At 53.0% G+C, this 67659-nt stretch overlaps 19 protein-coding genes across 19 annotated transcripts in view; 9 read left to right on the top strand and 10 right to left on the bottom strand.

Annotated features, from left to right (window-relative positions):
• Window positions 1-580: 580 nt before the first annotated feature.
• AYO21_10568 (hypothetical protein) lies at window positions 581-2325 on the top strand (the record flags this gene model as incomplete). The annotated part of the gene is made up of 2 exons (XM_022660481.1): window positions 581-821; window positions 875-2325. The coding sequence occupies 2 exons, from the start codon at window positions 581-583 to the stop codon at window positions 2323-2325; spliced, it is 1692 nt and encodes a 563-aa protein (XP_022507184.1).
• Window positions 2326-6448: 4123 nt separating this feature from the next.
• AYO21_10569 (hypothetical protein) lies at window positions 6449-6829 on the top strand (the record flags this gene model as incomplete). The annotated part of the gene is made up of 1 exon (XM_022660482.1): window positions 6449-6829. The coding sequence occupies one exon, from the start codon at window positions 6449-6451 to the stop codon at window positions 6827-6829; it is 381 nt and encodes a 126-aa protein (XP_022507185.1).
• Window positions 6830-8062: 1233 nt separating this feature from the next.
• Window positions 8063-8803, top strand: AYO21_10570 (hypothetical protein; the record flags this gene model as incomplete). The annotated part of the gene is made up of 1 exon (XM_022660483.1): window positions 8063-8803. The coding sequence occupies one exon, from the start codon at window positions 8063-8065 to the stop codon at window positions 8801-8803; it is 741 nt and encodes a 246-aa protein (XP_022507186.1).
• Window positions 8804-8895: 92 nt separating this feature from the next.
• On the bottom strand, window positions 8896-11019 carry AYO21_10571 (hypothetical protein; the record flags this gene model as incomplete). Its single annotated transcript, XM_022660484.1, has 1 exon — window positions 8896-11019. The coding sequence occupies one exon, from the start codon at window positions 11017-11019 to the stop codon at window positions 8896-8898; it is 2124 nt and encodes a 707-aa protein (XP_022507187.1).
• A 416-nt stretch (window positions 11020-11435) lies between these two features.
• On the top strand, window positions 11436-13205 carry AYO21_10572 (hypothetical protein; the record flags this gene model as incomplete). Its single annotated transcript, XM_022660485.1, has 1 exon — window positions 11436-13205. One exon carries the CDS (start codon window positions 11436-11438, stop codon window positions 13203-13205), a length of 1770 nt encoding a protein of 589 aa, XP_022507188.1.
• A 307-nt stretch (window positions 13206-13512) lies between these two features.
• AYO21_10573 (hypothetical protein) lies at window positions 13513-15258 on the bottom strand (the record flags this gene model as incomplete). Its single annotated transcript, XM_022660486.1, has 1 exon — window positions 13513-15258. The coding sequence occupies one exon, from the start codon at window positions 15256-15258 to the stop codon at window positions 13513-13515; it is 1746 nt and encodes a 581-aa protein (XP_022507189.1).
• A 1223-nt stretch (window positions 15259-16481) lies between these two features.
• AYO21_10574 (hypothetical protein) lies at window positions 16482-17006 on the top strand (the record flags this gene model as incomplete). The annotated part of the gene is made up of 1 exon (XM_022660487.1): window positions 16482-17006. The coding sequence occupies one exon, from the start codon at window positions 16482-16484 to the stop codon at window positions 17004-17006; it is 525 nt and encodes a 174-aa protein (XP_022507190.1).
• Window positions 17007-20109: 3103 nt separating this feature from the next.
• Window positions 20110-20733, top strand: AYO21_10575 (hypothetical protein; the record flags this gene model as incomplete). Its single annotated transcript, XM_022660488.1, has 2 exons — window positions 20110-20254; window positions 20309-20733. The coding sequence occupies 2 exons, from the start codon at window positions 20110-20112 to the stop codon at window positions 20731-20733; spliced, it is 570 nt and encodes a 189-aa protein (XP_022507191.1).
• Window positions 20734-20984: 251 nt separating this feature from the next.
• Window positions 20985-22378, bottom strand: AYO21_10576 (hypothetical protein; the record flags this gene model as incomplete). The annotated part of the gene is made up of 3 exons (XM_022660489.1): window positions 20985-21168; window positions 21316-21877; window positions 21976-22378. The coding sequence occupies 3 exons, from the start codon at window positions 22376-22378 to the stop codon at window positions 20985-20987; spliced, it is 1149 nt and encodes a 382-aa protein (XP_022507192.1).
• Window positions 22379-23263: 885 nt separating this feature from the next.
• On the bottom strand, window positions 23264-25711 carry AYO21_10577 (hypothetical protein; the record flags this gene model as incomplete). The annotated part of the gene is made up of 3 exons (XM_022660490.1): window positions 23264-25031; window positions 25101-25219; window positions 25289-25711. The coding sequence occupies 3 exons, from the start codon at window positions 25709-25711 to the stop codon at window positions 23264-23266; spliced, it is 2310 nt and encodes a 769-aa protein (XP_022507193.1).
• Window positions 25712-28750: 3039 nt separating this feature from the next.
• Window positions 28751-33717, bottom strand: AYO21_10578 (hypothetical protein; the record flags this gene model as incomplete). Its single annotated transcript, XM_022660491.1, has 6 exons — window positions 28751-29425; window positions 30095-30523; window positions 30585-30700; window positions 30751-30919; window positions 32796-33476; window positions 33595-33717. 6 exons carry the CDS (start codon window positions 33715-33717, stop codon window positions 28751-28753), a joined length of 2193 nt encoding a protein of 730 aa, XP_022507194.1.
• Window positions 33718-34216: 499 nt separating this feature from the next.
• Window positions 34217-36350, top strand: AYO21_10579 (tRNA pseudouridine(38-40) synthase, variant; the record flags this gene model as incomplete). Its single annotated transcript, XM_022660492.1, has 3 exons — window positions 34217-34461; window positions 34579-34779; window positions 34835-36350. The coding sequence occupies 3 exons, from the start codon at window positions 34217-34219 to the stop codon at window positions 36348-36350; spliced, it is 1962 nt and encodes a 653-aa protein (XP_022507195.1).
• A 1048-nt stretch (window positions 36351-37398) lies between these two features.
• On the bottom strand, window positions 37399-41037 carry AYO21_10580 (hypothetical protein; the record flags this gene model as incomplete). The annotated part of the gene is made up of 1 exon (XM_022660493.1): window positions 37399-41037. One exon carries the CDS (start codon window positions 41035-41037, stop codon window positions 37399-37401), a length of 3639 nt encoding a protein of 1212 aa, XP_022507196.1.
• A 554-nt stretch (window positions 41038-41591) lies between these two features.
• Window positions 41592-48639, bottom strand: AYO21_10581 (hypothetical protein; the record flags this gene model as incomplete). Its single annotated transcript, XM_022660494.1, has 4 exons — window positions 41592-42338; window positions 42392-48148; window positions 48215-48385; window positions 48457-48639. The coding sequence occupies 4 exons, from the start codon at window positions 48637-48639 to the stop codon at window positions 41592-41594; spliced, it is 6858 nt and encodes a 2285-aa protein (XP_022507197.1).
• Window positions 48640-52518: 3879 nt separating this feature from the next.
• AYO21_10582 (hypothetical protein) lies at window positions 52519-59814 on the bottom strand (the record flags this gene model as incomplete). The annotated part of the gene is made up of 3 exons (XM_022660495.1): window positions 52519-59241; window positions 59292-59463; window positions 59513-59814. The coding sequence occupies 3 exons, from the start codon at window positions 59812-59814 to the stop codon at window positions 52519-52521; spliced, it is 7197 nt and encodes a 2398-aa protein (XP_022507198.1).
• A 2172-nt stretch (window positions 59815-61986) lies between these two features.
• On the bottom strand, window positions 61987-63012 carry AYO21_10583 (hypothetical protein; the record flags this gene model as incomplete). Its single annotated transcript, XM_022660496.1, has 3 exons — window positions 61987-62672; window positions 62725-62793; window positions 62844-63012. The coding sequence occupies 3 exons, from the start codon at window positions 63010-63012 to the stop codon at window positions 61987-61989; spliced, it is 924 nt and encodes a 307-aa protein (XP_022507199.1).
• A 284-nt stretch (window positions 63013-63296) lies between these two features.
• AYO21_10584 (hypothetical protein) lies at window positions 63297-64235 on the top strand (the record flags this gene model as incomplete). The annotated part of the gene is made up of 2 exons (XM_022660497.1): window positions 63297-63345; window positions 63397-64235. 2 exons carry the CDS (start codon window positions 63297-63299, stop codon window positions 64233-64235), a joined length of 888 nt encoding a protein of 295 aa, XP_022507200.1.
• A 592-nt stretch (window positions 64236-64827) lies between these two features.
• Window positions 64828-66864, bottom strand: AYO21_10585 (hypothetical protein; the record flags this gene model as incomplete). The annotated part of the gene is made up of 1 exon (XM_022660498.1): window positions 64828-66864. The coding sequence occupies one exon, from the start codon at window positions 66862-66864 to the stop codon at window positions 64828-64830; it is 2037 nt and encodes a 678-aa protein (XP_022507201.1).
• Window positions 66865-67391: 527 nt separating this feature from the next.
• The window catches only part of AYO21_10586 (hypothetical protein), a gene marked incomplete at both ends in the record, with an annotated part of 2109 nt that continues 1841 nt past the window's right edge, over window positions 67392-67659 (top strand). The window contains one exon of the mRNA XM_022660499.1: window positions 67392-67659. This exon is cut by the window's right edge and continues 1841 nt beyond it. Coding sequence (XP_022507202.1) covers window positions 67392-67659 — 268 coding nt within the window.

A 67659-nucleotide genomic window follows, 5' to 3' on the forward strand; every position in this document is an offset into this window, starting at 1 on the left:
TTTCCTCGTTGCATCGTTTTTATGAAGACACGCGGACACCCCAGTCGTCCACCGGGTGGGTCGTCGGCAGCGTCAGCTGTGTAGACTAGCCAGCCCCACCGCCGCCTCCAAGCCAATCAACAAGCAAGAAAACCCCCCAGTAATATTTCTTTTGATCGACAGGAACCTCTTCCCAGGTTATTGATTGCATCAGTTGGATCTATCTACGACACTAAGAAATATTTATCTTGCCATTCTATCGAGGGATCGAGCGACGTAGGATTTGCAAGGGAGTCTGTGTGTGTTGCAGTGAGACGGGGTGCGCGCAGAATAAAGAGCACGGGAAGGAACAATTTTCTTGAGAGCACGCATTCTATTATCTACCTGTCTATCTACCAATTCGGATTTGACCCGGATCATTGAGCGGCCATCTAGCAGCCACACTAGACACCGAAACGGATCGCGGGCCAAAGACACAGATGCGCAGGAATCCCAACAAATCCTATCCTCGGAATCGCAATCCATCCGTATCATCATCTGACTGATTAATTAATATCTATCGCTCTGTGATTTGCCTCACAATCTCGATACCGCTACCAGAATGGCGCCCACGAGGGACGGAAGCAGTACAAGTACAGATCATGACACCCACGAACCCTCCGAGACGAGTCCTCTGCTCGGCGGCGAGCAGAATGGTATCGCCGTCGACCCGGAGAGCGCGCAGCCTGTGCCGGTACCAGTGACGGAAGCCGACGAGATCGCGGTGGCCGAGGAACCAAGCACCAAGAAGCTGGTCGCCATCATGGCGGCGACGTGGATTGGGGTCTTCTTTGCTGCTCTGGGTATGAGGCCGCTTTTATGTCCTCCATCATCAATAACTAACGAAGACCACCAGATACAACCATCGTCGCGACCCTGACAGCTCCCATCTCATCGAGCTTCAACTCGCTCTCCCTCCTCTCGTGGCTGGCGACAGGCTACCTGATCGCCAACTCGGCGTGCCAGCCACTGTCGGGCAAGCTGACAGACATCTTCTCGCGGCGGTGGGGATTGATCTTCTCCAACATCTTCTTCGGCGCGGGCACGCTGCTGTGCGGGCTGGCACCCAGCGCCGGGGCCATCATCGCGGGACGCATTGTCGCGGGCGTGGGCGGTGGTGGCCTCACCTGCATCGCGACCTACATCACCAGCGACTTGGTGCCCCTGCGACGTCGGGGCCTGTGGCAAGGGTACGGCAACCTGGTCTACGGACTGGGCATGGGACTCGGCGGCGTGTTCGGCGGCGTGCTCTCCGACAAGTTGTCGTGGCGCTGGGCGTTTCTGCTCCAGGTGCCCTTCATCGTCGTGTCGACCGTCATGGTGTTTTTCCTCGTCGACATCCCCGTGAACCCGAGCACGCAGCCGGCGCTGTCGCGCATCGACTTCCTCGGCTCGGGCTTTCTGGTCGCCAGCCTGGTCCTACTCCTGCTCGGTCTCAACACGGGCGGCAACCAGCTCCCCTGGGACCACCCGCTGATCGTGGCCAGCCTGGTGCTGTCGGTCGCCACGCTCGCCGGGTTCATGTACCTCGAGTCGCAGCCGCGGTGGGTGCCGGAGCCTGTGCTCCCCGTGGCCCTGATCGTGCGCACGCGCACGGTGCTCTCAGCGTGCCTGGCGAACTGGTTCGGCACCATGGCCGCCTTCCTGGCCATCTACTACGTGCCCCTGTACCTGCAGGTGCGCGGGTTATCGGCCACGGCGGCGGGGCTGCGCGTCGTGCCCTTGGCGGCGGCGACGTCGGTCGGCAGCCTGGCGTCCGGGTACCTGATGCGGGCGACGGGGCGGTACTACGCGCAGATGGTCGGGGTGATGGTGACGTTCATCGTGGGGACGGGGCTGCTGTGCACGTTCCGGCTGGACACGCCGGCGTGGATGACGTTTGTGTTCCCGACGCCGCTGGGCTTCGCGTACGGCGGCATGCTGACCATCACGCTGGTCGGGATGATCAGCTCGGTCGACCACGCCCACCAGGCCGTCATCACCGCGGCGTCGTACGCCTTCCGCTCCACGGGCTCCACCATCGGCATCACCGTCGCCAGCGCCGTCTTCCAGAACATCCTGACCGACCAGCTCCACGTCCACTACGGCTCCTTGCCAAACAGTGACACCGTCATCCGCCACATCCGCGACTCCCTCGACGCCATCAACCACCTGCCCCCCGGCTGGGACAGACCCACCGTCCTGGCCATCTACATGGACGCGTTGAGGGGTGCCTTCTTCGCCGGTCTCGGCCTGGCCGTCCTGGCCGCCATCGCTGGTCTGGGCATGAAAGAACACGTCCTGCACAAGAATCTTGCCCGGAAGTGATTTCCCCCGTCAAGAAGGTGTTGATGAACCCCGATTCCTACAGAACCCGCGCGAGACCCGAGTATCGCGTTGTCAGAAAGCCTGGGAGATCCGGTCCAGTTTCTTCGTCGGTGCATGTATATATATCTCTAGAGGGAAAGAAAAAAAAATATTCTATTGGCATTTTCAAGATGAGATAAGGCATGGGTACCAGCACGCGGGTAGGGATAGGGATAGGGATAGAGATAGAGGCTGTACAAGGACGTCTTCATCACCATTACTATCATCGTCATCATCATCATCATCCTTGTCCTCAGTATCAAAATAAGATCAAGATTTACATTCATGGATATCGTAGAAAGTCGCTACCTCCCTACTATGTATTGCCCTACTATGTTCCTACGGGAGTCCTGCCCGCGGCCTTCCAACGTCCCACTAGGGTCTTTCGAGTCTTCAAAATATCTGTTCTGGGTTGTAGAACCATCAACCGCCGACTTTTGACACCTCTGATTTCTGAAGACATGTGCGTGGGAGAGTGCGAAAAAGTCATGACGGAAATGGAAAGGGGAAGGGAAAGGGAAAGGGAAGGGAAGGGAGAGCTTTCGTTGGGGGTGTACGAGACATTGTCTTTGCTCGTGGTGGATAGGATAGGACAGGATAGGATGGACTCCTGGGTGGGAGAATAGAGGGAGGGAGGGAAGAAGATGATAACCTCTGCTCTGATGATCTAGATACCAGTGGTACTGTGTATAGAGGAATAGATAGATACATATACATACTCGGGAGAGAGCTATGAAGGTATTATAGACAATGAAGCTCTTTTGATCGTGCATGGCAATGTAGTCAAGCAAGCAGTCAGGAAGCCCTGCATGGTTTATCTCTCAAATCCATCCATCCATCCTCCATCCACCATTGACCTTCCTGCTTGTCTTTGGCTCTCTCGACATTCGACATTGCCACCAGTAACTTGCCCTTGTCTGTGGCTTGAGGCCAGTCGCACCTTGCACCCAGCATGGCAGGCTTGCGGGAGGGAGGGAGGTAGGTACCCAGCTAGGTACGAGCGCACAGATGAGGAGAGTTTGAGTTCGAGGGAAAGAATAACAAGACGGCGGTAGGCCGATGCTGGTCCCTCAAGTACCCAAAACACCCAAGGCATGGCCCGTGGCGTGGAGACACGGCGACGGGGTATATGTCTTGCAGCGAGACATGGGGGTTTCGAGTACCAGGCAACTCTGCATATCTGTCTGCCTCACGTCAGGATCCTTTCATGGATAGAAAATAGGGGTTCAAAATCAACCATATCTCAGTCAAATTTTGATAAAGCGACCCCTGTCCTCGTCCTTGTCGCCAGCTGATAAAGTCATCTCCTACCTACCAAAGCCATCGAAAAGTGAAACAACAGAAGAACAAATGTCTCCTGAGCATTGACATATCTTCACCTCAGAATGTGAGGCAGCACGGGCAGTGCAAGACTCTGCGAAAGGGTGTACCCGTGTCTCCTCTGTTCAAGGATCACCACTTCCCAATTCGGGTGAGTATCCATTTCACCGCAGAGCCGCAGCGTGGCAGAGCACTGTTGCAACAGAGGCGGCGATCGCTCGATCCTTTGGGGGAACTGTTCGGCTAGAAGGTTCAGTTCGTCGCCGCTGGAAGAGGGGATGGTGCGGGCCGTAGATGTCGCTCATCTGATGTGGCAGCCACCCGTAGGTCTGAAACAAGAAGGAGTCCTAGTTGGGAAGGGTTCGCCTCGTGCAGGAGGATGTCCTTGGAGCGCAACGAGGTGGACCTTTGGGCTGTGCGCTAGCTCTACATCCTGACGGCGGCCGCGGAGAGCTGCAACAACTCGAGGTGAAATGAGGCGGATCTCCAATGGCCAGTAACATGCTTCGGCGCTCGTCCTTGCTGCACATCAGGAAGCCCAGATTCCAGCCGATGCTATGGTAAGCGAGAACTTTGCAGGATCCTCAGCTCGGCACGCCATGCTGGCAGGAAATGCTTCGACAGAGACAGGGTTGATGAGCTCTCGGACCGCTAGGAAGAACGATTGAACTTGCTCACGTGGTCGTAAAGGCGGATAAGAAAAGAGCTGATTAAACAGGTGCTGCCTGGAGGATGACCAGTTTGGGGCGAGCGGGTATTCGCTGGCTGTCGAGCTGAGAGACAAAGGCAGACCTAGACCCATGCGTTCCTCACCACCATCAGGTGTTTGTGTACCAAGTGGGCAGACGAGTGACCTCCTCCACGTCAGGAGCGGTACTCGGAGATCGACTCGGGCCCCAACGTGCTAGGTTGGACAACGACCAGCACCAAACCCAAAGTGGTGAACGGAAAGGATCATTTCTGGCGACAGTCAGGCAAACAGCCAGGCAAAGCTCCATTCATGCACGGTCCCTTCCTGAATGATGCTCTGAGGTGTTCAGAACTAGAGCGCCGATGGCTTGTTGAGCGGATTGCATTGCCCCAGAGGCGTTTGCGGAAAGTATAAGTGACAGCTTTGACAGTTACCTCGACCAATATCCTTGAGCCAGCTCAACAACCTGCGGGACGTTCTCCGTGTTGGGCTGGTATTGAGGAAAGAATGCAGGGATAGATAAGGTCCATTGCACTACGCCGCTCCCTGACCAGGGAACTTGGAGGTCTTCGCTGGCAGGCCGATGTCCTGGGGAATCATGATGCTGAGGAGAAACAGTGATGTAGCATACCGATCGGCAAATCAGGGGCCTCGAGCGGCCAGACGTGGTGCATGCTCTGGGCAAGTAAATTGATGCTGGAGAAGGGATCCTCTTGCAACCCCTGGTCACCCTGCCATCAGAAGGCGGACAACCTTCCCTTTCTGTGGTGCTCGTGTCAAACGCCCATTAGCCATGCTGTCTCGAGCTATCGCTCTTACATCCCGCAAACGAGTGGAAACAGGGGTGGAGCTAGTTGTCTGGAAAATCAGGCGCAAAGAAATCCGCTCGCGAGCTGGGCCGACGACACTGCCACCCCATACACGGGCCAAACGGTGCCACGCTGGAGACAAACCGTTGCAAGGCGTGGTGGTCAGGGGAAGCAGAGCTCCTGGGGCTCGATCTTCGAAGAGAGACAATGTGGCAAGTCCTTCCGCTGTGTGCGATGTTATGGTTGGGCTATTATGGTGCCGCCGGGCCGGGAAAACAGTCCAAAACATCCGGTCTGCCCTTCAAAGCTGTTTGACGGGCATTATAAGACGTGAATTGAAGCCCCTTGGCTGCGATCTGTGAAGCCGTCCAGGCCCTGGCACTGCGGGCCGTGGAATGGCGACCCGCCGTCACCAGAGCTGCTGGTTGTAGTACGGCTCCTTACCGAACAACGACTGCGTTCTTGGTTTTTTCCAGATTCACCCACCTGTTGGCTGCTAGCATGAGCGGGTCCAGACTCCACGACTCAAAAGCTGCCACGCCGCATCGCTCTCAGAGAGCAGCAGTGGGAATGAAACAAACTTTGGCTTACCATGCAGAGGTAGACATTTTGATCAAGGCCAAAGGCACTGACGATCCGCCAGCGATGAGGGGGGCAGACCGGCTCACATCCACTGAGGGTCTCGTGCATGTCGGAAAATGCAATCGCTCGTCACAGTTGGTTCGCCACCACCGTGTTGACAGCGGGATAGTTGTACCAGCTGCATCTTCTGACCTTAAGTGACCAGATACTTGAAGTCAGTCCGAATCGAAATGGCCTTTGGTACAAGTCACCAGCCCGTCTCACATAGCAAGGATCGGCGGGGAAGGACTGGCTCCAAGGGCTATAAAGAGACGTCAAGAAGCCTGGTCTGTGGAAAACAAACTCAGCCAACGGTCTTCATCTTCCACAACCAAAGTGAGTCTTGTTTCAAACAAAATCATCCACGTCCACAGCGGGGCCAGGCTTCAACAACATCTGGTCACGGTCATAGGTCACGGTGACCTCCTCTCAGAACGCCTAGCTGACATCAGGAACTAGGAAAAGCCTCTGACGACAACGTCCATCTCAATCCCAAGTTCAGTAGGAGGAGCAGTTCACTAGTAAGCCTGATGCCAGCAAAGTACCAGAAGGAGCTGGGCTGACCTGTGTCTGACAAAGGCAGTTTCTCAAGAACTCCATTGGGTCTGATCTCTCATCTTTCAAAACATAGCACCCAAGCAAGATGTGTTACTATGCCAGGACCGATTTCGCATGCGGAGACTGGAGATGGGGAAACATGAAACAGCGATGCCCTCGACAGCCTCGCATTGGAGAGACTTGCGGCGCTAAACTTGTCGACACCGAAAATCTGTCCAAAAGTGACGAAGACTGTAAAAATTGCCAGGAGATGGCCGTCAAGAAGAGACGACTCCAGAAGGAGAAGGACAACCTGACACGATGGAGGACCGAGGGCGACAGATTCACAGCCAGCATCGCCAAAGCCGAAGATGAGGTTGCCCGCCTCCAGAAACAGATCGACGAGTTGAATGCGAGACGCCCCTCTATGATGTTCAGGGCCAGAGCCAACTGGGGGGTGGAGAACCTTGCACGCAGACCACAATAAGGTGTGTCCGAGCTCGCAGGAATACGACCCAACCAGCGGTTAGCTGGGATGACCAGTCCTTCAGCTGGTTGGCCGACCGTTGCATTTGTTTGAGATGCCACGCTGACCAAAAAGCGAAGAGCTTGTGCCGCAGGAAGCACAATCCGGGGCCATCACCCTCCAACAAGAAGGACAATTGGTGAATCGGACAGGTGCTGTGTTGGCTGAAAAGGCCGTGAAAAGGCTGCATTAACGGGAGTTCCACATTGAAGTGACGACAAGGGAGTACTTCGGCTCTACTCGGAGAGTATAATCGGGGTTGTGGCGACTCAGGAAGATTGCAAAAGGGTCAGGAAACATGTCTCGTGCTTTGGGGGGGAAGGGGGCGCCACGGCTTGGGGGATCAGATTGATCGCATGTAGGCAGAAGCTGTGTCGAGGAGCGCTATTCTGAATAATGACCTGCTGTTTTCTCTCTCTTTGATCATCCTGGCAAGTATGACCATCACGCAGGAGGGATGGAAGCGTCCTCTGTAGGCGCCGTGGTTGCATATGTGTGGAGTTTGGCCCGAACACTCTTTCAAGACGAGAAGAGCTCTCGATACATGTCTTTTCTGCGGGGGATAGCCTCGACGCACTCTCTACGAATGTCCTCGTGAGTGTCTTGCTGGAATACAGGGCTTGTAAGCTTCCGAAGAATAGGTGCTGATCAGCCTTGCTGGAGGATTGACGTCGAGCACTTGAGCGGTGGACGAACTAATTAGAGCCCCTGATGCGGACGAGCAGGTGATCAGCCCTGCACACGAGACACCATACCTGAGACGGTTAGTTCGTATATTTAGACCCGGCGGCTGGAACATCATTATTCCACTACCGAGGTTGGCCATGCAGCTGCCATGCACGTGTCATGTTACCCCAAATAAAGTTGAACTCCCCCGCACTTCCATCAGAAAAGCCGGCGAGGCTGCGCTGTTGGGGATGATTGCACTCTGATATCGCCGAGGCAAATCACCGGTCCTCCCGCCGGAGCTCAATGTCGGTAAAGGAAGAAGGGAGAAAAAAACCCAAAGCCGACGATATAGCTTACGGCTCTCGATCCTGGCAAAACTCAGAGAAGACCTTCTCCAGAGACAAAGGCGCCAAAACTCCTCGCCAATCTCTTATTCCCCATCAAGGACATCTCAGTAAGATAGACCATCTGGGCCTTTTGACGACAACAAGAGAAAAGAAAAAAGATCCTATCTCATCATCCAAGATGGCGCCTACATTCCCCAACCTCAGCATCGAGTCACCGCCCTCGGCTCCAGGCGTGCACGTCATCACCATGCAGAAACCGCCCGAGAACCGGCTGAACCAGGCGTACGCGCAGACCATCATCGACGCGCTGCGCTACATTGAGAGGGAGCTGATGAAGCCCGACTCGCCGGGCGCCGTCATCATCTCGTCCTTCTCGGACAAGTTCTGGTGCACGGGCCTGGAGCTGGACGAGTCCGACACCAACATCTACGCCAACGCCGACGGCTTCTACCCTCTGCTGGCCACCCTGGTGGACTACCCGTACCCGACCGTCGCCTTGATCACGGGCCACACCTTTGGCGGCGCGTGCCCGTTCATGCTGTCGTGCGACTACCGCATCATGAACAGCAAGCGCGGCTTCATCAGCATGCCGCCCGTCAACCTGGGCCTGCACTTTGACGGCATCGGCGCCCTGCCGCGGCTCAAGCTCGGTCCCAGGATCGCCCGGAAGATGCTGCTCGAGGCCCACAAGTGGACCGGCGAAGGGGCGCTCAAGGACGGCATCGTCGACGAGATCTGCGAGCCGGACAAGATGAGGGAGAGGGCCGTCGAGTTTGCAAAGACCATCGCCCCCAGGGCCACCATGGGCGTCTACGGCTTGTTGAGGGCCGAACTGTGGGGTGAGGCGCTGGACAAGTTCAAGGCCATTAGCTACGTGCACAGGAAGAGAATCGGCACCGCCGCAAAGGCCAAGATCTAGATTTTGAGAATTGTATGCATTGTATGCACAAAGTACCAAAAATTTTTAGGCCTCTCTAAGTCTGCTTCTTTCCCGACTCGCCTTTTTCTTGTCTACAATTTTGACTTGACGGCCCCAAACTGTTCGCGTCCTCCCACCCCCAATGCCAGGGCTTCCAGTCGTCTCCTGGCATTCTCTTCACCCTCGCCCATCACAATTTCCTCAGTCTTCCAGTCCGGGTTGAAGGTCAGCTGGTTCAGGGGATTCTCCTTGTGTGCCTTGTGGTAGAGTCGATTGTATACGTCACCGTCATAACTTCCCAGTGCGCTCTCAAGCAAGTAGTCTGGGATAGACCAAGCATCCACAAGTCGAACAGCGTGAGGCCGCACTTGGGTCATCAGATCTTGGATTGCTGGTGTCACATGCTGCAACTTCTCGACGGATATCGCCCTGGACAGCAAGAATTCCGAAGCGGATACGTCCAGGGTGAAGAGAGAGAAGAGGCGGAACAAGACCCTCAACACGTTCAGGGTTGCGGCATCAATGGGAGGATTCGGGGTGCTCTCGAACACGGCATTGTAGAAATTCGAGACAAGAAGACTTTCCGAGTGAGCTCGACTGAGTCTGTGCAGGCTGATCATCATGCTCGTCCAGGGCTTCTTCTCAATGACTCTTGCCTGGTAGACTTGATAGGAGAGATATGAAGCCCTGTGCTTGAATGCTTTGACTAGCTCCTGTGGATCTCCAAGGATATCAAAATCATACGACTTTGACTTGTTGGCCACAAAGTCTTGGAATTGGACGTCCACGGTATCCGTCGGCTTCAGTCGAGGATTCTTCGTGACCTCGGTCATCCTCTTGATCAGGTAGGCAGCGGTTTGTTGTGTGATCATCCAGTTATCTCCCTCTACGGTGGGTTTGGATAGGTATTCATTGTTGAGGGCGATCATGCCGCTCCCACCTCCGAATCCGTGACCTCCCATTGACCGACGGCAGGTCTCGATGCCATCGGCTGCCAACGTGGTGCATAAGGATTTCAAGCCAGAGGAGGCTGCGTGCATCTCAGCCAGACGGGAGAGGTCTCCACTCTTCTCGATCTGGTCTCGGGTGCCGTAGTAGAGCTTGTACATTGCTTCGCCAGTGTAATGCAGAGCAAAGGTGGTGGCCAGAAGTGGGAGAATCCGGATTTGGACCGTGGGATAATTAAGCACGGCCTGTTCAGGAGCGCCTGCGTCCTTTGCATCTCGGTCTGAAAACTGTCGACGGATGGAAAGATAGCGAACCGCAACCGTAACTGCTCTAGCGAGGACGAGCCTTGCCTGCATGATGATCTGAGCACGGACAAAGGTCAAAGACCCGTAGACAAGGGCAGCGTTTTTCGGTTTGATGTATGTCCCGCGCTCTGGATCGACTCCAGAATACTTGGACAGCAGAGCCGAATGAGGGACTCTCAGCTCGTTAAAGAGCATATAGCCGTTGTCCATGGCAGGGTAACCATACTTGGGGCCGATATCGCCAATCACAATGCCGTCCAATGGCTTGTTCGTTTTCCTGTCCCGAATCTGAACGATGAACTGGTGTGGACCATAGGATTTGTACTTTCCAGTATTGGGGTCTGGTAGCAACAGCTGTGCAACGACAATAGCATGACTTGCCGTTCGGCCCAAAGCACCATTCCACCATTTGCTAGCCGTGATTGTTGGGCTGTGGATGATGAACTCCTTGGTCTTGGGGTCCCATTTGGCTTGACATTCGATGCCCCTGACATTGCTGCCGTGTCCGAGCTCAGTCTGCCCATAGCAGCCAATGATCTCCCAACTCTCCACTTTCGGCATCCAGTAGGCGTATTGCTCTTCATTGCATTGCTCTCGGATCGAAGTGATGAACATAGACCCGTGGAGGGCGTATGGCCCCATCTCATCCGTCAGATAATCGGCCATGAGATAGTCTTCACGGTCCCAGCCGTGTTTGACAGTCAATCTCCTAATCGCCTTCGCCCGTGCCAGTCCAAGATGATAGCGGTCTGGGCGGGCCATGTTCAGCTGATTCTTCTTGCAGAAGATGGGGATGGGCTCCAAGACATCGAGGATCTTCTTCTGCCGATTGAGGAAGTCATTGCGCGAGAGCAGGTGATTTGCGAGTTGGTCTTTATTCACGCTGGACCCAGCTCTCTCTTGGGCCAGGACATCTGGGCCCTGGGGGTCAGCAGGCCGAAGCTTGTCGGTGAAATCAGCCATGGCTGGACTCTCGGATGTATCTGGTAGACAGGGACTTGCAACAACGTCCACAGGATGGTTCTTCTGAGGAATGACCAGACCGCGAGGCGTGAGGTCGAGAATGAAGAAGGGACTCGGTCAAGAAATACTCGGATATCTACTCAAAAGGCCGTCAGTATTTCGGAAGTTTGTGGTTCGATCACAGTTCAATGACAACTTCTCCCCTCATCGCAGCCAAACTGCCGAGGCTGCCTGCGCACAATCGCCGCGGATGGCAAACTCGGCGTTTTTCCCTTTGGAGTGTTCAAACCGCATGCTGAATCTCCCCCCAAAACTGACTTTAAAAAGTGCCGGGGGCCGCGCGAGCAGCTGCCCAAGAGCCGCAAGATGCGGACGGTGGTGTGACAAAACAGGAGAAACAAAAAAAATCCAAAGCGATGAAGCAGCAGCAGCAACAACCGCCGCCGCCGCCTTTCGATAGAACCGACTTCGTCCCAAGTCACTCGGCCGACCACATTCTTCCCGCCGACCCCCTTTTCAACCGCCTGCTCACCCTTGCACATCGCCCCAATCCCAGGCCGGCGATACGCGATGTCAATGCAGGGATTGAAAGGACAGCCGCCCAGCTCCTGAGTGACGTCCTCGTCCTTCGCCGGGTACTGAAGGCTTCCTTGACACACGAAACCGTCCAAGACTTGCAGAATGGGCGAGAAGTCTACGTCAGTCTAGTGGCACCCGGGGGTTATGAATTTGTGGTGGGTGTACTCGCCATCCTGGCCCTGGGTGCTGCCGCCTCGCCCTTCAGCACCGCTCAGCCCGTCAAGGAAGGTTGCTACTATGTCAACAAGGCGAGGTCGGTAGCTCTCGTCACGGCGACGCCAGCTCTACAGCTAGGTGAGGAGGTTGCACGCGAGATCCGCAACACGACAAATCCCGATTTTGCCTGTGTGCCCATCAGTGTGATTGAACAAGAGCCTCCTTTTCCACTGGACGATATCAAGATCTCCTCCAACCGATACCTAGATCCCAATGCCCCGGGCGTGGTCATTTTTACCTCTGGCACCACCGGCCCACCAAAAGGAGGCGTGCTCCGTCGCGCTGCCATGGTGGATGGGTCGATGTGTTTTGCACAGCAGATAGGCCTACAGGAAACCGATGTTCTTCTCCATCTTCTTCCCGTTCACCACGCCACTGGAATTTGGGTGTCATTCTTCCCCTTCATCCAGACGGGTGCCTGCATTGAGTTCAAGTCTGGCAGTTTCGATCCAGAATGGACGTGGAATCGGTGGCGGCAAGGTGGGCTGACGCACTTCACGGGTGTACCGACGATATATATGAGAATGATGCGGTACTACCAGGAGCGCATTGCGAAACTCCCCCCGAATGAGGCAGCGGGTTACAAAGCCGCCGCCGCCGCGTTCAAAATGTGTTTGTGTGGCACCTCCGCCTTGCCCAAACCGATCAATGACTTCTGGACAAGTCTCCTCGGGAGGCGGATTGTACAGCGGTACGGATCGACCGAGCTAGGGGTCGTCTTCAACATGCCCGCGGACCCCAGCGAGGACATCCCCGATGGCTCCGTGGGCGAACTGACCTATGGCGTGGACGTGAAGCTCTCCGAGGGAGACGAAGGCGAAATCCTCGTCAAGTCCTTCACCATGTTCTCCAAGTACCTGCACGATCCCGAAGCCACGGCAAACGCGCACGACGCCGACGGCTACTTCAAATCCGGCGACGTGGCCCGTCGAGAAGGAAAGTACTACTTCATCGTCGGCCGCGCCTCTGTCGACATCATCAAATCCGGTGGGTACAAGATCTCGGCGTTGGACATTGAGCGAGAATTGATGGCTTTGCCGTACATCGGCGAGGCCATGGTGGTAGGTGTGCCCGACATGGAATTCGGGCAGCGCGTCGGCGCAGTCATATCCCTGCGCAACGACGAGGTAGCCCAGGAATTTTACAGGCAGAACAATAGGGACCCCGACAGATTGAGTCTGGACGACCTGCGTGCCGATGTGCGCGATCGTCTCGCCGGGTACAAGCTGCCGACCCTGCTGAGGATCATCAAGGGCGAGCTCCCCAAGAGCGGGACGGGGAAGGTGGTGAAGAAGACTCTCGGACCACAGTACTTCCCGGCCAACTACATTGAAGACAAGGACGTGCAGATCTGGTCGAGGAAAGCCACCGCAAGGGCGTCCAAGTTATGATTCATGCTATAAAGAGGAAATTAGATTTTGAAAACTGCTGCATTAGACTAGACGGAGAGAAATCTAGGTAGAGAAGAAAGAACTTTCCGAGACGAAAATACTCGGTCGGAGACAAGCTTGTTCTAGATGACACAGGCTTAACTTGTTTGATAGCCAACGTTGTCGTCACTAGGATCTCCATCCTCATCTTTATGCCTCCCATGCAGAGGGACCCCTGACAGAGCCGGAAATTGGCTGCCCTCGCGAGCGGACAGTTCTGTTAAGACAAGCCGGGAGAATCATCGGTCATCGCCTCCCAGTTCTTGACTTACCAATGGATCCTTCCCCAGCGCTGGCCAAAAGTCTGCGTTGTAGTGACTGTGGCAGTGATGGTCGTGGTCGTGGACGAAATGATGGTAGTGGTTGCAGTGTCGGTTTCCGTGGTGGTTGTGTAGCGCGTCCGGGTACCAGTCGATGTAGTGAAGGTTTTGGTCGTCCTCGTTATGGTGCGTGTCTCTGTGACGGTTCCTGTAACGGTGATGATGGGACCGGTAACACTTGCAGGGCCTCCAGAGATGGTGACTGTCACTGTCGTGGCTGAGGCTGGGCAGCTACTACTCGTTGTAGTAGTAGCTGTTGCGGCGATGGAGCTTGTGCTAGGGTCAACAAACGAAGTCGTAGTCGCAGGGGACGCAGTAGAAGTCGAGTTGAGGGATGACGTCCAAGTGGTGGGCCGGGTCCTCGCAGAAGTGTGAGACCAAGTTCTGGTAGTTGCGTTTGAAGAACCATCTGTGCTGCTAGCCCAAGTAGAGGTTCCGTCTGCCATAGTCGATGTTGTAGAAGAGCTAGTCCATGTATCATTGGAACCAAAGCTTGTGCTTGTCGTGGCTGTGGTGGCATGAGAACCCGTCGTGGAGGGATCGGCTGTAGTAAAGTTTCTGCTAGAGGAAGCAGACCATCTGGCATGGCTGCTGCCCCAGGTGTGGCTATAAGAGCCAGAAGGGCGGCGGCTGCGTGAGGACCAGGTCACAGAAGTTGTATCAGGACCGCCTGTGATTGTGCTCCCCGAGGTTGTAGTGATGGAGCTTGAGCTCGCGGAGGTGTCTGGAGTTTGGGTCGCAGTAGAGCCAGTTGAGGACGAGAGCGAAGTGGACGAAAATCTCGCAGATTCGGTCGTGACTGAACTAAGAGAGCTACTAAAAGTCGAAGTCAAAATTGTGGTAGAACTCTCAGTTGTGGATGTAGTAGATTCAGCAACCCTGCCACAATTTGGATCGCGGTAGAGTAGGAGAGCGATAGTGTCGGAGTCATGGAGAGGGTTGTTGAGGTTCTTTAGCATTCTGCAGTTGTTGGTTGCAGATGTAATATTGAAAACCACACCCACGCAGTACCCGGCACCCTGGTTCTGGTTCGCGTTATCGCAGCGACGAGCGCACAACTCGGGGCTTTCTCTGGTGATCCAGTTCCCGCGGAAACTGGTTTCGGCGTATGTGCGCTCACAGACAAAGTCGTACCTCACACACGTATTGTCTGGGCTCACAAAGCTTAGCCCTGCATATGGGCATGTGCTTGGAGAAGGAGTAGATGTTGTGCTGGTAACGGAGCCTGAAACTGACATTGAGCTGGAGGTGGTGACAGTGGTTGCAGGCCTTCCCCCATCAGACGTAGTCCAGCGAGTGAACAGGGTAGAAGAAATGGTCGAGTCCCGAATGGTAGAAGTGGAGATGCTGGAGACCGTTGTTGAGGTTGCAGATTGTTCAATTGAGGACGTTGCAGAACTAGTTGTCATGCCATCAGTCGTGGTGAGGGTCGTGCTGATCACATCAATAGTTGAAGAGGTCGAAGCAGAAGAAGTCGAGCTGGAGTTCGAGCTGCTGCCAGAGCTGACACTGGCCGAGCTGGTCCAATCAAGCCAGATACTTGCTCCAGGGTAAGGCTCAGCAGGCCACGAATGGGACGAGGCACCGGTGGTCGAAGCTCCATCGCTAGTGGAGGAATAATCCTGAGCAGAGGTAACAGAAAAGATGGTGGTCATACCCAACCACAAGGCTGGAGAAATCAAGGAAGAATGCATGTTGAATAAAGACTTGTAAACCTGGACTGAAACGAGTGACAATGTTAACGAGTGACTGAGAGGGAAGGAAAGAATGACTCTGCTTGATGGACAATTTAAAATCGAGGTCGAATAGCCAGAGCAAGTATATATACCTTCAGCCAACCTTGCAGCAACATTGCAAATACCACCTTCGAACTAATGACTCAGATTAATTTTGGTTCATGGAGCCAACCAGCAATGTCTCGCAAATCCTTGAATTGAATACTTTGGCCAGAATGGCGAAAAGGGTGGTTTTGCACAGGCGACAGCCTCGCGAGAGAGAGTATATGAGATTCCCATCTTGGCAAGACAATGTCCGACGCAAGGGTGATGATCGTCCCAAGCAATACCAACAATAGCATTCTTGAGAGGCAAAAACAATGCATTCCAAGGGTGGATTGATGAGCAAAGGCATGTTTCAGCTGGAGACATTGGTCGAAAGCAGACCTTCAAGCTCGGAGCAATGCTCCGCTGATGCGTCAAGGGTGGCATTCCCTCTCCTCGTGGCACCATCGATAGAGCAAGGAACACGAGCTGGTAGACAGGAGATGACCTGAGCACTATGGCCCTACCTTGAGATATCACGAAAAGCAAGGACAAGGCAAATATCGTGATGAAACGAGAGAAAAGCAGATACCCTACTCCGCGGTAGGAGGAGTGAAAAGGGCATTTCTGGAACTGTCACAATCGCAGGCGCAGGACATGAACGTGCATCGTCGTCAAAGAGGTTTTCCACTTCTAACGATGCGAGCAAAAAAATGACCAACCAGCGGCCAGACAGGATGAAATGTCGAAAACAGGAAGCGCTGAAATACGTGCTCAACCTCAAGTGGTGGTTGAAAGATGAGGAGACGGAAAAACTGGGGTCGGAACGGAAATACTTTTATGACGTGGCTGTCTAGTCACTTCTCCAGCGGCGGGTTCGGTCCATTGTCCCAGTGTCACCCTATTTTGCTGCTGACCTGCTTTCAGCAATCAAGTCCTTTAGGCTTCTTGGGTGAATGGTAACAGCAAGTTCAAAATGACCACGCTCTCTCAATCGTTATAGCCCATGCTCATTTGGTCCCCCCTCTTTCTCTCATGTCAAACGATCTCCCGCTAGTATGGGAGTCTGCCTCTCCTGTCTAGGCGTCGGCCGTCACAGTCATCACGATGTATGTAGCCAACACACTTACACCCCGTCGCGTGCCACGAAGTGAACTATGTCGCGGTTCCCTTTTGGTTGCCATCTGCTAACAGACAATCACCGACAGCCCGACCGCACCCGACTTCTCTACGATGAATACCCAGCCGGCCACAGCTATGGGACGTGGGGCGCATCCAGCGTCCCCCCTCAAAACCTGATGAGCCCGGAAGAAGTCCAGCGCGAACAAGAAGCTCTCGACGGCATCGCCCGGTGGGCAAGCGACCAGATTGTCGAGATCTTTCCACACCACCACCGCTCCCTGGTCATGTCTGCGCCGCAGCTCAACGGCCTCAGCCACGCCAGTGTCGGCGAACAGACCGCGACCAACCCCTCATCCTCCCAACATCAAGACATCCTCCTGTCCCTCATCCCCGGGGACAAATCAAAGCGCTCGATACGGATATATCCAGCATCGCGACCGACCTCGAAGAGCGGCATGTCTCTCCGAAGTAAGAGTTCTGTCGGAACTGGGATGAGCAGTAATGGTGGAAAGTCTGGAGGAGACTCTGTCCTGGTTACGCTGGACGTCAACTTGCCGTAAAGGCGATTGACAGCCATCAACTCACCCACTGAAGAATTGTGGCCTCATGCACATGCGTCATTTTACCCGAGCAGGTTGTCGGCCTTAGTCATCCATCACATGAGAGCGTGGCGCAGGGGTAATACATGGCTGGACCGAGGGCATCCCTTCATAAGGACGACGACACATTCTTCAGATTCAGAGAGAGACTGGCCTGAGCTTTCCCACCCAAGGCAACAGCGGCTCATCAGAAGTCATGGAGTTACCAGCTAACGATATGTTCTCTGGTTTAACCTTGTGCTGGAAGATCTGAAGTACTGACGTGCGTCCTGCGAAAGGAGAGATGTCTGAAATATGTTTGAGTCGCTGAGAGGCTATGGTACGGGAGTGCGGATTATGGCATATTGATATTATTAGTTTGAGAGAACGCTGTCATGATGGCGAGATTTTGCTTGTCATGGAGAGGCGGTTCCAGTGTATATCTACAATTCATTCCATTGGAAGATGAGGCTTTGGACACATGGCTTTTCGGAGCATATATGAAAATGGGAATTAATGATCATGGAAAACGCCAATTGTTGTTTCCTATGCTGAAGGCCCGAAAAAGGAGAGCAACTATCTGGAGGACTTGGGGGTATCTCTGAACTCGGATCATGCTGCTTCGCTATCTGCTTGTCAGAGACAGACGCGGCGGGGGTATCTCAATTGCTCAAGGGTGCACGAAACGCAATATTCTCCCACCATCCTTCCCGGCCCGTTAGCCCAACTGCGGTCATTTGTTTGCTGATTTAGGGAATGAATTGTTGAAGAACAAAGGGTATCGTCGAATTTGCAAGGTTCGTAGTGGCGTCAGAAAGGGGTATAATGGGTAATTAGACGCTCGGGGACAAAACTGAAGGACAGTGCTAAACTTGCGAAAATGGGCCGACTCGGTGAGGGTGCTTGGAGGCAGTAGCCGGGTGGACAACGAGGGCCTGAGGCTTGACAAGATATCGGTCGCGCGCATCTTAACAAGCGGCGGATGGTGTGAGAAAGTTGAGCTCTGAATCATCCGTCAAGCATCGTGTCCGTCTGCATTGGGCGCACCCTACGTTGCAGCGGGAGTGTTGGCCGGAACTGGATCGGCTGGCTTATCAGTAGCCGCTGGAGCATCAGCCGTACCGGTGGCTGTGTAGAGAGAGTCAGGACTGCTGGCTTTGAGACGACCGGGGATATACTCACGAGCAGGAGGAGCGGCCGCCTCGCTGGAAGAGGGCGCGGCGGCGGTGTCTGTAGTTGTCGGCTTCGCAGTGGCAGCAGCACCATTGGTATCTGTCTTGGTAGCAGCGGCGCTGCTCTCCTTATCCTTCTTGCGCCTGAAGAGAGCCTTGAGCTTGTCCATTGCGTCGAGGGCTGTGATTAAGCGATTCGTATTAGAAAGGGATGTTGATCTTGATCTGGTATGGGAAAACTAATCCGAGCCACCGGAGGGACAGGGGTTTCGATGTAGGAAATTCAGAAGAGACACATACGAATTCCAGGCATATGGGCTGACGAAGAGTTGGGTCTGGGGAGGGACGGGCTTAAGTAGGCGCAAAGCAGTTGGGTTCGTAGGTAGGCACGATGTTTCTGTCCGGTTCGATAGGAACGGGCGGGAGGGGAGGGGGTGATAGGGTCTTCCGAGGTGATAATAAGTCAAGCAGGACGAGTGAGGAGCGATGCAGTGAGTGGACAACCCGACGTGACGCAAGAGCGATGGCTTGGAGAGTGAGATGGCTCAAGACGGTAAGATGGGGAGGGTGTTTGGCCTTGTCTCGTGATGGCGCACCCAGGGACAAGATGAGGTGAGGGTGGAGGATTGGACGATCAAGTTCGCACTCTTCGAGTCAGGAGGTGCCAAACTTTAGCTTGGCTGGATAAGTGATCAAGTCTTGATGTTTAGCAATAATTCAGGCATCTCCCGGAAGCGAAGTAGGTCGTTGGGATGGTGGTTAGTTTTCGGCTGTCATCGAGTGTCGTGCGCGGTCGCACGGATCAAGTCGCTACTGGGCAAATGAGAAGTTGTATAGCGCTTCGAAGCTTAGGCTGCGGCGGACTCGGGGAAAATCAACTGCGCCTCACAGGGCGCGCCAACTTGTGCACTTTTGATCTTCCGATCTGCGCATTGCTTGCCCTCGGTTTCAACGGTCACCACAGTCCTTCCTTTTTCAAACAAGATAAGCTGATTCGGAGTGTTTCAAGTCTTTTCTTTGGCCGATGCCGTAGCCATACGTTCCGTCTTCCCAAGGTTCTGCAGGCCGGCTTGCTTCAGGACAAATCGAATAGACACACCAAGCTCTTGATCCCAGTGCACTTGGCTAGCTTAAACCGCCATCAAGTATGTTTGGATCCGCTCGAGGACTTACCTGCTATTGTCTCACGCTGGCCAACTTCCGGGATCACCACCGGAAACCTGCTTGTACGACGTTTGCCAGAGCTTCAGTCATTATGAAAGTGAGATTGGAAACCCCGTGAGAAGAGAAAGATGAGAATGAGAGCCTGGGTTGAACTGCTATTTGTCCGCTGAAGATGGGCGACGCTGGGGACAAGAAGCGCGGCGGGAAGCCGGGCTGCTGACAATTCCCACAGCATCAACCACCGCAGACACTGACTGGCACCCTAGAAACTGGCCATCCAAGTCACAGTCTGCGCAGCCTGATCGATTTTCTACCACCTACCTACCCACGCTGATCTCCTCGTTCACTATCCCTGATGGATAACTGTCAAACTACACGGCCTCACGTCACACCGGGAGAATCGAATATGACCCCTGGAAGAGCAATATCCAGAGTTCACTGGTAACTCCAACACCACCATCACGCTCGAGCCGTTTCTCCCAAATAACCCCACTGAAGTGCGGCTGTTCCGCCGTTGGAGAAACTAAATGACAGCCAATATTCCTCCCCGCACACGGTCAAGCTCGGGTACCGTCGTCTGCGGACTGCGGTGGTGGCGGGGTACTTGTGTTCGGAGTATTGATCAATGGAAGAGTCTTCATATTCGCAATCTGCTTGAGTGGGAGACACTTTGATTCTTAAGAAACCAACCGCTCTTCTTTACAAGACCCAAATCTATCGGTAAGGAGAATCCCAATTTCCTAGACATCATGCGTCTCGACTATGTACCCAACCCTCCAACAAACCTCTCCCCAGAGGACCAAGAGGTGCTGGAGCGGGTCAAAGCACGCCGGGGTGCCATGGGCCTCATTTCGCTGGATTTGACTCTTTTGCATGCTCCCAAGATCGCAGATGGTTTGTTGTCACCGGCCTCTTGATCAGAGTGTTCTACGCTGACCAGTTTAACAGGGTGGAACGCCCTCCTCGGCGCGGTGCGGACAAAGAACTCCTTGCCAGACGACATCCGCGAGATCGCCATCTGCCGTCCTGCCTTGATCAACCGTGCCTGGTTCGAATGGAATGCTCATGCCCCAATCCTCTTGAAATCCCCTGGCTTTTCGGAAGAGAAATTGTCGGTGGTGAAACAGCTGCACCCGACCTCCAAGGGAGCGCTCGATGACCGTCAATGGGCCGTCTTGAGATATGCAGACGCCATGACTCGAGAGGTTACTGTCCCCCAGAGCCTGTTTGACGAAGTGAAGGCCGCAGGTTTCAGTAACCAGGAGATAGTTGAGATTACGGCTACGGTTGCGAGTTACAACATGGTCAGCCGGTTTTTGGTGGCACTGGATATTGGCGAGGCCAACGACAAGGCTCCAGAAGGGCTCAAATAGGGGACAGGACAAAGTTGGCTGGAATCCTGGCGACAAGGACGGGACTGAGAAGTTCTCTCTTTACCCCGAGTCCATGTGCCATGCTTATTAAAAAGTATCTTAAGACAAGTCTTCAATGTTATACTTGCTTTGTCGAGAGAAGTTATTTTTCCCGATAACCCACCTCCCTTTTCAGTTCTTTGTGGGCTGTGGATCCATCATCCTTACTTAGCGGCGCACCCGACGTGTCATCTCATCTCATCTCATCTCGCTCAGTACACAGCAGCCACCTTCTTGTCCTTATCCTTGTCCATGTCGCCCTGCTGGAACCTCAACTGACACCAGTCGCCACACGAGATGGGTTCGTACTTTGGGGGGTTGTCCTCGTCGACGCAGCTAGGCAGGACGCCGCACTTTTCGTTGAAATTGAAGCCGAAGAAGAAGGGCATCGAATATCTTATAGAAAGAAAGGGGGTTAGAACAGTGAGAGAAGACCAAGGTAGGAAGGAAGGAAGAGAGAACATATGCATCCATCCAAGCTAGCAGAACGAAAAAATAGAATGACCAGAAGAAGAAGGAAAGGTGGGAGGAAGAGAGAGGTACCTGTCGATCGTGGATCGGTTGTAGACTCTGTGCACGGTCGACTTCATGCGATCGTTGGTCAAGCGCATCAGATAGTCGCCGATGTTGACGACAAAGGTGCCTTTCACGGGTGTCGCCTTGATCCACTGGCCGTCGCGACCGAGCACCTGCAAACCGCCGTTCATGTCCTGCCACAGCAGCGTGAAGCACTGGAGGTCGGTGTGGGAGCCGAGGCCGACGTCCTGGCTCTCGGCGGCGTCCTTCTTCTCGGCCGACGACATGGTCGGGGGGTAGTAGTTGAAAACGCCGTCGCTGCCCGGGTACGTCGTCACGGCGTCAAAGTAGTCCTCGGGCAGGTTGAGGCAGAGGGCGAAGATGCGGACCAGCCGCCGCGCCAGCTTCAGGCATTCCTGCCAGTAGGCGATGCAGTCCCTCTTGAACCCGGGCAGGTGGTCGGTGCCCTCCCAGACGTAGTTCTCGCCGCGGATGTACGGCTGAACTTCTGGCGGAACGGCGTCAGGGTCCTTCGGGTCCGGGTCGTATTGCGGCTCATATCTCCACGAGAAGGATTCACGGTAGTCCACTGTGTATTCTCCAGTCAAAACGAAGATCATGAAATCATTCAACAGGAGCAAAAGCCCCGGCCCCCAATGAAGTGAGAAAAGGGGCACGACAACTCACATCCTTCCGTGGGACTGGCCATGGCCGTCATCTTCCCTGAATAGCCATTGTACCACTTCCCCAGGGACTTGGACACCAACATCTTCTTGTCCTCGGGTTGTGCGAAGAAGGTCTTCGCTGCGTTTAGTGCAGCGTCGACCGTGGATTCAGGGATGCCGTGGTTGCGGATGTAGAAGAAGCCCGTGTTCTCGGCCGCGTGCTTGATGGTCTGGGCGAGAGCCTTGCGTGCTTTGAAGTCGCCGTAGATGGGGCTGAGATCGATCAACGGGATCTCGTCCGGCCGGGCATCTCGCGGCGGGTTCGTCGACACGTTACGATAGACGGGCCCGTAAGCAGTTCGAAGCTCCAGCTTCACGAAACCTGGCTCCTGCTGCTGCTGCTCGACTAGCGATGTGGTCGACATGATTGCTTTTGCCGTACCAACCCTTCTTCTGAACCACGGGCCGCTAGCTGGGCGACAGTACCATATTTCTCTCTCTCTCTTTTATATTCCTCGACGGCCTAATAACTGTAATGATGATGCCTTGCCTTAGGCAGCAGCTTTCACAGGCCTGGGTACACCCTCCTGGCGTTACAATCGACTAAGGGCCTTGTCGGGATATGTCCGTGGGCGGCGACCTCCGATATCTGACATACATCCGTTCGAAGAGCACGCAAGGTGAATCAACAGTTGCCTGCGCTCTCGAGACAAAGACGATGAGGTGGCAGAGACGTGGGATCAGGATACTTTGAAGCGTCGGTTGAGGTCAGCCATTCATCCTTGACAACCTGGTACAGTTTGCTGGGATCGACTCGAATCAGATTTCACTTTGGCATCACTAGCAAAGAAAACTCACCTTTCTCGGTTGCCTCCCACACACACACCCACGGCTCATCGAAAGGCAGCAGCGCATGAGAGAAGAAGAAAAAACAGAAACACAGAATCAGCAGGAGGAGAAACCTGGTGGACTGGGAAAAGGGAGTTGAATAATGTCTCAGTCATAGTGTCTCTGTCTTCTTGACACAATTCATTTTTCACTTCATTTTCTTGTCTTGTAGAAACAGCTCCTGCAAAATGTCTGTTCGACTTGGTGTCTCGATGCCGTGGAGACGTATGGCCCTCACTGTTGGGAAATAATCCAGCTCACTATGGTACATGTATGTGCACGTAACGCGTATTCACCATCTGTCCAACATTCCTCCATGTCGAATGTCAGAGGCATCTCTCATTCTTCTGCAAATGAAAGAAGATCTCGCTTCGTTGGTCGACTAAAGAAGAGTTCGATTCTTCCACTAGGCAAAGAAGAGCTCAGTTGTTTGCAAAGAAAAGAAGAGCTCGTAACCACCCTCTCTCCATCATCTCTGCGAAGTTCGGGACCAACATCACAGTGCTGCTTCTGTTCTCGTCAGCCGCAGAAGGGCGTACCAGAACGTAGTCGATCATTGCAATGAGCCCGTCAGTCCAGTGTTTCATCTTTTCGCCATAGAACCACTCAAAGTCATAGTGCTTATGAAGTGCATCCGACTTCTTCTGGAGCTCCGTGCGCAAATTCTGAAGGTGGTTGCGTGCATAATCGGCCATTTGCCTACTGCTCACATCGGTGACGACCTCGCACAGAGTGATTGCTGCCACAGACCAGGTATGTAAGTCAAGAGGATTGTACCGGGGGGCATTAGAGGTCGCCTTTGCATCTTCAATGAGGACCTGGGCCAGATTGACGGCACGCTCGAGAACAATGGAAGGGAACGGGGGCGTCTGTGGTTGATACGGGCTCAGCATCACCTCCAGGAACCAGTGGAACTCCTTGACAATCGCCGAGTCTCGGAGAGTTTCGTCAAACATGAGAAGGTGGACCTCGAAGGCATGCTGCAAAAACATCTTCTGATTGAGTCTCGACTCTACACCGGCATTGTTGCGAGGCAGGACCACCTCGGAGAGAAGGTCAAGCTGGTTTACGCCGGTTTGCATGTACGTTGCTTCGACGGTAAGCCCCAGGTAATTGAGGTGTCGGGTCGAGAGGTTTTGGGGGTTAGTCACTTCGGCTGGATTAAGAGCGATGCTCAAGAAGTGAAACTTGCTCAGGACAAGGACGCAGTTCATAGCCAGGTTGACTGTATGGATGAAGTCGACCGGGGCGGAGAAAATGTTTGGGATCGTACCATGAGCGGAAACATCGTGCAGGTGCGTCAAGATGAGTCGACCGTGGTTAAGCAGGCGTAGCTTGGACTTGTCTTCATCACCTCCCAGGTGTTTGACATCATTCTCGCAGGTGACCGAGACCAAGGCACAAGCCCACGCCATTGAGAGATTGGTCTCCACCGAATGATCTGCTGGCGAACCATAGGCTCCACCACAGAGATAGTCCAGCAACTTGTCGTAGTTTGCAAAGTAGGTAGAGGTAAGGGTCGGAGTCGGGCGGCTGATGGCTGGGTCCAGGTCGTGATTCAAGGAGGAATCGTGGGTACCGTTGACAGTGAGTCCGGCTCTGAGGTCTGGCAACAGGTCGACAGCGACAGCAAGCGCGTGTTGCACCTCATTTTCAGCGCCGCTGACCACCGCATCAACAACGTTATTTTCGGGAAGCAATGGAAAGAGCGGATGATATTGCTCGTAGTACTTGGCCAGAAACGGATGCTCCATTTTGATGGGTGGCAAGTCGTCGTTGGGTCCGAGGATGCGAGGACGTTTGGCGCGATGAGAGTTGTCGATGTCACTCGAAAGTGTTTTGGAGGAATTTTGGAATTCAGACTTCGGGTTTGACTCTTCGTCAGGAATCGCAGCTGGAAGAGTCTCGTTGGGAGCGATGGCGAGGCTTCCAATAGCACGCGATCGAAGATTAGGAGCAATCGAGGTGATACCCCAACCGCCAGTGCTTGGAATGCGATCTCGTTGGAATTCGGCTCTGGAGAAAGGGCTGACGGTTTGGGAAGCTGAGAAAGAAGAAGCACGATTAAAACCTGGACCACTTGGCTCATCAGGCGAAAAACTCTCGACGAAACCTGCAGGACCGGCATCCAGTGACTGTCTTTGTTTTTGTTCCAGTCCGTGAACTCGTTCTGCCAGCGCGCTGATATATCTGTGTCACGTGTTAGTCTTCCATCGCTGGCGACGTCGCGAGACAAGCTTAATCAAAGAAACAACTGACCCTTTGCTAGGACCTCGCTTCATGGGCTTGCGCTCGAATTCGCAGTTCACACCAGCCTTCTGGCAGTTTGTGCATGTCTTTGGGGTGCCGTCCACCTCAGTGGGTGCATCACATTTGACCTGAAAGGGAGGTAGGTTAGCACCAAAGAATGATGGTCAGGGTCTTTGCTCTGAGGATTGTGATCGCACTTTCTTTCTACGACATTCGTCGCATGCACGGGAAGCCTTTGAACGCTTTCTCTTATCGCCCGTTTGAGGGTCTTGGGGTGTCTCAGAGGATGCATCCATGCTTGACCGTGCGCCAACTGGAAAGGTTGCCTGGTGTGGTGTCTGCGGAGGGGCCATCGCGGGATCGGTCACAGAGGAGGCTGCAGCGCCATTTGGACCCAGAGGTATGCCATTATTTACGCCTTCATGGTTGATCTTGTCGACTGAAGATACTCCCTCTTCCATCGGTCGCGCATAAGGAGGCATGGAGTAGTTCGGCGACATGCTGGTCAGCTCAGTGTCGATAGGGTAGTAGGATGAACCGAAATGCGAGGAGCCAGACCCGGTGAAATTGCCTGTCGGATCATGGGAAGGTTGGTCGCGACCACCAGTTGGTCCTGCCATCGTTTTTTCCAACGCGTTGGAGCAAGAAAGAGATGATGCCGTGCTTCCGAAAGATGGAAGATGGTGAGAGAGACCCGCGACTGAACGGCAAGTGATGCTTTGGTCAAGCCGAGTTCACGCTTGTGCCGAATTAGGGACTAGCGTTGTTTTTGTGGTGGTGCGAGCCTCGAGCCTCGTGCGGCTTACTTGCCTTGCCTGCCACTTAGCGTGAGGCTGTTGTCCGATACAGCCCGACAATGGTCGAAATCTGGGGAGAGCTCGAAAGGCTCTGTCCGATGCCGACCCACGCGTGCATGCCACGCAATAATCTCGCTCCACAGCCTCATGGAACGGGTGCACTTTTGACCGACATACATACATGCTGGCGCGCTTGGTGTTTACAAAGCAAGTTGTTTGCACTACTCGACATGGCCTGCGCTGCGAGGCGAAATGCACAACAAGAATGCTACCACGACGGATGCAGGTAACCGAAGTATCGTGCTGAGACCCTCCCGGTTCTTTACAGAGGTGCTAAACAGAGAGAATCATGATGCACGATGTCCAATGCACGAGCCAGCGATTATTCGTCAGAACGCCTGAAAAGAAGCCCTAGGGTCTGTGACAAAAAAGAGTCGGAATCATATGTCTGATAACTGGGTCGAAGCGGGTCTTCATACTACGCACACTGGTCGAAGAAGGAGGAGACACCGTCCAGATTGTGAATGTCCCTGAAACGGTTGACACACAGTCAAACACTTTTCCCATGATACCCACAAGCTTGGCTAGTCGGCGAGTACAGCACAACGAACCAAGGGAGGGACATATCCAGGTCTTTTGAGGCAGAAGGGACAGGGAGATGTTCATGACAACAAAAGAATGAGAGAAAAAGGGACTGCCTCCTTTATTATCGGACAGACAGTACTGTCTTAGCTATTTCATCCAAGGACTGATAGATCACGCTGGATGGGCTCTCAACAGGCTGGTAGATGCTGCATGCGATACAGTTGAGTCGACTGCGCCAAAGGACAATGAAAAGCTGGAAATCACAAGCGTGGAAGGTATTCAGTAGATGTTCAGATAGATTGCTATGACACACTGATAAGCTGTTGAACATCTTCGACTTGAGTGTCGCTTTTGTGCAGTTGGTGTTTTCAGACGTCTTCCAAGCGTGATTGTGTCCACTCACAGACATCACCATTTTGTGGGCGAAGGATAGAGGCGATTATCTGGTGTCGCCTATCATGACAAGAACCGCGACCGTTCCTGATTGGAGTTTGGAGTCGCAGCAATGCAGCATTGTACTCGTATCCGATGCGAAAGGCTGATCGAAAAAAGGAGGCCACCAACACTCTGGCCTGGCACTGCCTGGCTATGAGCAAACAACCCCGTGAACAAATTTCTATGTATGCGTGCAGATTTCTTATTATTCGAGACCCACACACCAACTTCTTCGTATTTACCTAGGTATCTTGTATCTTCGGATTTGCCCTACTAAGTTTTTTTTAGTGCTTTTGCTCCCACGCACAACAAACACATGCACGCAGGTATGTACTCGGGTACTCGTACTCGTAACTTGGGTCCAAAATCCTGCTGGGGAAAAAAGCGCAGAGTCATGTGTGCGCCGTGTATGGGTCGACCACTACTCGTTACTCGCTACTGTCACTCATAATTATGGATTCTCGCATCTTTCCAAGCCCGCTATGAGCGAATTATTGCCTCAAGACCCCATGTGTAGGATGGGAGGAGTCTTATGGGCCCCCATATGGGTTCTGACATTTGCTGAAAGGGAGGGTCCAATGGCAAACAATCACCGATTGTGGGAGGGGGCGGACATTGCGAACCGGGTGCTGAAAAGAGTCCACATTGGGGGCCCATCGCAACCCACACCCTCGTTTACAAAGGTTGGCTTGTGCATGTTGGTGGAATGTGATACTCCTGTAGGAAGATGCTCTCTTTCTGCATGGTCTTTCCTTTTGCTGTTTGAGTCTCAGCCTGTTATCTCTGTCAGCTGCTGAATATACATAACGTAACTAGCCACAAGGGTTGCAGCCAAGGCCCCGACGCCCTGCAAGCCGCCTGCGGGCTCCCTTGCGATTCCCCCTCCCCTCCACAAGTTAGTGCTCGCGTTGTTTTTCCTCTTAGACAACTTGTTTTTTTCAGAGTTTGCGCATTCCCACTCGTCGGAGGTATGGATAGGGTCCCGAGGCCAAAAAACGCTGATCGTCATGAGTCGCACGTTATGAGGTCAGTGAGGGTTATTTTGTGGCGTTGGAGTGGAGGGTCAGTTTCAAGTTTTTCTGGTCCTCAGTGCGCGCCTAGGCTGCGCCAGTCCCCATTTCCCGCCCTGTGCGGTGCAGTCGCCGAGGGGAGGGTCGCTAGCTGGACTGGGCTTGTTGACCATCTTCCTGTCCAATCTGAGCCCCTGGATCTCCTCGGCATCCCGCACGTTTTTTGCCATTGCGCAACAAAATGCGTGTGGAAGCGATTGGACACCACCCATGCCCTTCCTGGACCTCTCTAAACATCCTTGTGGTGCTTGTGCATCCCTGTGCATCTCCTCCCCTCTCAATCTGCGCTATTCCGGGCGGCGACTATCCTTCAACTGGCGGGGGGAGATTTCGCGTTGCTGGACTAGGAACTCGTCGCTTATTCTTTCTGCCCTTGTTGCCGGTCCTCCTCTTACATACATGCCTGGGAGGGTTCGTCTACGGTGACTGCTCTTGTTAGAGTCTAATATTGTCCCTCCTCGGCGGCCTGCTCCGCGAGGGAGTAATTTCTCCCTTTTGTCCCTGTCGTGTCCGGTTGGCTCGGCGCTGAGCGGAGCCTGCGGTAATTTTACGGCTGACAGGATCATTTTATGTCTCAGTCACGCTTCGTCTTGAGGGGTCCTTCCTGGGCGCCTCTTTTTCCTGGCTTCTTGTTCGGGAGGTGGGCAGGGGGGTGGCCCAGGGGGGAAGTCGAAGCTAGGACGATCCCCTCCCGCCTCTCCCCCCTCTCCTCCCACACAATACGAACGCCCTAGCAGTTCTAGTTTGAGACCTCTTACTGTGAATGTTATCATCAGCGAATGTCAATGTTGAACCTCTTCCAGCGTCCGCCCATGACTCCGCAGCGGGGGCATCCGCGGCGCATCGGTGCGAGTCCTGGTTGGACCGTCACTACAGGACTGCTGATGATCTGTCCAACACAATCACTGCAGACGCCACAGATACACTCGGTGCAGGCGAATGCATTTTTCAGTAGCCACGGCCGGCTGCAGGACGCGCAGTAGATCTCCAATACATCCGATTTGCTGCCGAAGGAGGATGATTGTGAGTGCTGGTAAGGATGTGAATGGTGCTGTAGGGGGCTAGTGTTATCGTTGGATGATGCCGATGTAGGGAGGCCGGAACCTGAAATGTGGAAATTCTGACCGGATCCCGCGCTCTCTAAGGACTCGACTGAAGGGAATGGCTCAGGATCATTGGGTCCCAGGACATCTGGTGGCGGTGGAGTCAGGGTGCGCTGCAGCGGAGAGGCATTGTATCGCCCAGCTTGGGGGTGGTGCAGGTGATGACCAAAAGGACGGAAGCCCGGGGGTAGCGATGAACGCTTGTTGACATCCCCACTGGTCGATATGCTGTCCGCGGCGGACAATCTACGAGCGGTCGTGGTAGTGGTGGTGGGCGCGATGCCCGTGCCAGCAGCGGTGGCGGCAGCCGTCGTAGAGGGCGGAAAGTTTGGCGACTGCGGCATCTGTAATTGAATGCCAAGGGCATGTTAGCAAGGTTGATTATCGATAGTCTAACGCGAACAAGACAAGGAAAATGAGGAGGTTGGTGTACACATTAGAGTAATTAAGTGAGGGTGCATAAACTTTTCGGTGACAGGAACCCCCCCTGGCTCTGGCTCGTCTCAGTCGCCTGGCCCGACCGCCACAGAAAAAAAGGATGGTTTCATCACCCGCATGTGGCCTGACCAAGGAAAATAAAAAACCAATGCTGGGTTTTTTATTTCTTCCGCTCACAACCAGAGTCTCTCTCCCGGGCATTTCGTCATCTCCTTCCCATTGAATCGGTCCGTGATTGAAGTTGTGGTCCTTGAGACATCACTCGTGATCTTTTCGGACCGCCAACTCTTCATAAACCATTGACAGATACAAGGGACGAGTTTCCTCTTGCCCGGGAGTCGTCTTCGGTTGCTCGCATTGGATCCTTTTTTTTTGGCCTTTCGTGCGGGTATAGCAAGACATGACAGTCGTTCGTTTCGTTTTGTTGGTTTTGGCAATAGTAGTGACAGTAAAATAGTACAAGACAATATACCCTTTCTTGGGGGGCCTTCCTCCGGGGGGTTTCTCTACAGAATTTCGATCTCTTGGCAGCAGCAAGTAAACAGAGGACAATCGAAAAATGTCGTCTGACTTACGGGAGTGAGATCACGATCATCATCAGCCTCAGTAGCACTCGTGGCAGCCTCGATCAGATCTTCCCATCTCTTGCCTTGAACCCACGCCGCTGTGGGTGGTTCGGCAGACATTGCTTTTCGGCCTTCGACGCTCAGTCGTCGGGAGAAATCCTTGGCCGAAAATTCCCTAGATTTTCCGCGCTCGTGCTTGCCCTTGCGCGCATTTTGACCCATTGACGGTTTTCGGGGTCGCGGAAGTCTCTCGCCACGTCGTTGGATAGGTGGTAATGATGAATATCGACTACCAGGGGACTGTAGAATGGATGGTAATAGTTCGCGTGGCCGGGTAGGCTGGAACGGTGGCAGGGTATCTTCATGAAATTGGGCGCGTAACGAGGGCAGTTCGAGACCCGACGTCTCGCGCTTGTAATCTGAGTCTGGGAAAACATCCTGGTGTGCGAATGAGCAAAGTTCTGCCTATGGCAATGTCTGGTCTTCCAGTGATACTTACAAAATCGGAATCCCAATTGTGGAGTTGAGTGAGGGCAACAGCAGCATTGGCAGCCGCAGGGGGTTGCGCAGTCATGGTCCCTGCTCCGGTTTGTTCAAAAAGTCCACTCGTAACCGCTGCATCTTTCTCAGTATGAGCAAGGGAGGAATTCATAGAACCAACGTACACGAGCCTTTTAGGGCAGGAAGGGTGGCAGTTGGTTGGACATGTGGGCGTTGTGAGGGAGGAGTGCTGATCATCAACTGGAAACTCTCCTCTGTAGCAGGCAACTTGGGAATATAGTGATCTGGATGGGCGCGTCGAATGTGTTCTTGCATCGACCGGTAGCGTTTTTCCTGCAAAAGTCCGGGTCAGCCATTTGGCGACGCGCATAATTGGGCTAGGATGAGCGCACCCCAATGCATCTCTTTCTGCACTGTGAGCCATCTTGGTTTGTGAGCGGACACACAACCTCATTTTCTGCATCCGTCGACACGAGAAAAGAGCTGGTGAGGGCAGGTTTGGGCGGCATTGCCTCTCAGCGCTGACCCTAACCGCAGGAGCGAGTTTTAGGAGAGAAGGACGAAGGTCGGCGGCATTGATCGGACAGTCCACAACAAGCTTGGCTGTTTTTGAGCTTGGAGGGAACCGACGTAATGATGGGTCCTCCTTCACATGATTTGCTCGTCGGGAAGAATAGGGTCAAAGGAGACGCAACACAACAGAGTCAACTGCTGGCCGTTTTGACGAGTGTACAAGGAGACGAGGAGGAGAGAAGGAGAGGATGTCGGTTGTGACGAGAAGAGAGGGTTATTTTGGATTGATTGAGAGTTGGTGGGATGGATCAAAGAAAGAAAAAAGAGCTTTGAGCTCGGATTGAGGGGTGAGCCTCCCTAGTTACCCTAAGCTCTGTCGCTTGGGAGGGAAGAGCTTGCCCTGGTCGCTTTAGGGGCTTTAATTGGCAGTGGCAGCTTCCCTTGCTCTCCGGAGGTTCCCCTCTCTATAAGCTCAGCAAGTTGCAGCAGTTCCAAGCGCCAACGCCCGTTAACTTTTGGGCATCACCAGCTAAACCGCGCGAAATCCAGCAATGTCAGACAGCATCGACCAGGTTCGCTGGGCAGTCCATGAAGCTCGCCATGCAGTGTCAGACGTCTCTACCTCTCTGGGTCCCGGGCTTCCGATGCCCTTACAAACCAGGAACGACAACCGCTGCCTCCAATCAACCCCCACCGCCCTCACACCACTGTGTTGGCTGCCCAGCATGGCTTCTGATCGATGACATTCCATTCTTTCATTCACGTTTCTTCCTACTGGCTCTCCAGCTGTGTAGCTAGTCAGGTACTTGGGCCAATTATAACCTTTCAGAGAGCTCTGGGTCCCCTCTCTTCACCTCACTCGAGATAGCTCTTCTCTGGGGGCTGTCGTCACCTATTTGGGAGCTTGCGATCGATGATCGGTGCTGATGCGACGCAAAAGAGAGCTCCAGCCGCCCGCTAGCATGTGCACTCCGCCAATTGTCACTCGCTGCAAGCTGGCCTGTGGCTCCAGGACAAGCTTGAGCTTGGGCCAATCCAACGGTCGGTGGGAAGGAGCTGTCTGTGCCGTCAACTCACAAAGCTATCATGCAGCATGCTGTCACGGCGGGACCTCTCGTTCGCCTGATGCGGTAGTCCTGCTGATGCAACAATGTGTCGCATCCAAAGACCACCAGCTCGGACCTCGCTTCCGGTGGGGAAGAAAAGAGATGGGAATGTTGCAAACAACCAGGAACCATGGAAATAGGGTGCACCAACACGGCAGACCTGTCACCACGGAAAAGAAGTGACAACAATTTCCTTATCGGACCAGCGGGCAAATCGAGGTAAGTGGCTGTCGGGTACCAAGAAATCTCAGGGTAGCACAAAAGTTCGATGACTGAAGACCTTAAAAGTCGTTGACCTACAACAGTAGGCTCGTGGTGTGCTATTCGAAATCTGTCTGATCAACATGAACTTCAAAAAAAATCGTGACCAGGACTCAACGAGCCTTCACCATAGCTCCCTCCAATTTGAATACGGGCATCCATCTTACGGGCTGAACGGACTAAAACCCCTTCACATACTTGTGCGCATCGGTAATCTCCATGACCTCGAATCGCATTCCTACTTCAACATTCCCTTCATTCCTTGGACAACATAGCATTCCGAAACAGGGTTTGAACTTGATGCCCTCATCCACCCTGCGATAACTGACCAACAGATCCCAAGGCTGGTGGGCATCCTTCTCTGCGGTATCGGGATCGACATTGGGTACCGTGCAGCGAGCACATCTCGCGACCACATCAACGTCAATGGCATGTAAGTTGCCGCCTGTGAGTGTAGTCCAGTACGAAGAGTCGCCGTTGATTCGCACTTTCTTCCATGAGTCTTCGGACCATGGCTCTCCACCTTTGATTATGATGTTTGGGCGAAACCGCTCAATGGTAATTTCGCTTTCGCCTTTCTCCTTCAACCTCGAGTTCAGTTCGGCAAGCGATGATTCAGACGCGATCTGAATAGGGAGGACGTCCGGAAAATTGACGCTTTCTGTACGTCCTAGTCGGTCAGGAGAGCCATTGCCGGAGCATATCCTTGGCTCAGGACCCTTCATCACCAGGCGAACTTCTTCCCCGAAAAACTCGTGGAAAAGACCTAGCATCTTTGGATCCGTGTACGCATAGGCGTCGGTGATAAACTCCCAGATGTCGACCGAAACTTCTTTGGTGTTGTCACTGAGCCACTCCTGACTAGGGTGAATAGGCACCTTGACTTGCTTGGCCGTGTCGTGGCCTATGGTTATCACTAGGCTGTCCGAGTCGTGATCAAGTGCGGTATTGATCAATGTCATCTGTGGTTTTGTGCGGATGGTGATGAATTTGTTGCTGCTATCAATGAACTAAACGCCTCCACCATGTATCGTCAGCCATCACCGGTAGGGAAACTGCAGCATGCGTTTGGGTGTCATGCACTTCTCAGAGGAAGAGCGGCGTTGCTGGTCGAGAATGAGGACTCACCATCCATCGTCTATCCAGCTCCAATCCCTGCCTGGTCAATCTCGCCGACTTTAGAGAGATCCCTCGGCATGACTTGATGGGATAGATGCGCAGAGCTGTGATCTCCGAAGTTGTGTATGTCATTTTTATTCGTATCTGATGGGGTTTCTTTTTTCCTTTGGATCAGATTGTTTGAGTGCGCTCAAATGGAAAGTTGTATGGGAGGAAAGGGTTGTGGAGATAGGTGGGAAGGACTTGAATATATCTCTATCTGACGATGTTGGTCACTATTTCCTCATCGAATGTCATTACCGCTCCGAGTGAACAACTGGGGTCTATCACATGAAAGATACGAACGTCACAGCTCAACTATAGCAGCGATAGTTACCCCTAAAACGGCAACGCACAATCGGTGTCACATTCCATTTATGGTAATAATGGGCGAATGACTTGTCACGCCCGCGGAACTACGAGACTATGGCTGACTGGGCATTTCACCTACGGGAAGAAGCGGCATGAATGCTTTCGTCCAATCCGATTCCGCACTTGTTGAACCAGGGCTTAAGAAATTTCAAAATAGGTATGCAGCCTCGACCAATGTGATAGCCTCGTCTTTTGTTTTCATGTTCTACAGGTCGCCAATATGGAGACTGGCATTTCGAAGGCCCCGGCGCCAGGTGCGCCCGAAGGTCCCTCTACCACTAGCGTCGAGTCCGAGTCGAAGCCTCCAACCTCTCACCAAAGTGGAGCAACGCATGTTCGTGAACAGGAAGGAGGTGGTTCAGATGCAAGACGTTCGAATCAGAATGGCGCTACAAGGCGAGATGCCCGAGGTGGTCGAGGAGGTCGTCAGGGCAAGAAGAGAGATATGGGGAGGAAGGAGTGGGCGTAAGTTTTTTTTCTTTTCTCTTCAGAATGAACATACATATAGAGGCAGTCCGCGAGGGGTTTGTTTCGGTCACTTCTCACATTTTCTCGGGAATCTTCAAAGACTGACTTGCTAAGTAAGACCAAAGTAGACAAGCGCCAACGGAACGATGACGAGCAAGCCGCCAAACGCCAACGCATCGACCAAGGCAAGGAGGAACTACCGATTTACGCTACAAAGTTCAGCGAGGAGGTGCTTGCGGCCGAGGAGAGAAGACCTAAAAAGAAGGTTGCTGTCCTTATTGGATACGCTGGAACTGGCTACAAGGGGATGCAACTGTAAGGTTGACGGTGCGACTGTTTCATGCTAGAGACTGACTCCCATGGGGTTTAGAGCGCATGACCAGAAAACGATCGAAGGAGACCTCTTCCAAGCCTTCGTTGCGGCCGGCGCCATATCCAAAGCCAACGCTGACGATCCCAAGAAGTCTTCCTTTGTGCGGTGCGCGCGGACCGACAAGGGTGTCCATGCCGCCGGCAACGTGATATCACTGAAGTTGATCATCGAAGACGAAGACATAGTAAAGAAGATCAACGAAAATCTGGTCCCCCAAATTCGGGTCTGGGGGTATGAACGGACCAGTAACAGTTTCAGTGCTTATCAATTGGTCGACTCCCGGATATATGAGTATCTCATCCCTACACACAGCTTCCTACCACCACACCCGAGCAGTTTTCTTGCGAGGAACTGTGAAAAATGGGCAGAGAAGAAGGGTGACGTGGACGGGTACAGAAAGAGACAGGAAGAAGTATTGGGATACTGGGAACGGGTGGACGAGGAGATGATCAAGCCGATTCTGGCGGAATACGACGAAGAGATTCGTGCCATTCTGGAGAAGGCACTGTGGCTGAAAACAGAAGGTGACTACGACCGGGCCAGTGGTGCAGACCTGTCAGTTCCTACGACTACGGAGGTTGAAGGAGACGTTTCCAAACCAGAGTTGCCGCAAGAAGCGGAAGGCAAAGGTGCAGAATCGCAGGGCAAGCTTCCTGTAGACAGCAACAATAACGAAGAAAACACCTCCCCAGCAGAAGACTCAACAGATCCATCCAAACTACCGCGATCGCGTATCCTCGAAGAAGCTACGAAACGGATCCGGCAGGCCTATATCGCCGCCAAACGAGCCTACCGCATTGCCCCTGAACGACTCGACCGGATCCAAGAGGCACTCAACCTGTTTGTGGGCACACGCAATTTTCACAACTACACCGTCCAGAAGACTTTCAAGGATCCCAGCGCAAAGCGAGTCATCAAATCCTTCCTTGTCAATAGGACGCCCATCCTTATCAACGGCACAGAGTGGCTGAGTATGAAAGTGCACGGGCAGAGTTTTATGATGCACCAGATCCGCAAGATGGTCGGGATGGTCGCGCTCGTCGTGCGTTGTGGATGTGAGCCTAAGCGACTGGTAGAGAGCATGGGACCTGACAGACTGTCCATCCCCAAAGCTCCTAGCTTGGGTCTTCTGCTCGAACGTCCGGTATTCGAATCATACAACAAGCGTGCCAAAGACTCACTCGCCAAAGAAGCCATCGACTTTGACAAATACAAGGAGGAGATGGACAAGTTCAAGCAGGAACAAATCTACGAGCGCATGTACCGGGACGAGGAGAAGGACAACATCTTTGGCAATTTCTTCAATCACGTCGACAACTTTCCTAGCGAGCCCTTTTTGTTTGTCACCTCAGGCGGCATCGAAGCAACAAGGACGAAACCGTTGGTTGGGGCGATCGAGAAAGACGAGACAAAGGGTGCGGACGCTCTATTGAATGATGGGGATGTCGGTGTCGACGACGAGGACAGCGATGCGGACAATACTGTCAAGGATAACCATGGTGACGAAGGCTGATGCTTTTCTCCTCAAAAGCGTGGATTTTGAGGCCTACAAGGCAACATGGCCATGACTAGAGAGTACCTATTGATAGTGTATCTTGTCAAGCCACTCTTCTCTTGTGCTGCATTGCGCATACTCATGACTGCGGTACAACAGAAAGTATTTGAGCCTTTCTTTATGCTTGGTAGAGCTTGGCCGTTGACGAGTCTACCTGGGTACGTAGAGAGATGGTTGAGGCTTTTTTTATATCAGTAAGTCTGTAAGCATGTCTAACAAAGCACATCACACTACTTATCATACCGTAGTGAGGACTTCTTTGGTGGTCTTTTAACCTCGTCGTTCGATAGTCCCTATACCGTTGCCACATCACATGCCTAGTTACAGTACTGCGCCGAGTACCTTTCTTCTTCAAAGTCCATGGCTGTACCGTGACACGCATTTTCCATCACCAGACTGGGAATCTGAGAGCTACCGCCATCCATCCCTCACTCCTGCTCATTTGTCTGTCTCTCACCCCGTTCACGAAACCCACACATGACGGCGCAGAACTCGGACTCGAACTCAAATCTGAACCTCTTGCTCCTCCCGATCCTCCTCCTCCTCCTCGCAACCCCCTTCAGGTATTCTGACGCCCATCCACGCCGTCGCCGCCGCCGCCGCCGCCGCTCTCGGCTCTCTATCATCAGCGTCCTCGCGGTCGTCCTTATTGGGAACGGTGCTGTGGGAAGCATTCCAAATCTGTCTGGGCATGCAGACGGGACTGAGTTCCAGCGTGGTGAATCAGAGCGAATTCCCGGCCTTCGTGGCCATGACCACGGGTGTAAGGTTGTTCTCTCTGTCTCTCTGTCTCTTCGGTGTGAGACAAATGTTAATATGCATACAGTATGTCTTCCGCGTTCGAGAACCAGGCTACGGTCATGTACCTTCAGAGCTAGCTGGGCAAGGAAGTGGTTACCATGTAATAATAATAATAAGGACGGCTGGACTTTCTTCTCCTCACGTTTCACTTGTTGCGTCGAGAAAAAAAAAACCTAATTGTATCGTTATGCGTTATGCGACCAACTTAACCCTCAATCTCAAACGTCGTCCTCACCCCCATGGCCGCCAGCTCAACATCCAGATACCTCAAAACTCCAGGCACGTTGACCACGGTCGTGTCGTCACCACCGACAAACTTCCTTCCCGCCCCGTCCTCCCACACGGTAATCTTCGCATCGTCAAACGTCGCGGGCCTCGCACAGGCCCGACACCTCACGATGCCGCTCGGCTCGACCCTGCCGCCTCGCCGCTTGATGGTGAACTGGTTCGGCACCATCATGGTGCTCAAGAAGCTGCCGCAGGCGCGACAGACCCAGGCGCGCTGCTTGTCGCTACAGTCCATGAGTCGGTCTTGGAGGAGGTACGCGCAGCCGTGCGCGATCAGCGAGTCGCGCTCCATTTCGCCGACGCGGATGCCGCCGCCCTTTGCTCGTCCCTTGATGGGCTGGCCGTGCAGGGCGTTGACGGGCCCCGTCGTGCGCACCTGGAACTTGTCGCTGACCATGTGTCTCAGGCGCTGGTAGTAGACGACGCCGATGTAGATGTCCGCCGCGAACTCTTTGCCCGTGATGCCGCTGTACATGGGCTCGTTGCCGTAGAAGTTGTAGCCGGCCTGCAGGAGCTGCTCGCCGAAGAAGTTACCCGCCGTATGGTCCTCGTCGAACGAGAAGGGTGTGCAGTCCTGCGCGAGGCCGTGGAGGGCTCCAGATTTGCCGGCCAGGGACTCGACGAACATGCCGATGGTCATTCGAGAGGGAAAGGCGTGCGGGTTGATGATGACGTCGGGTTGGATGCCTGATTCGCTGTAGGGCATGTCCTCGCTGGGCCACAGCATCGAACAGACGCCCTTTTGGCCGTGCCTCGACGAGAACTTGTCGCCGATGACGGGCCGTCGGGGAATCCGGTACTTGATACTGATCGCCTGGCAGGGCTGGTCTCCCGTCTCGGCGCCAATCAGTCTGATTTGGTCAATGTACGCCTCCTCGGCGTCCTTGTACTTGAAGTACATGGTGTTTCCGTCCAGGTTCTTCAGCTTGCCTTCGGACGGATCGAACATGACACTGTGGTAGGCGAGAACGATCGATCCCTCGCCGACTTTGGTCCCAATGGCGGGCAGGCCGTCGGGATCGAGCGCTTGAACCGCCTCGGGTGAGATATTCGGGTCGCCTTCTGCGAAGCCAAAGAGAGACTTGATTTCGGTCTTTGACCGCGCTGCCCTTGAGTCTTCATTGAGCCTGTACACTTTGGTCTTGTAGATGACACCATCGCCGAAACCCCGTTCGTGAGAGGACTTGTTGATTATCATGGCATCGTCCATGTCGTAGCCTGTGTATGAGATAACGGCCACGACGGCGTTCATTCCGTTGGGGAAGTTGTCCAGGCCGTACTCGTTGTACAACGGAGGTCTTACGACCGGCGTCTGCCCAGTCTGGAGCAGATACGCTTTGTTGTCTGTTCGGCACATCATGTTGGACGAAGGAGTACCCATTGCTTGCTTGCTCATTTGACACTGGTACATGTTTCGAGGTGACTGGTTGAAATCCGAGAAAGGCGTCATGTTCGCAAGGATTGATAGGACATTGGTCGGCTTGAACTCGATATGAGTTGTCAAACTAGGTATGATGTCCGCGTCCACACAAGCAATGTTCATGTACTGCTGCTCAAACGGACCAATGTAGTCGGGTTTATCTGACGGAATGTACTTGACAGGTCGTAGCATCCGCGACGGATCAGTGAAGAGGTACAAGCCGGGATAGAGACCGCCATTCGAGGTAGGAACATGGCCGATTTCCATTTCATTCGGAATGCTGTGTTGGCCATTCACCTTCCAATGTCGGAGAAGCTGGGAAATTTCCCTCGCCCTCTTTGCAGAGCAGTAACCCAATATACGACCATCGAGTTGGACCGATATACTCTCGCTGACAGTCATTGAAGGTACGGAAGCCAGTCCGAGCTGCACGACCGCTTTCTCAATACCTGAAGTATCAATCCGCTTGATTTGGACTTGGCACTGGTGGGCTAGATGGTTCAGAAGACCGCATGGGGCCCCATCTGGAGTGTGAACGGGGCAGAGAAATCCCCAACTCTCCGGCAATAGTTTGCGTACTGTCGTGGTCTTTAGCTGTGCAAAAAAGGCACCTCGATGTATACACCGGAAGTGACTGATGAATCGATAGAAATTGATCTTCTCGGCCATGATTGTATAGCCTGATACTTGAGATTGATCGAGCCCTGTTTGACTGACCAGATTTCCTGTAGAGAGGAAGTATTCCAGCTTCCCTGCAATGTTTTCGTTTGTCCTCCTGACTATTTTCGGAAGGAAGTCGGCCTCGAATGAGGGATCTGTGAATTTGGCGTCGTTCTTAGCCCGAAGCCATTCTCGAGCCGTAGCACCGATACCCATCAGCCATTCGTAGATGTTTTCCTTTAAAATCATACCGTACAGGAAGCCTCCGAGCAGAACCTCTTGACTGGAAACAGCGTCGGGGTTGTCTAGAGCGCAATCGCCTGCAGCAAGCGCGTACAGCTTTCTGATCATGAACAGAATCAGCTGGAATTTGTCGTTATTTTGAGTGGGAGTAACATCGACGTTGCCGAGATGTGGTAGGACAATCTTCCTCAGAAACTCCTCGCCTACTTTCTCATCAGACATGGTGATAGGCTGCATCAGAACCGGTCGGAATTTCTCTCCGAGATATGCCAGTGTCTGTGTCCTCGTTTTGAGATTGTATGCTTTGTATGTCCGCAGGAGGAGCTCAGTCCGATCGGCGACAAAGGAGCTGGGTGTTTTGTTAGAGGACGACGCGCCGATGATGCCCTCGGCAATCTCATGGTCGTTTGTGTCCACTAGAGCTTTGAGGATCATGACCACAGGAACCAGATATTCGTTCTTCCTCCACGAGAATCTGAACGTGACGTTCCCATCCGTCAGGTAGTGGAGGACATTGGTATGCGAAGTCTGATCTGGCCGTACAGACCGAATCTGGATCGCGAGCTTCGAAAAGGTAGGGCCTCTCGCAGCAAACGCCGGTCTTGAAATGGCCATGGGATAGTTCCTCCTTGTCGCAATCAGCATGCGGATGAGCTTTTCGTTCCCATTGACAATAAAATAGCCGCCCATCTCTTCAGACTCTTCCTTGTGGCGTACCATCTGTGCGGGCGAGAACTTCTCGAGGTGACACCTGTTGGACCGTAACATGATTGGCATCTGTCCAAGATCCCGTATTGATTCCTGCCACTCGCCATTGTTCAACCTGTACTGTAACCTGGCTCTTAATCTTCCTCTATAAGTTGTGTGCCGCTCCCGGCATTCGGACGGGTATATGTTGCGGTCTTCAAAGCTGAATTTGTTGCTTGGAGGGAGCGTAGGTTTCTCGAGTATGAGTTCCGTCACTCTCAGGTCAAGCTTATTGCGTTGAATCGCACGGCTCGGGTTTCGCAGATCGCCATCGACAACTGTGTGGATTCCAATGTCTTTGAGCCCGGCATCAATGAGGTTTTCGTCCCATAGAGCATTGAAGGACTCAATATGCGGCTTCACTGCGGCCTGAAGCGCAGGAAAGGCGCTGCGATCTTTCGGCGTGTTTCTGAAGAGCTTATGGCGGCGGACAGTGTCGTACTCTACCGACCATTTGGTGCTGGTCTGTGTCATTGTCGCCGACATCGTGTTGGCTGATAGAATGTGACCGCCAAAGAGTCGCTCATGCAGTGTGATCACTCGAAATGTAAGTGACGAAATCAGGTACTACAAGAAAGCACTCTTAACACCAGCGCTGCCCGCCCACGAGGATTGACCGGAAATTCGAGTTTCGAGATGGTGCAGTTAAAAAAAGTTCTTTGCGCAGTCTCCGCAACCCTTATCGATAGCAGAGCCTCGCCAAAAACTCTAACCTGAGTGGGACTAGTCAGGGACTCTGTTTGGGTGCGACGAGGCTGAGTTTATTGCTCTTTTTGGACTTATTATGATCTCTACTCGGGTACTACCGAGTGTTCTGAAGGAAAATCCAAACTACCTGAAAACTCATGTGCCAGTGGTATAACTGCTTTTAACTTACTACTTATTCAGTAAAAGAAACTAAAGAAACTAAAATACCTTGGAAAGTGTCCAGCCAATTAGCCAGACCCATTGTGCTCCCAAAATTCACCGTCGTAACCCTTTGGCGCTTCAATTTCCTCGCCAACCAAAGACCATCATCAAATCTATACTCTTTACAACTCTCATGCACCCGTCAAATACTTGACCAGTTGCTCCCGTTCGCTCGTAGGCACGAGGCTCAGCACTTCACGGACCCCCTTCAGGCCACCTTCTTTGTTACCCATCAACAGCTCTGCGACCCGCTTGCTGACCGCTTCAGTCTTGACGGCATCAATCTTCGCATAGACCTCTTTCCGGTGGCTCTCATACCACTCAGCCACCTTGCGGTCATCCTTCTCGAACTCGGCATCCAGCAGACCAGACCAATTCTTCAACGTGGCGAGGTTCTGCTCTCTTTGTGTCATACCATTGGTCGTGGTGACGGGTGCGGTGCCTGCAGCCAGGCTGGTGTTGAGCTTCTTGAGAAGAACCTCCTCAGACAATCTTCTTCGAAGACGCCAGTAGAAGAATTTTCTGGCATTCTTCCATTCCAAAGGCATCCGGATCGTTCCCTTGGCCAGCATGCGACCTGCTCGATCGTGCAAATCGGCGAATTGAAGGGCGATCTGCTGGTAGATAGGTCCAAGTAGTTGTTCACGTTCAGTCATCTTAGCCTTGATGGCATTGAGTTGTTCGGCACTCAAGTTTTTGGCGAGTGACTGAGCCTTCAGCGCAGCATATGTGGGATCCAGACGGGCCATGGTCTCCAGCTGTCTTTCTTTTCGGTACTTGATGCCAACAATACCCTCAGGTTCCAAGACACCACCACGCGACTCGACGTCGGCATACATCTCCATCTGTTCAGGGTTGATAGTAGGATCAACAACAACCTGGAAAACATATTAGCATCTGGGTACGTGAGAAACGGTTGTTGTAAACTTACCCATGATCCACCACGAAGCTCACCGAAGGGAGGAATGTAGACAAAGACTGGCTGCTCATATTTGACAAGAGCATCGACAATATACGAACCATATTTGAGGACCTCGTTGTACATGTCTCGTTGACCTCCGGAGAAACCGCGCCAGTTGGCAAGAATCATACATGGCAGTTGCTCGCCATAGTTGAAGTCTTTCAAGGCTTGGGCAGTCTTGAAGGCGGAGTTGGGGAACCACACACCACCGGCCTCTTGCACAATTTGCTCCATTGAGTCAGCATTGGCAGGATCAGCAGGTGTGACGTTCTCGACAGTGCGCGTCTCAACCGCGATGACACCCATTGGGATGCCACCAAGGCGAGCGCGACCAACGACGACAGTTCTGGCCCAGCCACCGAGAGCTTCTTGGAAGGAATCCTTGTCAAAGAGACCAGACAAGAAACCTTCCTCATCATCCTTGCCAGCAATAAGGTGTCTCACATCGTAAGGCCCTCTTGGTGGGTAGAATGTGATATCACGATCCCACGGGTCTGAAGGCGGGCTCACTGGGACCGGTTGTCCTTTCTTGTCGGGGATGAAGGACAGCCACTCCACGATCTTTTCAACACCTTGGAAATCGTCGCTGGCAGTCATGTGAGAGACACCGTTCTTGTACATGATTTGGGTGCCGCCCAACTGCAAGTTGGAGGTGTAGACTTCTTTACCAAGCACCTTATTCAAAGCAGGCGCACCAGTGAGGATAATCGGTTGACCTTCGATCTGGATGGCACGCTGTCCAAGACGGACAAGGTAAGCACCAATACCGACGGATCGGCAGGTGACGAGTGTCAAGGTGAAAATGTCCTCATAGGCTCTGGATGTAGCACCTGCAATGAGACCGGAGCCACGCAAGCATTCCACGCCCAGTCCGTCCTTAGCGCCAACAATGGTCGTGATCTTGTGTCGCTCCTCGCCGTCCTCGACGACCTTTTCGGTAATGATGTCAGTCTTGCTCAGCAACTCTCTCTTCTCGGGAGTCAAATAGAGATACTTGAAGCCTGAGCTCGGGTTTGACTCATCATTCCACGCAACAGAGAAGTGAGGAATAAGCTCCTCGGCCATACCAATGCGAGCACCAGAGTTGGCAGAAAGATAAATGCGAGGAATGCCGAGTTTCCGAGCATACTCTGTGCATTTGTTGAAGAATCTGTCCTCAATGGGGCCGAAAGAGCCGATCTGGTAGGTGATATCATTGGCAATGATGATGAATCGTCTCCCTCTAGGATATTCTGGAGTTTTGGCTGTCAAAATCCAGGCGACCATACCGCAGCTGTTGGTTCCCGGCTCACGAGACACCTCAGTGACGTTGTCCGCGTCGTCGATGATCAGCTCGTTATACTCAAGACAGGTTGCCATTTCTGGCTTCGACTCGGCAAGCGGGGCATGTTTCGCCACGGCTTTGTTCCAGCTGTTGTAGATGGCCTGTCTGAAGAGCTCAGGGAAATCGTACACATACTGAGTGCCCATAATGTGGGCCTTGTATCGCTTGGGCTGCAACCATTCCTTAGTTGGGTAAGGGGTAGAGACAGGACGGAGATGCATTGAACCAATCTTAGTAGTGCCACCAATGCTCTCAAACACCCATTCGCCATTGCGTGCCTTCTTTTCGACATATGTCTCGACTTTGACAACATATCCGGACGTGTTGGTGATGATGACCCGCAGAGGGTATGGCAATCCACTCTCGGGGTCAGTGCAAAGGATTCTGATCTCAGCACCAGTTACCCGAAGGCGGAGGAACCTTCGAGAGAAGCGCTCCAAGAAACCAGCAACTTGCTCTTCCACATCTCCGGGTTGCAAATTGAACACAGGAGTGAAGTTGATGAAGATGTGGTTCAAGTCAGAGTTATTGTTGCCGATGATCTCGAGAGCGTCGCAGATGTCGTTGACCAATCGATCAGTCTCGGAGATGAGGTATTCGGCAGTAGGAATCTCGTCCTTCAAACGGCCCGGTCTGACCACGGCACGAGTGAAGTAGCGCTTATCAACGACCTTGTCCCTGTCATCGCCCTTGCCGATAGCCTCGTAGATATGAATATTTCTATTTTCTGTGAAGACTGGCTTGATCTTGAACTTCGACAATCTACCAAGTTCAAGCTGGAAGGCAAGGGCAGGTTCATTGTGACGAATGCTGACGTCCTCATCGTAGGTAGGACCACGGAATGTGAAATATCCAGGGTAGGTGCCTTCTTTGTGACCACAGATAAATGTAAGACGACGAACCCGACGGGCCAACAGTTCTGACTTGTACTCATTGATCAAGCTGTGCGCACGTTCCAGAATCTCTTCGTCGCTCAGATTTTCAATGTCGCGAATGGCGATGTTGCAGACATTTGTCAGCTCATCTTCTAGGCTCTCCGCCTTTGGTGGCCTTCTCTGGCTTTCGAGGGTTGGCATTAGATGCGTGGCGCTCGGACGCTTTTCTGGACCTCCCTTGGGGAATGCCTCAAGAGCGCGAGCAAGGCATTCGTCGACTTCCTCGAGGTAGTGGCAAGGAGCTATGACACCCTTGCGGGAAGGCTCATCGTCTCCTTGAAGCTTGTTGAGGTATGACAAGTCGCTAACGGATGCGATGCGCTTGAATTGATTGCCATTCTGGGAAGGAGTTGCTTGTCCAGATGGGTAGGATGATGCGAGGGGCAGCCCAAATTCTGATTGTCCAACTTTGCGGAGGACAAAGTCCCACGAGAGAAAGAACGGCGGCTCGACGTCATTATGATACTCCACCTGCTTGACAGTGTAGGCACGGTAGGCGCGTCGCACATAAACTTCAAGAGCAGCGAGACTGACCCATGGGTCGTGATGAGCGAAGAATAGGGGTAACACGTCGAAGACAGTGTAGCGAGAATCTACCACTTCTCTCAACACGTCAAGATCCGGCTCCCGATGCTCCCAGCCAGTCTCTCCGTATTTGGATTCAACCACTGAAGATTTGAGGATGTGCTCCATCTGAGAAGCTCTCTCTTCAAGAGAAGGTAGTGCGCACAAAATCAGAAGCTCACGGGCCTTGAGTGCAACCTTGGCTGTTGCCCGCGATTCGAGTTCTGTGAGTCGGCGCAGGGCTGGTCTGAAGTACTTGCCAACGTTACCAACATTCGGTTGGTTCGGTCTGTACATGTCCAGAATGGCGACAATCAGGTTGTTTTTGGCCGAAACACGGGTGTGGGACAACACAGTCCAAACAACCGAGAGTAGGTCATCTTTATGCTGCTCGCGAAGCTTCAAGATCACGTCTTCATCCCTGGCAGTGCCAGAGGCGAAGAGTTTCTCAACTTGGTAGTACTGGTCTAGGAGGCCGATGAACACATTGTACTCATGTGTCTTCAAGCCATCAGCGTACCCGGCGCAGACATCTTCCAGTGGCTGCAGAGTGGCGTGAAGGGCAGCCCCGTCGCTTGCGGACATGTTGTCCTCAATGTATCGGTTAATTGCCTTTTGAAGTTGCTTCGCTGGAAATTCTGCCTGGCGCGAATGTGCACGCTCTACAAGTTGCTCAAGTTGAGTGTCCAGCTTCTGCGGAGTTCTCGAGTGCAGGGCAGACGATCGAGCAGCCCATTCACCGTAGGGCAACTCTGGGTCTCTCAAGACTTGTACCAACTCCTTGAGAGTTGAGGCCATAATAACCTGGTTGTCGAAGCCCATGAGGATATTTTGAAGAATACCGTGGAGCAGAGCGAATCGTTGCGGAGGCTTGTTACCCACGACCTGAGGGGGTCCAAGGTTTGGCAGCTGGCCAGTGAATGTCTCGGCGGTTTTGACCCTGGACGGATCATCCAGAGCCAATATACCCAGAATATCACCACCTTCCAGGGTGGCACCTGGTTGCTTGATGAATTGCACAACACCATCCTCCTGAGCAATCAGAGGCATATACATCTTCATGACTTCAACTTCGGCATATGCCTGGCCAGCCCTCACGTGTGCACCATTCTCGACGGTGAATTTAACTAGCTTTCCAGGTGACGGGGTTCGGAGCTGAGTGGGATCGTTCTCTTGTTCCAGCAAACACGTCTTGCTGTCAACGCTGAGACGGATGGCGGTAGGTTCTTCCTTCCAGTACAAACTGTGAGATCGGCCCGCGACAAGCATCAATAGGCCTCCATCTGCAAGAGATCGGATGCCAACAGAGCATTTTGACCCGTTGATGAAAACGTGGTAGCTATCTAGACTGGATCTTGTGACGGTGAATTTGTACCGATGTCCCTCGTAGATAAAATCGACTGGGAAGACAGTCTTGAGGACGTCTTTAGCGGGCACTTGACCCTTCTCGAGACCTTTGCGGAACTCAGCAATGCATGCTTCGCTGGCAATGTGGGCTTTGGTCACGGCACCAGCAAGAACAGCCAGCATTTGATCGGGCCGCTCGGCCGTCAACTTATTGGAGATGAGTTGATCGAGCCATCCAGTGGTGATAGTGTTGTCCTCAAAGGCTGGAGTTTCCAACAGCTTGATCAGGTATTCGATCGTGGTCCTGAAGTCTCCACGAATACTCAACTCCTTCAAGGCGACAACCATGTGTTTGCGAGAAGCAGATCGATTTTCGCCATAAGCGAAAATATGACCAAACTGGCTGTCAGAGAAACTGTGAATGCTAGAATTCGAGGAGACTGAGAAATAACCCCACACGTTCGAGCTTGAACGGAAGTTGAGGTCGTGCATAGTACCACTCGAGGGCTTGAATCCTTCACCCGGATCTTCTGAAGTAATACGGCAGGCCGTGCAGTGACCCTTGGGACGAGGCCGGCGTTGAGTCTTCAGACTGGCTTCGTTCTTGAAATGGAAGTCAATTTCGGTGGTTGTGTGAGGGTCGACTCCGTACAACAAGCGAATGTCACGGATGCGGTGAAGCGGGAGACCCATGGCAACCTGAAGTTGAGCAGCTGGCAAATTGACACCGCTGACCATTTCAGTGGTGGGATGTTCGACTTGAAGACGGGGATTCAGCTCCAGGAAGTAGAATTTGTCGTCTGAGTGTGAATAAAGGTATTCCACCGTACCGGCAGAGACGTAGCCGACCAGCTCACCGAGACGGACGGCAGCAGCCTCCATATTGCGGAAGGTATCTTGGCTGGCAATGGTGACGGGGGCCTCTTCAATAATTTTCTGGTGTCTTCGTTGAACCGAGCAATCTCTGCCGAAGATTGAGATGTTGTTGCCATACTGATCAGCCAGGAGCTGCACTTCCAAGTGTCGAGCATTCCCTGCCAGCTTCATGATAAAGATGGGAGACCCAGGAATTTCATTTGCTGCGGCGTTGTAGAGTTCGACGAAATTTGACTCGTCGTCAACTTTTCTGATACCTTTGCCACCACCGCCTTCGGACGCTTTGACCATGACAGGGAAGCCGATCTTCTTTGCGGCCGCCAGACCTTCTTCTGCGGAGTTTACACAGCCTTTTGCGTAGACATCATCTTTCACGGTCACGATGCCATCTCTGTCGATTTCTACCTCATCAACACCCTCTCCTGACCAGGGGATACAGGGCACCTTGGCGTGCTGCGCGACAATTGTAGAAGAGATTTTGTCACCCAACGATCGCATTGCTGATCCCGGGGGGCCAATGAACACGATTTTCTTGGGAGATGCTGCCAGAGATTCTGGCAATTTGGGGTTTTCTGAGGCGTGACCCCAGCCAGCCCAGACCGCGTGGACGTTCATCCGCTCGGCAATATCAACGATCAATTCGACGTTGGCATAGTTGTTGTTATTTGTGCCTCCGGGCACCTGTTATGGTATGAATCAGCGCTGTTCTTCTTGTGTTTGTTTCCGATTCTCTTGTAGTTCACGCACCTCGACGTATTGGTCCGCCATGCGAATGTAGTCTGCGTTTGCCTGCAGATCTTCGGGCGTGGCCATCACAGTGAACTGGATGGCCCGCTCGTCGCCGAACACCTCGTAGGCCCATTTCCGTACTGAGCGGATTTCCTTGACTGCTGCAATACCGTTGTTTGCAATGAGCACCTAGAAGCAATGTTAGCCTGCGGTTGCGCACAGATGCCCGTCTTTTTTTCTCCTCGAGAAATCCTACTTACTGAGGTAATGACAGTGTGACCGTCGTGCTCCTGAACAAAGTCCTTCACTTTGCTCGGCGGAGCATTTTCTAGTCTGTTGCCTCCAACGAAATGAGAGGCCACATTGTGTTTTGCCTGCCATGAGCTGGGCGTCCCGTTGGTAAGGGGTTTGGTGCCATTGACACCGTTGACGGCGGGAGCCATGATGGTGAAAAAGGGAAGCCTATCTCATGCAATTGAGGTAGCGCTTACAGGAAAATCGATCGTAAGTCGAGAGGGGAGGTAAAGAGGCGGCCGTGTTATGGTTCTGCAGACTGGGAAAAAGGAGACCGGGATTACGCCAATATTACCGATGTCCCAAAATGGATTGCCCAAAGTCTATACTGCTGCAGGTGAAGGTAAGGAGTGAACAGGTCGGAGGTTGAGAAGGCTACAAAGGTTTTGTAGAAGAGGAGGAGGAGGAAGGAGAGAAGAAATAGAAGTCAGCAACGGGTGAAGGGGGAGGGAAACTGTAGTGCAGTGTGTGTGAGAAACTACACGAAGGCGCAGGGTATATTAGAGTAACGACGTTGCTGAGACGTGTCCCTGACGCTGTTTTGGGCCTGTTGGATGAAGCGGGCGCTGCACAACGGGGTTTAGTTGGATCTCTAGGCGGGCCGCAGCCAAACAGCAACTTAAGCTCCTCTACCTCGAGGGACCCTGTTTTGCTCTGAGCATCACTGTTGGGAGTCGTCAAGCAACCACAGATGAATCGCCGAGCAGGGCCAACCGGAAATCTCTGGGGGGTGATTGGATGCAGGGGCTACTTGGGCTCGCCACTACCGTCGATCTATTCGCTCAGGCGCCCCCGGCAGGCCTGTTCGGCGGCCCACCCCAGCTCTTCCCGCTTAAGTGGCCCGCCCAGTCAAATCCGAAGCCCACTTCTCATCCCCATCCCCCCAACTCCAACAATTTTTTTTTCGGTGCTGCCTCTACTAGAAATCTCTTTGATGCTCTTTGTTGAGGCCCGGGAAACATGACGTCGGAATGTTGCCATCACTCAAACCATCCCCTGGCAAATACCCCGAGGTCACTCGCCGTAGTCCTAATGTATCTCGTGCCCCAAAGATCCCTCCGGGCGGATGGAAACCTAGAGGCCAACATAGTGTCCAACAAAAAAATTTCCCTGGCTGCCGTAGCCCAGAAAGGGGGCAGGCGCATCGACATTATGGTCCCAAGTCGCACAGATGGGTCTTTGTCGTATATCGTATCTAAATCTGTCTCTACCTCAATAACTGAGTGGTCTTGTGGCGACTATCGTGACGCTTGTGTATCTTTCTCTTATCATTTCTCAGCCTCAGCTGGAGTCCACGATGACTGAATAACCATGGCACCGACGTACCAAGCAAGACATCCAGGGGGCGGCCCTAATCTCGAGATCCAATGGTTCCCTGGCCGCATCAATGGCGGAGTCCGCCCCTGTCAACCACACAATTTCGGAGTCCGTTTTTGGTGCATTCTTCGCCCCTTCCACGAACCCACCGAAGCCCGAATCTGATTCGCCCTCACCCTGTATACACTGCTCCTACTCCTTCCGCTTCTCTCGTGGCAGACACGCGGGTGCAAGGGGGGTAGAGGCCAAGGCGACCATGTACCGGTCGGAGAGCGAAAAGTGACTTGGGAGGAGCAACATCGCCGAGAAAACACCACTTCATTGTTGGTGCTAAATACGTCGAGATGGAAGCTGATGGCAAACAAAGTCGCGATAGATCTCAGTGCTGCAAATTGGCCCCCCTCGACCTGGCATGCAGCATCAATTATTGCATGGTGAAAGGGTGTAGGGTGCCGTGGTGCGAAAATCAGATTGGGATCTAAATTTGGTGTTGGGCCCCCAGCAGAATTGCAGCCCTGGTGACACTTTCCCATCTGCGGCATCGCCTTGGATCCAGTCCGGCTAGCGTAAGATCAATCTGGGCGAGTTGTGGAGTCGATCGAACGGTGAAATTTCATCATGAATCGTCTTTTCTATCGCCCATCGACATGATTGAAGAAAAGGGGGCGACGATCTCATCCTCGTGATGGTTCGTGATGCAGCCTCCTCCTATCTTGGGGAGGGAAAATTCGATACAAAGCGCACCCATGGCAAATGGCTAATTTCAGGGGGCATTTTAGTGGAAGAGAAAACACGAACTCCCCCCTGATAGCCGATATGTACCCGAAATCGGAGGGCGAAAACAACAGGACGGTGAGGCTGGCTGACGTCAAGCGACAACTTCATTGACAGTCAGGGACATCCCAGCTGTGCCGCTCAAAAGGACTTGGTGCTATAAGATGCAAATCACAATTTGCACCTTCGTTGAGATCGAATTCCAGGAGGTGGTGCAGGATTGAGCCACGAAACGCCACCAAAAAATAGGGGGTGTTTCTGCAGGGACATCCACAGAAATAACTGTTAAGTGGCTTCTGCGTGGAGGTCCGTCAACGTTTGGGTTTGCCTGTTAGCAGAGACCACTATTCATTGGGAGATCGTGTCCAATATCTCGAAATCTGGGGCGTCTGTTGTTGTCCGCCGAAAGTCATGGTGAAGGCGAGTCCTGCGGTCATGTGACCCAACGAATGAGCCCCCACGAGGCTGAGTTGGATTCAGGGGCTGACAAATAGTGCAACTCCGAAATCAGCAGAATGAGTTGGTACGTAACCACCACCAATGCCTGATTTCAGAGGTGAGTTATGAGTATACCGGAGTATTCTTACAATCAGGAAGTCAAGTGTGCCCCAGAAACAGAAAGCTGAATCACTCGCACCCAATCTTCAAAGTGGGTTGGTGGTATGGGGTGCAGCTTCCCAATCACTGTCGCCCTCAAATATGGGCAATATACCCTGAGTTATCTCCCAATGCAGTAGTTTCTGGGCATAGCAGTGAGATAAAGATCGAAAAAGTCCATATGGGATATCTGCAAACATTGGATACAGGCTGCCCAAGTGCTAGCTACTCCGCCTTCAAACGATCTGCATATCAGTCAATAGCCTGGTGAATCGACTATCTCGTGAAGATCACTTCTATATGGGCGGAGAGCGAGACGAACACATGGCGAGATTGTACCGATTGGTATAGAGGACCACACATCGACATCGCTATCATGTTGTGAACGGAGAGCGAGCACATCACAAACACAATCTGGGGCGATATCGGCAGAGGGCGAAACATTCGAGATTTACTCAACGATCAAACTGACGAACGCCACTGCGAAGCCTTGCCCATGAGCATCTGGATGGCGGACGGACACGAGGTGTCGACGAGCCAACAGCTGGCAGACGACCACACCAACGTGTCCCTGACGATCTAAGCGGATGCTGACCACTCACCTTGTCTAGTGCGTTGGCAGTGGGGGACGAATCCCTCTTATCAGTTATCCATGATGGTGAGGAAGACGGACGAACGCCATTAATCAAACTTCTTCCGTCGCTCGCTCACCAGGGGACAACCGTGCTAACGCCGTCTCAACCGACACGAGAGAAGGGCGAACTCGTCACACCAGTGTCCCGTGACGATGACGTTGGAGGACGATTCGTAGTGTATCAGAGCAACTCAGTCGCTGGAGGACGAACGTATGAACTGCCCTCCCAAGCGATGTCAGCGGAGGACGAATTCCCTATATCGAGATTGAATGCATGTCCTTAGCGGTCGTCTGTCAGTAGAACTAGGGCGTGTATCGATGGACTCATGAACGGCCGCTCTGACCAGACCATGATACCCCCGTCTGATTGCACTGACCGATCGCATACGCAACGACAGTGCGATGGCTGCACAGGACGATAGAACGGGTCGTCGACACGATTCACAAACGAACGAGAAAATCGGGACGCACGATGCACTCAGCGCACGACAGACACGTAGAAAAACTTGTTTCAATCTTGCTTTGTTTGCTTTTCAAAACAAGAAAGGAAGAAAACCACCGTTGCACACGTTGAGGCACCTGCCTCCTCTCATGCCTTGTTTCGTTTCCGCCCCCTCCCTCCTCCCTTCCTCCGCCCTCCCTCCACCCTCTGTTCACCTTCGTTTCCTCCTCTCCCTACCCCTCCCCCCTCTCCCCCAGCCGCTCCCTACTCGTCCTCCCAGACCACCATGCCCGGCTCGATGGTCGTCAAGGCGGTCAGAAAATGGACGCGAACGTCCTTTTTCTGACCTGGTCGCCATGACCGACCGATTGCCTGGGCCATGGTGGCCTTCCGCTCCTCCTCACCCGCCACAAAGGGCGCCAGAAAGATGACATGGTTGGCGACCTGGAGGTTCCAACCGGCAGCGTCAGGGCTGTCGACCTTGAGAACAAGGACGCCAGGCTCCTTCCCCTGCCGGAAGTTCTCCACAGCCACCCGCGCCGAAGCACCCTGGTAGCCGTCGTAGCAGACAACGTCTGCTGCGCGGCACGCCTCGACGAAGGCGCGTTTCATGCCCTCGAACTGGGCAAACACCAGGACCGAGTCCCCTTCCTGGGTGGCCGTCTTAGCGATGGCCACGGCGAGCCGCATTCTGGCCCCGGTCACTGAGCCGGGGGCCCCTGAGGTCGTGCGGAGTTCGAAAAGGTTGACTGGAATGATGTCTCCAGCCGCCCGGAACTCGCAGCACTCCTTCGAGAGACACAGTTCGCACAGGAGGTGGCCGCATTGGGTTGCGACCGAGAGCCCTGCCTTGTGTAACGGCGTGTTGCCGCATGTCGAACATTCGCCCGAAGGCGAAGTGCCCTCGAAGGAGTCCACCACGACACCCATAAAACGCAGTCGACGAAGTCCTCGCAGGAGAACCTCCAGGTGGGTCTCCACCATGGCCATCCGCAAGTCGACTTCCTTCGTGCCGACGGCGGCTTTTTTGACCTCATCCAGCGTGAATGAGGTCTGGCCACCGCTGGACTTTGAAAGAAGACGACCCGGCGCCAGAGGGTTCTCCTGCGAGTAGTCGAGGAGGAGCTTCACAATCTCGACGGCCACGGTGTCGGCCAAGTTGCCATTGGCGGCGTTCTGCATGAAACTGGCAAAACTTGCTGCCGCCGATTCTTCCACCGTGTCCTTGAGAAAGGAGAGTTCTCGCAGGACTTGCAAGAGTCGTTGAGATCTGTGCAGAACGAACCGTCTTTGTTCGTTGACCAGGTTGGTCAGTCTTTGCACCTCGACTCCAATGAGGGTCTTCAACACCTCTTCGTCACTCTGGCCGTTTGTCTCGGCCTCCACACTTTGGACATTTTCCAGCATCAAACTCGAGCACAACTGGGCCTCGATCGGTCCGCTCGTTTGGTCGACCATGGTCGTCAGCAACTGGAGAGTCATAGGTTCTTCTGAAGTCGCTACGATCTTTGTTTTGATGGTCTTTCTGTTGAATGTTCGATCTGGATCCATTGCCAGTGGCTTGACGTCCGCATGTGTGATTAACTCGGAAGGAGTAGGCAGAAATGTGTAGTGAATTCTTTGCCTGACAAGACCTTCTTTTGAAATCTGGTTCTTCCGAATGAATTTTGACGAAAACTCGTGTGCAAGTCCATATATCTGTTCCTTGTATGCCGGCGAAGCGATGTTTTGATATGAGTGGAATTCTTGTGCGTCGGATCGGTCTCTGATCATCTTGGTTCGATCTATTCCAAATCCAAACTTGCCTTCCTTCTCGTCGTAAGCCGCGATCTGCGTACCCAACAGTTTTGCCATGGTATTCACGTTATCATAATCGTGAATCGGTGGTGTCCCGGAAAGCAGCCATCTTGCAGAGGCATCAAGCTGCAGAAGCGCCAGCATTGTCTCGCCGTGGATATAGGTGAATTCATCCACAATAAGTCTTCGGAATGCGAACATGTGCAGGAGAACAGGAATTTTCCCTTTTGTCTCAAAAGCAGCCAGTTCCTCACTGAGAACCTCTTCAGCTGTCATCTGCAGTTGCTTAGCTGTAGTCTGATCGTTGTTTGTATCAGTCTTTGACCGAGATTTAGGGTTCTTGGGTGTGTTGTCTTCTTCAGCTTGATCATCATCATTATCGCTGATGGCTTCTGCAGCTTTCTCGGCCTTCTTCTTCCGCTTGGCTTCTTGTTCTGCTTTAATGGCGGCTTTGTTGGTCGCTCGCGTCACATATCCTTCAAATCGCTCATATTTGGAGTCGGCAGTTGTTGTCGATCTGACTTCAGCCCATTTGGTCCAGAACTTGGCCTTGGCTTCGCGCAACCCCTCGACAGACGAACCTAGATTGGACAAAGCCACACTCAACCATTCTTGAAAAGCCCGGCCAGGATCGTTTGGAAAGCATGGAGAGCAAGCAATCAAGCGCAAATACGTCCAATACTCGGTGTCGTTGAACATATCCCATGGAGCCAGGATAAGTCGTGCTGACCGGATTTGCTCGTGAGAATAAGCCTGTAGCTGCTTTACCGACTCGGCGACGATGTAATATGGGCCTGTAATCGACCTTGTGTTACTCGCGGTGAGTTCTTTCCAATCCAGAGTTTTTGCGATCTCAGACGCCCATTGCTTGACAATATTCTTTGGCACCAATATCAGCGTCCCGTCAGACTGAATTTTTGTCGGATCATGAGAGTCAGCTTTGAATGCTGTCGAAGACCGTTGATAGTCTAGCTCGACCAATGCAAGAGAAGTGGTGGTCTTTCCTCCCCCTACTTCGTCGGCGATAATGCCACCTCGAACTTCCGTTTTCGGTAGGAGAGCCTTTGTTTCAAGTCTCCATCCTAGAGCGGGCAGGCAAGACTCGACCAAAGACATTTCATCCCATTGTGGCGGACTATTTTCTTGAGAGTACATCCAAGCAAGAGCGCGGGATTGAGTAGCCCAAAGTTGGCGCTTGAGGTGTAAGTCGATGTCGATTTGCGAGTCGACTTGGTCTTGCTCGTTTGACAATAGCTGTGGTGTAACAAACTCTCGTGGAGGAGCGAAGCGGTCGTATGAATCTAGTCGCCATTCTAAAGATTTGAAAGAAGGAATAGTCTGATCAGGATTCGCTAGTTGTGCGACAGCGCGGTGTGCCAATGTCTTGACGTTGACCACAACATTCAGAACAACTTTGCCGTCGAGCGTCTGCAAGAGTGCAAGTGCTGCCTTAGGTCTCATTTTCAGAAGGCGTTCATACTTGGCTGCCTCTAGTGGACTCTCCAGGGCGACAACCTTCTCACTGGCCTTCAAACTTTTCACGATCCACTTGAGTGAGGGTGGTGAAGGGGCACATTCCGTGCACATGGTCATCTCGAGGTCGATGATGCGTTGCCAACCCTTGTTCAATTCAGGGATTCGGGCTGCATGAGACGCAATCCAGCCAAATTCACTTAATGCTTCAGGTTGTCGTTCCAAATCAACACAGAGATCTCGACGGTGCTGCAATCTTTGTACGGCATTCATGTCAAAGGTCAAGTCCAAGAGCAGAATTGTTAAGTGACTCTGGCCACAGCCGTGAGGAGATATGAAACTGGTGTTTAGAGTCTGACACCACTTGTGGATGGTGTTCTCGTGGACTGGTATCTCCAGACTCTGCCCTTGCGAGTTTGACCATCGATTCACCACCTCACAGTTGATTTCCATGCCCGTGGCCAGTTCGGCTGTAGCGAGAGGTCTCCAGGGGGCGTCGATGCTCACCAGAACTGCCCTGTCGTCATTCAGGTCTCGACGAGATGGCTGAGTTGAGAAGACAACACGATCGAGGTATGCATTTGTCAGGGCGCCGGCATTCAGGAACAGAAAGGTTGGTGCCTCCGAAGGCGACTGGCCCACTCTTCTGTGCAAAGTGCCGCTTGGAGCAGGACACTTCTGGAGTAGCTTGTACTCCCCAACAACTCCATCAAGCACTGAGGACTGTACCCCTTGGAAAGAATCGCTTGGACGGACTTCGAGAGTTGAGAATGCAGTTAGCGAGGCAAACGGTTCGGCTTGGATGCCGAGATTCTGCTCCCATGATTTGACTTGTTCACCTTTGCCGGCGACATGAAGCTTGAAGTTTTTCGAGTGTCCATCCCAATATTCCCATACTCCTTCAAAGAGGTTCACAAGAGGGTACATTCTGGCCATAGGGTATCGGAACAAATCTCGCATCGCGCTCTTCGCTGGTTCTTCTTCTGGAGCTTTGGCGAATAGTACCCATTTGGGCGTGGCGTCTAGATGGAGGTGCTGCTTGTCCGCTTGCTCTTGGTCTGAAAATGGATCACGGAGATAGCGCTTCTGGACAAATTCGAGCTCCAGGCGGCAGCTGCTTGACTCATACACGGCCTTCCAAGAACCTTCAAATTTGATCTTGTGGAATTGCACCTGACTTCCAAGTGCTTCCAAGATTCGTTCCCTTGTCGATTCGAAGACGTCGTTGTTGAACAACTGTGTTAGATCATCTGGACGTCGATTCTGCAGGATTGGAGGGAGTAGCTCAGCCAGGTGGTTCACAAATGTGTTCGCCAGGGGGCGGTCTTCTTGTGGGATCGCTAGACGGCTCAATCTCTGATGCCCATGCGTGTTTCTGCTGCAACCCTTGCAGCATGTGTAATAGCACTCTGGGCAAAACAATATCTCGTGTCTGCTGCGCCGATGAAGGCCCTCGCAATGACACAGCGGTTGGAGGTCCACAGCGAGGCGGACAATGTCGCTTAGAGATTTTGTATCATGAGCACTCGTCCAAGTTTCGACAATGTGTTCGAGACTGTCCTTTTCAATCGCCGCTTCCAAGGCTTGCTCAGTGGTATCTTCTGAATGACGATGGCGAGATATTTCACTTTTGTCTAGTGTCTGGTCAACGTACGCCGGAAATATGCTGGGCCCCGTCCCAGAAGTCTTGTCACAGGCAATGACCGCACTCAGCATCGCTGCTCCGATGACTGTTGTCGACATTGCATTTCCGCCCAAGTCCTGACACTGTCTTGAAGTGTGCTTCCCTAGGTCGAGCTCCTTGATCGCGAATCCTTGCAATGAGAGTATCTCGGCTCCAGCCAACGGAGCGCCTCGTCGAGTGTCAAACAGGCAGCCTAAAGGCGTAACGCATCCAACGATACCCCACTGGCGCCTATCTGTGTCGCGGTCGATATTCTGTGACACATTGATATTTCTGTGCTTGTATGTCATATCGTAGCCCCGCTTAGAAACATTGCTGAGTAGATGGATGTCAAGAACATCTAGGATCCTCCTGGATTGGATCGACGCCCAGGTCTGGTCGGCATAATCGTCTAGTTTTGGTTCCGTATTCCCACGGCGGTTGGTAAATGGTGTGCCAATTCCCAGTCCATCTTGCACGCGTGCGGCCACATGGCGTTTGCGACAATTGACCCAGTCCTGCGAAGAAGGCTTTGCTTTGCTGTCCTCGCTAGTGTACTTGGAAAGGTGTAGACGCGGGTCGTTGTCGCTGAAGATGAAGTCGCAATACGGCGACGATGCACGGCGTTGGAAAAGAGCCATCAACATGACCCATCGCTTGTGGGCTTCCTCGATGTCGAACCCTATTTCTTGAGCTCGCTCGATGTTGATGCCGAGCAAATATCCTCGATTCCGCGTTTGTGGAAGATAATAGTCGAGCGAATCCAGCTTGACAGCCACAGACTCGTACCCTTTCTTGCGCCAGAAGATTTTGATCTCGTTCCATGGAGCTCCCTCGACGTTCTCAATTATGATGATGGTTGGCTTGTACATCTTGGCATACGCCCCAATGCCATCCAGGGTCTTAGCGGACTCACCTTCGCCGCGCTGTCCTTTCCACTCTCCCTTAGTGCTGTTCAAAGCGGAGTAGTCCACGCAAGAGGAGCCAGCAACCAAGATATGAACGTCTTGGGGAGGTTTGTAGCGCCCTCCGTACGCTGTGACCGGCAGATAGTCCTCATTGTCTGGGTTTTGCGCATGGGGTCCGAACTCTGTCACGTCCCGGAAGATCACAGGCGGACTAAAGTTTCGTTCGATGAAGGCTTGCTTGAAAGGCTCGATTTCGGCACTCCCAAGATGCTGATACTTGAATTTGTCACCGTCCCCTCGCGAGGTCAAAGACTTCCGAACCAGATCCATAGCAACAAATGGGCTTTCTGTGCCGGAGCACATGGTGAGTACTCTGAACCCCCCATCTCCAAAGGGTTTGCAGGCATCTAGCAGTCCTTCGCTCACAGCACGCTCAGTGATAAGGTCGAAAATGCGGTAGATGTCTGACAAAGGCGCAGCGGAAGTGTCAAGGCAGCTTCCTCCGGTCGTTCGAGTCACCCTCTGGTGAGCATCAGGATTGTCATCTTTGTTAGCTCCGGTGGCGGGCGCTGCTTGGTTGCCTTCTTCTTGAGGTGAGTCTCCACTGGCTGAATCACGTCCCAGGGCCTGTACGATAGGATCGGTCGTTAAGCCTTTGCCATCACTAGTAATGCAGGTGCTCCGAAGCACAGCAAGTTCGCTTTGTCCCCGCTTTGACATTTGTCTCTGGTCAGCCCTTTGCGCAGCTGCCGATTTGGCCGAGTCCAAGGGGGCGAGTTCAAGACCCTCGTAGATTGGCTTTTTCGAGAGCCGAGACTCTGTGGAGTCACCATCCTGAAGTTTGATCGACGTCTTCCACACCTTTGTCAGAGGATTGTACTTGGCGTATTTCCCAGGAGCAACTTCTATCACTTCACCGCGTGCCTTCGCACCTCTCTTGCCTGTTTGGATCTCGGGTGATTCTGATCTGCTGCTGTCGGAGTCACTTGCAGACTGTGTAGGCATCGACGCGGGCAGCGCATGAGAGACAGCAGCCTGGCCGGCCGCGGCTTGAGTGTTCACACTGCTCCCTGACTGAACAGAGTCAGGACCTTGGGCTTGCGCAACATGAGTGGTGTTGTTGTCATGGGATTGGTGAGGATCCATCTTGCACACGAGAAGCCACTATTGCGAATTTGTCTTGAGTGTGCTATGACCCGGAGGCTTGTCTTCAGGAACTTCCAACACGGCGTCAACTTCCAAGAGCAAAGTTGAAGTGCGGCCAGAGCCTTCGCTGCAGGAATTCCAAAGTACAGGTAGCGCCTGGTAGTCTGGCAGGCTGGCAGGATCGTGTGTGAGATGTCTGGTGATGGAAGAGCTTTGCGGGGACTACATAGGTTAGTTTCGTAAACATGAATTCAGTCTGGGAGCAACTCACAGTCCAGCGATGTTTATGGCGAGATATTTGGACCGAGCCAGAAGAGATTGACTGCTACCAAGACTGAAGGAAGGCTGTAGGATGTTCTGGATAAGAGTAGCTCGATGGTGCTGGAACGTCTTGGTGGCTGCAGGCACTTGCTGTGCGTTTGTTGGTGAAACCTCGTAGGATCGTGTCTTGACAGGAGGAGGTCCCAATTGTGAGGCAACGCAATGAGAGTAGAAGTGGACAATGTTTTCGCCAGAGGAAGGAAGTCTTTCCAGGACGTTGAGCGAGAAGGCCAGACAGGATGCTCCAAGCATGGAGTGTAGATAGTGCTGTCTTTGGGATGATGTTTGCAACGACTGAGTCTGAAGAGGTGAGGAGCGAATTTCATTTTTGAAATTGAAGATGCGTGGGTCGTGCTTTGTGCTCTACGCTCCGCCCCGGGATGCAGTTTGTCGGCCAAGCATCAAAGAAGAGCTTTCTCTCGGCGCTGCGATTGAATAACATGACCTTAGACCGTTAATTCATTCTTTTCTTGTGCACGCAGACGCCTTTGCATCTTGGATTCTCCAACTGTGGCTGCGATTCTTCATCTCATCAATCCAGGCTTCCGAGGCGGCGTGGCGATGGCTTGATGCACACATCTTGGTAAGTTCCTGGGCAAGTTGGTGTCTAAGTGGCAGATGATGCTTTTTCGTGGCCAGAAAGCACGGTGTCGACCTTGATTGCTTGATATTGAAGAGAGCAAACAACATCACGACGAGGGAATTCTTTGCGAGCACACACCACCCATACAGATTTAGCGTGATGGAATCTTGACGCCGGAAAAGTTGAAGACCCCATGATGGGGCACGGCTTGTACGGAATGCCAGCATTTTCGACGATGATAAGCCCGGTTCACTCGACACCCAGGCCGACAGCCTCCCCTGGTATTGGGTAAATCTCTTTGGGCATTCCGGGGGGTTCAAGGACAGCCACTACCACCTTTCAGCTGCCGGCGGAACCGAGGCAGCAGAGGCAGCAGAGGCAGACCGAAGAGCAACGGACGACAATGCATCATGTACTCGACCCCAGAGTGCAGAGGTTCGTTGCAGAGCTTGATGAGATGAACGCCGAGATTGTTTGTGCCATTGCGGTTCTTTTTGACATTGATGTGGATCCCTTGGCAGCTTTTTGGAGACAGAAGACACGACCGGCCTTGATTTGGAGATGAGGTGACAGACGACGGATGACAGAAGTACAGACAATATTGGACCTTGAAGAACATTAGCTGATTGAAATGCCATCAAAGGTTCTTGATGGGCATCACTCACAGTGGACGAGGTGTTGGTTGCGACCATATTTTTATATACTAATCAGTTTGCACCGCCTACTGGCGGCTTGCTTCGATGAGGGTCGACAGGGAACTGACCATGGCGACGATCGACATCTGTGGGAAAGGGTTCAGGAGATGATCGATGATGGTTGTTGTCGCAGTCAAGTTCGAAGAAGTCGGCCGCCCTGCTGCCTCTCGGTCAAGCAGGGATGAATCGAAGCAAGGGTTGAAAGAGAGGTCCGACTTTCTTTTGGACAAGGTGATACTGCCAGGCGCTGTCTAGTGGTAGACATCCTGCACTGCTACTACAGCTGTAGTAGCAGTGCAGGATGTATGAAGGAGGAGATGGAAAGGAGAGTGCAAGTCAGTCCAAGGAGATGAAAAGGAACCAAATGGCGCGCGGTCATGTGGTCAAATCTTCTTTCGTTGACCGTGCGGCGCCGCAGGTAGGTGAACGGTCTCTCCCTTGGCAGGCTATGGAATGCTCTGCGTCTCGCGCAAGTCTTTTCACGGGAATTCTCACTGCACTACGGCCAATTTTTCTACTTGTCGAGCTGGAGTTTCATCCCAAAGCTGCTGGCAGATCTCCAGATGCATTTCATCCCGACTCAGTGCCAATCGAAACCATCAGAACAACCCAGTTCGGGCTGCAGAAGCGCTACAGGGAAAGCCTCGCCGTATATCACCCTTGATCCCTCCTAACGAGCTGGAATAGTGGATGTTATACAAGATCTGAAAAAGCCGGCGGTCTAAGACACAGCTCAATCGAGGGCGCACATTGGCTTGGAGAAATGCAAAACAATTGCATTCATCAGCGCAACCATGAATCTCTGAAAAGACACATTGCAACAGCCGCTGATCCAGTGCTCCCCGGGTTGACCAGTCTCGAAATCGTCATGATATGCTCAGAAATGGCAGTACAGCAACGGTATTACAGGCACACGAATCAGAGGACAGGAGAACCACGCGAGTGACTAGGACGGATCAACTATGTGAAAAAGAAGATTTGGAAGGACAGCGGCTCAAGCAGAGGAATTAGAGAAGCGGAAGAAGTCAATTTTTGCCCGAGTGAAGAATTGTTACATCTGCCTCCAAATAACTATTCCCGTTGAATATGCACATACAATCAGGCTTGTCAGTAAGAGAGCTGTTTTCTGGACGAATGGTCATCGTCTTATTTTTTCGAGGCAACCTCCTCGCCGGCATGGACATTAAGTCCAAGTCCCTCTGCATCAAGATAAAGCTTGTTCTTCCCTCCAGCTTCCTGTAGAATCTGTGCAATATTGCGAGCGTTTTCGATTTGTCGCAGTTCGACATAACTCCTACTCTTCTTAATAGCGTCGCCGATCAATTCCGCTGATCTGGCTTCACCCTGTGCTCGAACAACAGTTGCCTGCTTCTCCTGCCTCGCCTTGTCGACCACAAAGGCAGCCCGCTGTGCCTCCTGTTGGGCAACTTGCTTGGCCTCCACCGCAGCAGTGAACTCTGGTGAGAAGGACAAGTGCGTCAAGGAAACGTCGTCCAGCATAATGTTGAACCGTGCCGCTCTTCTCGTAAGGTTGTCCCTAACCAATCTCGCAACATTTTCTCTTTGGGTAATGAGCTGGCTCGCATTGAACTGCGCAACCACACTCTTCAGCACTTCGTTCACAATCGAGGGAAGAACACGCTCGTCGTAGTCTGTTCCGAGCGTCCGATAAATTTGTGGCAGCGCTTCAATGCGAGGCCGTGAGAGGACACGGCAGGTAATGTTGACCATCTGTAAGTCTTTGGTTCCCGTGAGAGAGGCGACATTCCGTGGCTTCGCTCGGACGTCGTAGTCGATCGGTGTCTCAAACCAAGGTATCCGAATGTGGGTGCCTGTCCCGCATCAGTGATCCGCGACGACACGGAAGGGCAAACATGACCCTACCTTCATTGTAGATCTCTTTGGAAACACCAGATAATCTTGTGTATTTGATGGCGCGATGACCACCCTCAACTGCACCCCGTCAGAACATATTGATACCCGCCAGATTCAGAGAGAGATACCGTTGAATAGAGAGTTCGATAGAACGACGCCAGCAACACCCAGACTGATCAAAGCGAAGATGCCTCTGCCTGCAGCGCCGCCTCCCGGAAGACCCCCAAAGCCTTGACTACGGCGCTGTTGCAGCGTCCGCTGGATCTGCTGGAAGTGCTCCCTTGGATCGTAGGACATCTTTGCGCCTTTGTTAAGAACGCAAATCTGTGGACGAGAGATGTATTTCAGGGTGCAGAGCTAGTAGGCAGCGTCGATGATGCGCCTATTCAAGGAAAGCTTTCCATTTTCGAGCTGCGGAGAAACAAGAGCTTGGCGCCGCTTTTACATAACTTTGTACGCAGCGAGGCAGGATGTCACTGCACGAGCCTCTCTCGCGTCCGCCACCACCTACATCCCTAGACTCGTCTATCTTTGCGACACGACAAGTTTCCTGAGATACCCCAAAACCGCGTACATCTAAAATGGCTCCCGGACAAAGTCGTAGCGTCTTTGTGGGCAATATACCCTTCAGTAAGTTCTTAACCCTTTCTTTGTGCCTTGAAGTTGACTGACATTCTTCAGATCTCAGCGAGGAAAACATTGTCAAGATCCTCAGCCAAGTCGGTACAGTCGTCAAGTTCAGGTTGATGACCAACCCAGATACGGGTAAATCAAAGGGATTCGGCTTTGCAGACTTCCAGGACGCCGACCAGGCCGCAAGCGCAGTTAGGAATTTGAATGATTTCGAGATCGATGGCCGTAAGATTCGTGTCGACTGGCCTCATAACAACGAGAAAGACTCGGTTCCAACAAATTATGAGCAGACTGCTGGTACTGTGGGCGATGGACACCAACAAACTGGACCGAACGCTCTGCCTCCACTGCCTCCAGGGACTGATCTCCCCCCAAACCTCAGAGCAACCGATGCCATTTCTCAAACCCTTGCTACACTTCCGCCGCCACAGCTACTTGACGTTCTTACTCAGATGAAGGCGCTGGCGATTTCAGATCCTGCAAGAGCCACGTCCCTGCTCAAGACGGCACCACAACTATCCTACGCCATTTTCCAGGCTCTGATCTTGATGAATCTGGTGGATCCAAAAGTGCTAGCGCAAGTTGTTGAGCAAGCTGCGAGACCTCCTCAACCAGCAAGTATCCCTCCGCCGCAGGCCACTCCACCGCAATACCCCGGCTTCCCACCTCCTATGGTGCCTGGCCAAATGCCTCCCCGTCCTCCTCAGCAATTTCCTCCAGCGACAATGCAACAACAGACACCGCAACCGCCTGCCGCGCAACCTCAGCTGTCCCATCAAGAGATGATCCAACAGGTCCTCGCCATGGATCAGAGGACAATCGACTCATTTTCTCCGACTGAGAGGGCACAAATCATGCAGATCAGAGCCTCGATGGGGGTCAGATGAGCTGCAGAGACAATGTTGGGATCTAAACTTGACGAACAATCATATGTCACAAGCACGCCGAGCTGATGAAATACTCGCTCATACTATGCCATACAATATGTGCTTGACAGGCAACATCTACGCCAGTGACCTGGGAATTGAGCCTGCATCAGATTCTCTTGTGGCGGATGTTGTGCGATGTACGCGCTCCGTATATCCGACACGATTTTTATGATCAGGGATCTACACGTTTGCTAAAGCAAACACTTTCAGCCCGGAAATTTCCGCGACGGCGCGATGGGACCGCTTCGAGGAGCAAGTGATCCTTTGTGCACTGCAGAACGCCGTCCTCGACCCATCTCAGAGGATATGTAGCGAGAGAACACTTGGATACTATGCGGATCAGGAAAGGCCAGAAATTCCGTGTGGACTGCCACATAGCATTTGTCTTCACATTATGCTTTACACTTTTGTACAGCATTCCGACGGAATAGATGTCATTTCTTTACGCTCCGGCCCTCTTTGACAAGAGTCGTAGGTCTTTTTTCCGTTTGTGTTTTTCAACCTTTACCCACCCTGACGCTCCTTTAGGAGTACGAGGCAGTAGCTTTAATCAGTCCTTGTTCATTGCACTCGCAGGACTCGTCCCGATACCCTCGTCCGTATGAGCGGTTTGCGGCCGCAGAGGACTTCCTTTCCTGTTTTCACCACCACCACCCTCCCTCCTCAGCCAGGCAGCCCTCCCGGCCTTTCCGGGGGTTTGTATCGGCGACGGCGCAGGCGATGGACTAGGCGACATCATCGTGACCCGTCCCGGACCGTTGAGATGTTCACCAGCACTCCGCGGCGAACTCATGGCCCACGGGCCGTCTCCGGCGGGACTCGCGTTCACGCTCTGCGGACTCCTCAGACCGGTGCTTCCGTCGTAGTCCCGACTCTGGTACTGGTACTCTTCGCCCCGCCGCTTAACTGGACTCTCGTCGTACGGATCCCACCCGACCCGCCTCCTCGCGTCGGTCCTCAGTGCCTGCCGATACTTCTCGTCGCCGCCGGCACCCGTCGAGGCGCTTTCTTCCAGGAAGAAGGTGAGCAGTTCGTCGGTGATGGAGAGGTGGGACTGTTGCTGGAACTGTTGCAGGGATGTGAGGCGCAAGAGAAGCTCGAGGAGCGAGAGGGATGTGCGGATGGAGTTGGCCCAGGGCGGAGCGGCAGACTGTGGCGCAGGCTGGGCCGGCGGTGTGAGGTGCGCGTTTGCCATCGAATTTGTGAGCTGGTCCGTCGCATCGTCCTTGCTACCGTAGTTATCAGCCCCTTCTCCTTCAATGTCGGATTCGGTGTCGCTTGGTTCGGATTCCGTGTACACCTCGAATGCGATCCATTCTGGGTCCAGGGACGGTGGGAAACGCCAGGGGTCATCAATTTGTTCTTCGACATATTGCTGCTCCTGCACCGCTGCTGCTAGGTCTTGAGCCTGCTCTCCATCTGCGTCGAATGCTTCAATGCCTAGCGGGCCGTCTCTTTCAACCATTCGTCTCGGTGGGAACGCGTTCAGGTCCCTCTTCAACAATAACACCGGGTGATTACTCTCCGCGTCACTCCCAATGTTCAAAACTTTGCTCGTGTCCGCATAGAATATTTTCGATATCTCGTGGACGGGGATGATCTCCCGAATTCCAGCGAGTCCTACGTCGTCGAACGGGCCAGGGCGAACCTGGTCGTCTTCAAAGTCGTGGACGCGATCGTCATCAAAGTCTTCAATGATCACCATCTGGTAGGCGTATTCATCAGCTCGGGCGTCTGCGCGGAGACTCGGTGCCGAGCCAGGAAGCTCAGTTTCCGTGTTCGGGACGAGGGAAGAAGAAGATATCTGAGCGGAGGGAATGGCGTCGGACCCGGATCCTGTCCCGATCACGACGTCGAGGGGAACCCGACGTAGCTTGACCCTCGCTTTGTGAATTACCTCCTTCCAAGTCGTCTCTCGGATTTCTTCTTCGTTCTGCGGTCGATCGTGGCCGGCAAAGAGCATGTAGACGGTAAGGGTGAATGTGGGTCCGATTTGCACGGCGTTATTCGGAGAGATCGAGTATTGAGTGTCGCCTGCTGTGAGAAAAGTGCTGGCCTGGAGGAGTCGTGAGGGAGAAACAGACTGAGGCAGTGAGGTTGAGAGACTTGCGCCGGAGGTGGTGATGGCCAGGTTGATCAAGGGGACGGCATCCTCAATCCTCTCGAGTAGCTTTTTGATGTCCTTGACAATCAGAGCCAGCTCCGCCTCGTTTGGTATCCTCGCTTGGTTACCGAGTCTACCGGTCTTCCGAGCTGCTTGTTCTGAGGCTTCTGCCGCCTTGGCTAGTCGTTGTCCCAAGGACTGTATCTCCAGACGCAGCTCCTTGGTAAGGGCCACGGCGGATTCTAGCGACGTGTTTCCTCGTGCTGCAATCAGCTCGATCATGTCAATTGCTGGTGAGACGATGCGAATTTTATGCTGGAGTCGTTGCTGCAGAGCATAAAGCTCGTCCCGGACATTGCTTTTCGGCGTGCTGTTGAGGAGTTTGGCGGACTGCCTGATCGCGTAGGACGCTGTGATGGTAACTCCCGAACGAATGGCATAGTTCATAGCCTGCTGGGTCACTTTCCCCAGGAAGACATCCATCGTTGCAGAGGGGAGTATATGATCTTCCCACGGTATTTCAACTTTCTCGGAGCAAGGGACAGATGGCAGTGTCAGGCAGAAAAAGAGAGGGAAGCATAACGCATAAGGAAAGTTCTTGGTGGCAAGTTCTTTCAGGCTCCTATTGCAACAGTGACGCGTGTATCAAGCACTCATTTGCTGGTGCACGTGGTACTCGAGGCGTAGGGGGCATACTGCATGTGTGTACATACCTAAGTATCATTGCAAGTCTGTCTCGCAGATTGAAACCATTGTTGTTGGCGATCTGGGTAGCGCGACACTGCAGCCTTGCCGACCATGAAATCATCGCAGCTCAGCCTTGCCAAGGAAATTCCCGTACCCAAAAATGCCCCTCCAAATAATGGAACCCAAAGCGCAGTCTCCTCCCTCAGGCTCAACCCTTGAACATCCACCTAACTTTGACTCACAGCCTGCAATTTTGCGCCTTTTCCCTCCTACAGGAGCCCTTTTCCAAATTCCAACAGTCAAATTTTTCGCCACGTTTGAAAATGGCGGGCAATTTTGATTCCTGGGAAGACGCGGCCGCGCAAGAGGAAGACCTTTCAAAGAGGACACAGAATATGAACCTAAATGCCAACACTTTCAGGCCTGGAGCCACATCATTCCAGCCTGGTGCTGCCACATTTCAACCAGGACAGCCATTTCAACAAAATGGATATCAAAACTACGGGTATGGACAACAGCAAGGCTACAACCAATACCCTCAGTATGGCCAGCAATACAATCAATATCCTCAATATCAGCAGCAGCAGCAGC

Source organism: Fonsecaea monophora (genome assembly GCF_001642475.1).
Source record: "Fonsecaea monophora strain CBS 269.37 chromosome Unknown Scaff124, whole genome shotgun sequence".
In the NCBI taxonomy this organism is placed as follows: Eukaryota; Fungi; Ascomycota; class Eurotiomycetes; order Chaetothyriales; family Herpotrichiellaceae; genus Fonsecaea; species Fonsecaea monophora.